The sequence below is a fragment of the Engystomops pustulosus genome, chromosome 8, assembly GCF_040894005.1.
Source record: "Engystomops pustulosus chromosome 8, aEngPut4.maternal, whole genome shotgun sequence".
Classification (NCBI taxonomy): Eukaryota; Metazoa; Chordata; class Amphibia; order Anura; family Leptodactylidae; genus Engystomops; species Engystomops pustulosus.
In genome coordinates, this window is record NC_092418.1 from 10,733,021 (window position 1) to 10,805,109 (window position 72,089).

The 72,089-nt window shown below is 46.6% G+C and overlaps 3 protein-coding genes across 5 annotated transcripts; 1 reads left to right on the forward strand and 2 right to left on the reverse strand.

Annotated features, from left to right (window-relative positions):
* Positions 1-3,867: 3,867 nt before the first annotated feature.
* Positions 3,868-49,742, forward strand: CCDC78 (coiled-coil domain containing 78). Of its 3 annotated transcripts, XR_011849224.1 has the most exons (16): positions 32,051-32,511; positions 34,034-34,165; positions 34,407-34,493; positions 34,598-34,777; positions 34,951-35,109; positions 35,213-35,263; positions 35,389-35,477; positions 35,550-35,628; positions 35,706-35,831; positions 37,296-37,498; positions 37,739-37,913; positions 37,999-38,033; positions 38,217-38,292; positions 38,419-38,519; positions 48,490-49,137; positions 49,301-49,740. XR_011849224.1 is itself a non-coding variant. In XM_072119691.1 (15 exons), exons 2-15 carry the CDS (start codon positions 34,094-34,096, stop codon positions 48,611-48,613), a joined length of 1,557 nt encoding a protein of 518 aa, XP_071975792.1. In that variant the 5' UTR covers positions 3,868-3,958; positions 34,034-34,093; the 3' UTR covers positions 48,614-49,742. The 3 variants fall into 3 exon arrangements, 2 of the variants coding, with proteins under 2 accessions (XP_071975792.1, XP_071975791.1); XM_072119691.1 differs by lacking the exon at positions 32,051-32,511 and adding an exon at positions 3,868-3,958 and having other exon boundaries at positions 48,490-49,742; XM_072119690.1 differs by having other exon boundaries at positions 48,490-49,741.
* On the reverse strand, positions 10,258-14,763 carry IGFALS (insulin like growth factor binding protein acid labile subunit). Its single transcript, XM_072119689.1, has 2 exons — positions 14,472-14,763; positions 10,258-13,202 (listed from the first exon to the last, which is right to left on the reverse strand). Exons 1-2 carry the CDS (start codon positions 14,488-14,490, stop codon positions 11,386-11,388), a joined length of 1,836 nt encoding a protein of 611 aa, XP_071975790.1. The 5' UTR covers positions 14,491-14,763; the 3' UTR covers positions 10,258-11,385.
* On the reverse strand, positions 49,702-52,663 carry ANTKMT (adenine nucleotide translocase lysine methyltransferase). The gene is made up of 6 exons (XM_072119692.1): positions 52,588-52,663; positions 51,064-51,227; positions 50,877-50,981; positions 50,656-50,796; positions 50,472-50,522; positions 49,702-50,398 (listed from the first exon to the last, which is right to left on the reverse strand). The coding sequence occupies exons 2-6, from the start codon at positions 51,223-51,225 to the stop codon at positions 50,210-50,212; spliced, it is 648 nt and encodes a 215-aa protein (XP_071975793.1). The 5' UTR covers positions 51,226-51,227; positions 52,588-52,663; the 3' UTR covers positions 49,702-50,209.
* Between the last annotated feature and the right edge of the window lie 19,426 nt (positions 52,664-72,089).

A 72,089-nucleotide genomic window follows, 5' to 3' on the forward strand; every position in this document is an offset into this window, starting at 1 on the left:
GCCGGGCCTCGCTGCTGTATGAGCACTGGCCGGGAGAACAGTGGGTACTCTAGGGAGGAGGAGAGCCGGCTGCAGGAACTCACGGGGACTTCCAGCGTACGGACCGCTGGACCTGTGCCAATGTATGTGGCCCGGCAGGGACCATCATCCACCTCTGCCTGAGGCTAGAGGTGGCACACTCCCTTCTCCTCTCTGTGGTGGATCCTGAAGTGAAGTTGCGGCACAGTCAGGCGCGGGCCCCTGCACCTCCCGGGCCCCGTAGCAACCGCTATGGCTGCTACTGCTGTAGTTACGCCACTGCTGTCATAGTTATTTCAAAAGATCTCAGATCTGCTTCTTATACTTCTACACCACAGAACAGACCCAATGGGCCCAAGAGGTTCAAATGTAATCAGGTGTTCAGCTCCTGCAGCTTCTCCTCTGGGAGACATTACTGGGAGGTGGATGTGAGTCAGGCGGAACAATGGATCATTGTAGTGCCCGGGGATGTAATAGACTTTCCTGCTCTGTTACCATAGTAATGATGTGTAACTGCCATCACCACAACACTGGCCATACTAGATGCAGCGCAACCAACCGACTACAGCCAAACATAGTGGTGATCACATGACCTGCCCAGGCATGTTCAGGACATGTGATGTGGACATGTGACCAGCGGCCATCTTCTGTCCTGTGTATGCTCTGCAACGGACCGCGCGGAGGAAATTAACGGACTGATTAAAGGGCCGGTAGCATTTTATTTCTTTATTCAGTCTATGTCATCAGCATTTTTCTGCTAACGGGAGCAAAATTTTAAATAACAACTGATTACATATTAGCTTATATTTTAAGGACCCATTTGTATATGAATTATGCTGATTCCTTGTCTTAGAGCCTTTCATTTTTGGACAAACATGATGTACTGATTTATTACTAAATATATTTTTATTACAGTTTGACTCTTCTCATGCTGTCTACTCAGGAAGCTTAAGGAATCACCATTGGGTTGTCTATAAAAAGCTTCAGATGATGAAACAATAGACAATTTTCCCCCCAAATCCAGAACATCCATAAAATTGTGGTGTACAAGAGGATTATTAAAACTAATGATGAAATGGCTCCTGTTGTAAAATTTGATGAGTTTTTCCCAATTTATTTGTGACCATAAATTTTTCATTAAAGGAAACCTACCACTTCAAAGTGGTAGGTTTATACACATATACATGGCACCAGCTCAGTGTGAGCTGGTGCCAGAGCATATTTTTGTTAAGGGAACAAAGCCCCTATCTTAGAATTATAAGTTATATTAACTTATAACTCAGCGCACCGCACTTGGGCTCGGCGCACCATGCGCGCGCCCGTGCGTGCGCCAGATTCTGAAGAGCAGGAGAGCCGGTGACGTCACCGAGCTCTCCAGCACACGCGCGCCTGCGCAACTTAGCACGGCCTGTTTCCCCGTGCGTGCGCATGGTGCGCCGAGTTATAAGTTAATATAACTTATAATTCTAAGATAGGGGCTTTGTTCCCTTAACAAAAATATGCTCTGGCACCAGCTCACACTGAGCTGGTGCCATGTATATGTGTATAAACCTACCACTTTTAAGTGGTAGGTTTCCTTTAATGGATATAAGATTCCAGATATTGCACTGGTGTAATAGTAGTGTTTGTCTGATTATCCTGATCAAATCTATTTTTGTAAAATGTAATTTCTTAATTCATCTTTAGTTCTAATAAAATATTCCTATGAAATCTGATCGTTAAATTCTTTTTTTGTCACTTTTCTATACTTAGTGACCGGATATAGGCAATCCATATCACAAACCACTTTGGTAGAAATCGTCATGATCATCCGGGGCCACGTTTTGAACAATGTGACTGGTTTGCTATTAGACGCTCCTGGGCATGTGACCTCAGATTAGACGTCTGACCGTATCAGTGGGCAGATCTATTCTCCATCGTGTAGTATTTCATGGCATCCGGGGATTGTGTCATATGTACCCAGTATAATGGCAGGGTGGACACATCATCTATAAGAGACATGAGGAATGTCTACTGATGTGAGAATCAGGGTGAACAATGAGTATAATCCATACAGGAGGAGGACCTCTCCAACCAGATATTACACATTCTTCCTCACTGACCTATTGTAGTAGAAGTGATGATGAATGTCCCTGTAGTCTGGGTCCTGCAGTACACGGTGCTTGTAGCAGATCTGTGTGGTCACTGCTGACAGACTCCTATTATATCATATAACCTGATTGTAATTATTGTGACATCCTGCACCCACTGATAACTGGAAAATATAAAAATTTGACACTCGTTGGTTAAGAAGATAATAAGTAGAATACAGGGGGACATTTCGCGTATTACAGTAAGCTATATGTTTGTATATATGAGGTCTGTATGCTCCTCTCATGCCATATCATATGTACCTCCCTGAACAGCGCTTCCTGTGGCAGAAGGGGGTTGGTGCAATGGCTCTCCACAAGCACAAAGTTTGGAGCCATTTTTGGCACAATCATTTGGAAGCTGGAATTGTGCATTTCCCATGTGCCAAATAAATAAATCAAATGCCCAATCAAAATATAATAAAGTTTTTTCACTGCATTTAATCCTGTAACGGAAAATTGCCCTTTTTTGAAATTTTGAAAAATATTTTAAAAATCTATACAAAGTGATCAAAAGTTTGCACAGTCCTAAAGATGATAGCAATGAAAACATAATCAAAAGCCGCAAAAATGACTCCACTAACAGCTCCGTACAACGAAGTATGAAAAAGTTATTAGTGCCAGAATATGGCAAAATAAAAAAAACTATTTTGTACAGGAGGTTTTAATTTTTGTAAATATATGAAAACATTATAAAACCTATACAAATTTGTTATCCCCATAATCGTATTGACCCAAAGAATAAAGTAGACCTATCATTTGGGGCGCATAGTGAAAGCCGTAAAATCCAAGTCCACAAGAAAACAGCGCAAATACGGTTTTTTTTCACCATTTTCACTGAATTTGGAATTTGTTCCCCCGCTTCCCAGTACATGGCATGGAATATTTAATATCATCACTATGAAGTGCAATTTGTTACGCAGAAAACAAGCCATCACACAGCTCTGTACGTATAGATTTTTGAAGGTGGGGAGTGAAAAATGGAAATGAAAAAACAGGACAAGGCCTGGTCATACCTGGTCTCCACATGAAGGGGACATACAAAGATGGCCGCCCCTGGGTCAGTATATATCACACTAAGGCCCCTGCACATGACTGTATATGGAGGGCGTATAAATATTTCTGTCCACAGTTATATACAGTTATAGATGAAGATGCGTCAGCCTTTTACCTCACACATATCTGTATCTCTGTATCTTTCCTCCTGTCAGCAGACTTTGGCTTTATATTTTTAGTGCAGGGAACTATCTTTATTATTTCTACAGAGATTTTTGTCACATATTTCTTTTCTCCTGATGAAACTTCTCTTCTCTTTCTTCTCTTGACCTTTTTCTTATTATCTTCTCCATCTTTTACCTCAGGATCCTATTATCTGCCTTCTCTCTCATCTCCCTCAGCTCATCTCTACCTCTCACTTCTCCTCTCATTGGCCAGTTATTCCAGAGGGGAGGAGCAATGAGCCTGACCTAACAAGATTGGCAGCTCTCCTAGTTAAGCTTGGTTGTTATGTGCTCCAATACAATCTATGACACATTATACCAAGGCCAACAAAATCCACAAGCAGGAGCCCAGAGGTGATGTACACATATGAGGGGACACTCCAGCCCCTCACACAGTAATGGTGGTTATCTGTCCTCCCTATCACACAGCTCCAGCACACCAGGGCTCATGAAGACGCTGCAGGACAGAGCAGTAATATGTCATATATCAGCCATGTCTGCAGTAAGTGATCACAGGGCGATGTATCTACAGCGAGGGAGGTAAATGGAGCAGATTCATGAGGAGACACAGTGACTACAGGAATTCATGAGGTAACACTCCTGCCATATCTACAGTATGTGAGGTAATAATACTCCAATATACATCAGTCATATCTACAGTGTGAGGTAATAGTACTCCAATATACATCAGTCATATCTACAGTGTGAGGTAATAATACTCCAATATACATCAGTCATATCTACAGTGTGTGAGGTAATAATACTCCTATATACAGTCATATCTACAGTGTGTAATGTAATAATACTCCAATATACATCAGTCATATCTACAGTGTGAGGTAATAATACTCCAATATACAGTCATATCTACAGTGTGTGAGGTAATAATACTCCTATATACATCAGTCATATCTACAGTGTGTAATGTAATAATACTCCAATATACATCAGTCATATCTACAGTGTGAGGTAATAATACTCCAATATACATCAGTTATATCTACAGTATGTGAAGTAATAATACTCCAATATACATCAGTCATATCTATAGCATGTAGGGTAATAATACTCCAATATACATCAGTCATATCTACAGTGTGTGAGGTAATAATACTCCTATATACATCAGTCATATCTACAGTGTGAGGTAATAATACTCCAATATACATCAGTTATATCTACAGTATGTGAAGTAATAATACTCCAATATACATCAGTCATATCTATAGCATGTAGGGTAATAATACTCCAATATACATCAGTCATATCTACAGTGTGAGGTAATAATACTCCAATATGCGTCAGTCATATCTACAGTATGTGAGATAATAATACTCCAATATACAGTCATATCTACAGTATGTGAGGTAATAATACTCCGATATACATCCGTCATATCTACAGTATGTGAGGTAATAATACTCCGACATACATCCGTCATATCTACAGTGTTTGAGGTAATAATACTCCAATATACTTTAGTCATATAAACAGTGTGTGAGGTAATAATACTCCAATATACATCAGTCATATCTACAGTGTGTGAGGTAATAATACTCCAATATACTTTAGTCATATCCACAGTGTGTAGATATGATTTTGTTTTTACAACTTTCCGTGTACTGACCAAGTAAGCTGTGCTCACCACCTAACAAGTCCCTGCAGGTCCCATCCATGGACTGAATACCAAACTAGCTTTACACATCAAAAATAGAAAAAGTTAACTCTTTAAGGACTTAGCCCTTTTTTGTTTTTTTCATTTTTAATTTTCACTCCCATCAAAAATCTATAACTTCTTTTTTTTTTTTTACATGTAAAGAGTTCTGTGACGGTTTGTTTTCTGCGTAACAAATTGCACTTCATAGTGATGGTATTTATTATTCTATGCTGTGTACTGGGAAGCAGGAAAAAAATTCAAAATGCTGTTAAATTGGTGAAAAAACGCATTTTCTCGTGGGCTTTGAATTTACCGCTTTCACTGTGCACCACAAATGACATGTCTACTTCATTCTTTGGGTCAGTACAATCACGGGGATATCAAATTTGTATAGGTTTTATAATGTTTTCATTATACATTTACAAAAATTAAAAACTTGTGTAGAATCTTTTTTTTTAGTTTGCCATCTTTTTTATACTTCGGTGTACGGAGCAGTGGGTGTTATCTTTTTTTGCGACTTTTGATGAAGTTTTCAATGCTACCATTTTTAGGACTGTGCGACCTTTTGATCACTTTTTATTTATTTTTTTATATTTTTCAAAATGGCAAAAAAGTGAAATTTTTTAATAACAATAATTCTTTATTTATATAGCGCCTACAGATTACGCAGCGCTGTACAAAGCATGCCAAATTTCACTCGAGGCGCTATTTTCCATTACGGGGTTAAACACAGTGAAAAACGTTTTTATATTTTGATAGATCGGGCATTTTCGGATGCGGCGATATCTAATGTGTTTGTGATTTTTAATGTATATTTATATCAGTTCTAGGGAAGGGGGGGATGATTTGAATTTTTTGTTTTTTTTATTATAATTTTTTTTATTTTTACTATTTTTCAGACTCCCTAGGGTACTTTAACTCTAGGTAGTCTGATTGATCCTATCATATACTGCCATACTACAGTATATCCTCATACATTACAATGTGCAAATAGCACATAGTAATGAATGGGTTAAATCCAGACAGCCTTAGGTCTTCAGAACACCCGAGGCTGTCATGGCAATCGGTCGCCGCTCCCCGATGATCTCCAACAAAATGGCGACACACGCTAGCACCGCTAGCGAGTGTTATCGGTAAGTCTTTGCTGCCATATGCAGCAAAGACTTACCGGCTATGGAGAGAGCTCAGCCCGTGAGCCCTCTCCCTGCACCCGCAGCCGACCCGTGATGTGCTATTACATCACAAGTTGTGAAAGGGTTAAAAGGAACAAAGACAAGAAGGAATGAAATGGCACTTATAGCATTAATAGACATCTAAATTCAGAGTGTAGAAGAACTGGGGGGATCAGGGCTATAACGGCTCTAATATAAATAATCTATAGGGAGGGGCCATATTATACTGCAGGGAAAATAATCCCGTTTTTAGATTTCTATAGCAGGACAGAGACCCATAACAACAACAAGGCTGAAACATTTTTTTTCTCAATTCTCCCACAGAAAGTGTTAATAAACATTATTCAATAAACCAAGATGAAACTGAGGCCTAGTTTCCATCCCAGCACATCCTGGAGAGGTGTGAGACCCCCGCCCTGACATGACCCTCACAATAGTAACGTCTCCAGTCATTCAGGTGCTGATGCTGCCCCCCCCCCCCCCCTTTCATTATGAATAGGTCTGACAGTCACACCCAGGACCGCAGGGGTTGGTGCTTCTGCAGGACTCTCCGCCCTCTTACTGTATATAAGATGATGTTTCAGTCCTGAATCCTTCAGATGAGACACAACTTCTGCTGCTCGTGTATTGTGAGTGCGCTGGATGTACAGGAGGCGGCTGGAGGATATTCCTGTCCTGACTGCAGAAAGAAGCATCCATGACGTCCGTAATCACCTAAAGAAAAGGAATCTTGGGAATATAATATATAATATAATATAATATCTACTCAGCCTAAGATGGAGGAGACCAGAGTCTGCTGCACCTACTGCGATTCTCCTGAACCGGCTGTAAGAACATGTCTGCAGTGCGAGGCTTCTTTCTGTGAGAAACACTTACAGAGACACAGTAAGTCCTCAGAACATATTTTAGTTGATCCTGATGTTAACCTGGAGGAAAGAAAATGCTCCACACACAATGAGGTACTGAAATACTATTGTCCTATGGATTCCACCTGTATCTGTGTGTCCTGCTGGGTGGCTGGAGACCACAAGGGACATGAGGTGGAGATATTGGATGTGGCCTCTGAGAAGAAGAAGGAGAAGCTGAGATCTGCTGTTGAGAAAATGAACTTGGATAAAATGGAAGCAGGAAAAAAAATCCAGAATCTCACAGATCATGGGGTAGAAGAAGAAAAGCAATTATCTGGACTCACTGAGAAAGTCACTAATCTGTTTACTGATCTGAGGAAGAAGCTGGATGATCTAGAAAGGAGAGTCCAGGCTGAGATCTCCAGACAGAAGGATCAGGTGTCACTCTCAGTCTCTAACATGATCCGACAGATGGAGCTACACAAGGATGAGCTGACCAAGAAAATTCATCAATTTGAGGAGTCATGTGATATCACAGATCCATTGGCCTTCTTACGAGAAGATTTATTCAAAGTTGATGTCAGTGATCGGAGCTGTGATGTTATTGGAGATGTAAGAGCCGGGGTTGTATCTCATATAACTGCCTCACAGTTATTACATTATAGACTATTAATATTCTAGGTGTAGCTTCTATAGAAAGATGTGCACAGGCCTCTGGATTTTCCACTACTACTGGGTTGCGTGTAGAATCACAGGTGAACCAGTGAAATGAGTTGCTGCACAACCATCTTTCAGGAGAAGGAAGTTTCCGGTCAGATGGCCATGACTGTTGGTGTTGGAGAGTGGATGGAAGTGTTGCACTGTGACGCCACTAGGTGTCACAGGAGTGGATGCCAAATCAGTGTGTAGTTGTCCTCCTCCTTTGACATGGTTCTCTTAAAGGGGTGAAGTCCTGAAGAAAGACTTTTGATGACAAACTCAAAATGCAAGTATGATTGCTTGAGAAGTTACATGCATAAAGCTGAGGTTCCTCTAGGTGTTTCCGGGAACGAAAATAGGTAATTGAAAAAGACATGGGCTAGTTGGCAGTGAGAATCTGTCATGGCAGTTAGTGATTGGTCGTTTGTGAATGAGTTGGTATGAAAAACCAGCTCTTTCATGTGAACGACGGGCATTGGCTCCCAGTAGTGCGCCAATGGCTCACTGAACCCCAGCCTCTAATTTGGGTTGCCCCCTTTAACTTGATAAAAATTGAGTTAAGTGGCCTGAGGCTCCCTAATTTACATTTAACCCCTTAACGCATTAGGACTTTCCTGTACGTTCTTATGCCATTAAGGATGTATGTATTCTAAAAAGAAGTAAAAAAAAAAAGTTAAAAATAACTAAACATTTAAAAAAAGAAATCTTTTAAAACCTGTATAAATTTGTTATCCTAGTGATTTTACCGGCCCAAGGAATAAAGTGGAGGTGTTATATGGAGCTTATTTGCTAAGGGTCCGTGACCGCACTTTAGTCGGATTTTCCAGCGTTTTTGGGGATTGCACAGCTGTGGCAGGTATTTAACAGGCGTGCCGGACGATCCGACTGATTCGGACTGAGCGTGGGATTTAGCATTCAATTTGTGTGGCAAGACAATCCACTTACGTGCACCGGGAAGAAGAAGGAGAACTCCGGGGACCTGAGCAGGGAAGCAAAACATGCAGGATATCGGGCGCAGGATCTTAGTGACTCCCCGCACAGCGCATTATACACGGACAATGCACTTACATGCACCAGGAAGAAGAAGGTGAACTCCGGGGACCTGAGCGGGGAGTGACACATGCAGGATATCGGACGCAGGATCTTAGTGACTCCCCGCACAGCGCAATATACACGGACAATGCACTCACATGCACCAGGAAGAAAAAGTGAACTTCAGGGACCTGAGCGGGGAAGCGACACATGCAGGATATCGGGGGCAGGATCTTAGTGACTCCCCGCACAGCGCATTATACACGGACAATGCACTTACATGCACCAGGAAGAAGAAGGTGAACTCCAGGGACCTGAGCGGGGAAGCGACACTTGCAGGATATCGGGCGCAGGATCTTAGTGACTCCCCGCACAGCCCATTATACATGGACAATGCACTCACATGCACCAGGAAGAAGAAGGTGAACTCCGGGGATCTGAGCGGGGAAGCGACAAATGCAGGATATCGGGACCAGGATCTTAGTGACTCCCTGCACAGCGCATTATACATGGACAATGCACTTACATGCACCAGGAAGAAGAAGGTGAACTCCGGGGACCTGTGCGGGGAAGCGACACATGCAGGATATCGGGACCAGGATCTTAGTGACTCCCTGCACAGCGCATTATACACGGACAATGCACTTTCTGTGAACTTCAAATCCGGATGGATAAGTAAATGTGCCCCACTGTGTCTACAATTTAATAGCATTTGGATTCTTTTTCCAGCTTCTCCGTGCACAGAATGGAATATTAAATGCGGTCACTATGAAGTAGAAGTTGCTACACCAAAAATAAGCCCTCCTTAGAGAAATAGAGAAATTCATGGCTTTTAAAGAACCACAAAATAGGAAAATAGTGTGCTCCTTAAGGGGTTAATAGGGAGCTACTGAGGCGCCAGAAGAGCCAGTTCACTAATAAGAGCCGGATTTCCCATCACTCGTGACAGTGCGACTAAATATTTAGAAGAGATATCACCTCCGCACAGCAGGTGGCAGCAGAGTCTCTCCTAGCGATCACCCAGATCCTACAGCTAGACGTGGAGGTGACGGAGGTTGTAGTGATGGGAAGATCGGCTCTTCTAGATCATTAGGCTTCACTCACTAAGAAGAGCCGGCTCTTCTGGCTCCTGAACGGCTCCCTATCAAATATATATATCACGGAGCCTCCGGCCAGTTAGTCTCTTACTCCACACCACTTTGAATCCGATTTTATCGAGTTAAAGTGGACGTGGTGAGCCAGGGAGCCGACTCCCATCGTTCAAGCTAAAGAGCTGCCTCTTCGTGCTGGTTTGTTGGTGAACGACCCATCACTGCCGGTTGGAAGGAGGTGAGAGGTGACAATCTCCCACGACACTGCAAACTTCTTAGACTTAGTTGTTGATGTATTTGGGGATGGCATGGTATATAATATGGATATTTGGGGGCCACTGACTGTAGGAAGATTGTCTTCTTAAGAATCCACCCCCCCCTTACATCTTCATAATAGGCACGCTCATTTACAACCCTACCCCCTAGGGCAGTGATGCCGAAACTTTTACAATGCTCAATCTACAACCAAAACCCACTTATTTATCCCAAAGTGCCTACATGGCTATTTAAGCGGTAACTTATTGCCCCCTGCTTTGGTGCAGCTTTCAATCGTATCAGCATCCTGAGGACAACAATACAGAAGACGGGAAGAGGAGAAATTTGGATGATCATTGCAGCTTCTATTCAGGGCCCCCTGAACAGGAAGAATCAGGGGACCCAGAGCAGAAGCTCCAATGATAATCCAGCTCCGTCCACACCTTGTCGCTCCTCCTGTAGACTCATAGCAGTGACCGCAGCATGTCCTGGGCTTCCTAGGAAAAGGCCTTGATTCCTGCCTAGCAAAATCTGTCCTGGGGTGACAGTTTGGGTGCCCAAAGAGAGGACTCATAGTGCCACCTGTGCCATAGGTTCACCACCACTGTCCAAAGGACATAAAACTCCGACCTTTTGGTCTAAGTATTACTCCCTCTACCACATGAAGATTGAAAACACCAGAAAACAAATAAACCATTATGTATTCTGCAGCAAATGCTCAAGATTTTTTGCAGTTTTTAGGGATACAGAATACTCTTTCAATTCATATTACGGTATATTATTCCTGATACAGAGCTATAAAAAGAATCCTGTGTAACCATACAGTTTTATGATCAAATTCAGGTCGTTCACTACAACCACTAGATGGAGCCTTGCATGAGATGAGCTCCCCCTTGTGGCGACTGTAGACAACCAAGATCTATAGCTTTCAGGAAGATTGAAACTGTGTCAGGATAATGGAATTCCAACTCAGAGCTCCTAAGATAAGCAAAAAAACAACGTCATATCTGGAAGACAATAATTTTTTTATGTTTTATGTGAATATAGTTCAGCAGAGGCCTGTCCACTATATAATGTGCATGCGTGGTATATCAGTCCACCAGCTACACGCCTACTGGTGTGTACAACATGTTGATGTGTATATGTGTGATAGTGATCCATATAAGATAACGGGATTGTCATATGGGTATCCTTAAAGGGGAACTCCAGCCAAAATGAGAGTAAAATATTTCAGGGTTTGTTGAAGTCTGTCCTACCAACTTTATCAAGGACACTGGAAAAAATGTTCATCGTTCAAATCCCGCAAGTCCTGTCCTGCAACCTGTGGAGGACTTGCACAGGTGATGTTGTTGTAGATGTAGGTTGGAGGACTGGTATCGTAACCCTCCGACATTGACTGTACCACTCTAGGGACAACAGTGGCATTTTGTAAGCAGAAGTCTCTTAAGTCTTTTAAGGTGCAGCCACAATCCCAGTGGTTCCCATGAAGCCAAAGCTGTTGAATCGGAGAGCTTATGAGCAAGGAACTGACTGTGATGGTTTTCAGAGGGTTCCTTTGAAGGCTGAGATACCGAAGACGAGAAAATGGCTGAAAGATGTCTGTAGCGACGGCAGTCAACTGATTGTCTGAAAGATCAAGCCATTGTAGCCTTTGAAATGGACTGAAGGTTTCTGAAGAAAGAGTCTTCAGCTGGTTGTTGGCCAGAATAAGGTAGGAAAGATCTCGAAGTCCCGTGAAGGATCTAGATGAAAGCTGAATCAACTTATTGTATCGGAGGTCCAGTTCCAGTAAATCCTGAAGGTCGGAGAAGCTGTTGTCATCAATGACCGATATGTCATTACGCTGGAGAAAAAGCCTCCTTAGATTTGAGAGGCCTGAGAACATGTGAGGTTTTATTCTAGTGATACAACTATTCTCCATATGGAAGCTATGAAGCTTTCCAAGTCCTCGGAATGAATGTTCGTAAAGTGTCCTGATGCAGTTCCCCGACAAATTCATCACCGCCACACTATGAAGTCCTGTAAACGCCCCTGGGCGGATCTCATGAATGTTGTTGTTATTCAAAGACAAAAACTCAAGTTGTCCAAGACCATCGAACACCTTCTCAACGAGAATCCTCAGCTTATTGTAACTGAGACTGAGCTCCTCTAAAAACTGTAGGTCCTTGAAGACCCTTGGCCGTAAGCTGGTCAGGGAATTGTTGGATAATCTAAGTACATGGAGACTTATTAAACCAGAAAAGGTGTCTTCAGAAATGGCAGGGAGGCGATTTTGTGACAGATCCAACCACCGAAGGGACTTCATGCCGAAGAAGGCTCGAGAAGCAATGGTGGAGATGATGTTTTGGTTCAGATACAACTTCTGCAACTTGTGTAATTTGATAAAAATGTGAGCCTTCAACCCCCGTAACATGTTCCCACTGAGGTCTAGCTCCTTCAGTTCCACCAGGCTGACAAACAATGGAGAATGAACATAATTCAGATGGTTTCCGGCCAAAATGAGCTCCCTTAGGTTAGGTAGATCATGAAACACAGTGTCTGGCAGAGCCACCAGGGAGTTCCAGCCCAAGTTCAGGTACCAAAGATTGGAAAGACCTGCAAATAAGCCATCTTCAATCTTTGTAAAGTAATTATTGTTGAGGCTCAAGGAGACCAAGTTCTGGGTGTGAAGGAAGGTGTTAGGGGCTAAGAACTTCAAAAAGTTTCTTTCTAAGTGCAAATGTGCTAAGGCCTTGAGGCCATGGAGAGCATGGGGCTCCAGACTGGTCAGGTGACTGCTCTGCAGGTTAAGAAAGTCAAGTTGGGACAAGTTTTTGAAAGCTTCAGTGGGTACCGTGGTGAGGTTGTTGCCATCCAGCCATAAGGCCCTGACGTTAGCAGGCAGCGAATCTGGAATTCGGGAGAGGTTCCGAGAGCTGCAGAAGATGCTGTAGTCTTCATTGTAGTCGTAACTGCAGACACAGGTCGTTGGACATTTTGGTTCCAGAGATGATGGTGTTGCCTCTGCCTCAGAAGGCCGCAACTCTGAGGCTACACCGTTCCTTGTTACAAAACCGAAGAGTAGGATCATGGCTACAACTTCTGTGGGAATAAGAAATGGAATGAGTCAAGGAGTCATCTCCTCCACCATGCTTTACACTGCATCTAGCTGCTGGGCTAGTGTATATGCTAAGAAGCATGTCCGTACATGAGCTGCGGGAGCATGAGTAGAGCTCGTATTAAATACAGAGAAGGAAGTGACTACAATCATCTAAAGATACAAAGTGATCGCTGCTGGTCAAGAAGGGGAGGAGCTTCAATAGGAGGAGGGGCCAAAAACTAAGAAATATTAGCCAATTAGTGTAGGATTGTGGAACTGACTACAATCATCTAAGATACCAAGTGATGGCTGCAAGGGGGAAGGGCTTAAATAAGGAGGTGGAGCCAAAAAACTGTAATCATGGGAAAGTGGGACTGATGCTGTTAACAAAACTGTTCAATATCCAAACTGGATGGAGTCCAAACCCATCCAATGACCGCCCCAACCCCAAACCCCCCTGTATAAATAGTCCATTCCTGATATATTGGAGCGAGGAGGAGGGATATGTACACACCAAGGGATCAAAATCCAATAGGGCTGCCCTATTGTGTAAAGTCGGCTAATATCTTATCCAGTCCTATCTGTTCCCAGAAACGTTGGGTGGCGAGCAACAAGGCTGCTTATACAAAGTCACCCAACTTTTCCAAACCCCTGAGTAGCAGTTATATTTAAGATACCCATCCCCCCAGCTTGGGACCGGGATGGATTTGGCGCCCGGTCTGTGGGGGCTTGTGATATATATATATATATACCTGCGGCCGGCGCTGGGAATGTTTCTATTACATTATAGCACAATATTCGCTATTCACTCCTGAATTTTGGGAAGGCTTCAGGGGTTGCTGGCACCTGGCCCCCCCTTGGTCCTGACTCAGCATGTCCTGTGGGCGGGGGAGGAATATTTGGGATTTTTATTAACCCTTTACTGTCACAAATAATCCTATGACCCTAAATGGGGTCACCTTTTATAACCTAACCTGTGGGATGGAGCCCGGATGGGGAGCGCTCAACCCCCAAAGGGTCCCAAAAAAGCAGCCGGGCCTGATCTACCAAAAATATAGGTGAGATGCAACAAGTATGCACCATATATCAGTGGGAGGCAATGGGTTAAGAGGGGGCGCAGTGGGCACCTGGATGGGGCCACACCCTGGATGGGAGACTGTCAGCAAGTAGTCAGAGGGGAGAGACGCTGACTCCTAGTTTTACATCCCCCCCTCCCCCTGGACATAGGTGACAGGGCGTATCCCCCCCCCCAGGATATAAGGGTCACCTACCTGCACCTGTGGGTCCCATGCTGACTGTCACATAGCAGAGTGGACACTGCGAGGGCTGATAACAGCGAGCGCTCCTGGCCGGCTTCAGGTAGGCTGGGTCCTGGAAAGCCTCATTAACCCTCTCACTGCCCGGTTAACACATTGGTTACTAGGTGGCGGCACTATTCATAGCTCATGATATCATAGACTGGGGAATTAAAGGGATGCGTCCTGGAAAGACGCTGCGTCATTAACCTCTTCACTGCCGGGATAATAATAACAGGAATTGTAACTTATCCGTAGCTCGGGCGCACTGGAAACTGTCAGCAAGTTGTTGCTCCCAATCAGCTTTATAGTGATTTCCCACGCTGCAAATAAGCTTTATTAACCCCTTCATAGCCCCTGCAGATGTCCTACATACTGACTGTTTCCATGTAGTTATATACAACACGTGCAGAGACTGGTATATAAATGCCCCCAGGGGCACATGCGGTGTACAGAGGGGGGGGGGGGGGGTAATAATGACATCAGAGACCGGAGACCCGGAGACACAGCGCGTAATTACCTCCATCACCACATCACACCGAGGTATCATCAGCCTGCAGCTACCAGGGTCCACCACCGGGGGCGCTGCATCCTGCCTCATCCCCACACAGCCATACAGCATGAGCAAGTATAGTGCACCCAACAGGTGGCTGTATCACACAGGAGGGGATTAGATACACAGCTCAGCAGACAGTATCACACAGGATAGGATTAGATACACAGCTCAGCAGACAGTATCACACAGGATAGGATTAGATACACAGCTCAGCAGGCAGTATCACACAGGAGGGGATTAGATACACAGCTCAGCAGGCAGTATCACACAGGAGAGGATTAGATACACAGCTCAGCAGGGAGTATCACACAGGATAGGATTAGATACACAGCTCAGCAGACAGTATCACACAGGATAGGATTAGATACACAGCTCAGCAGACAGTATCACACAGGAGAGGATTAGATACACAGCTCAGCAGACAGTATCACACAGGATAGGATTAGATACACAGCTCAGCAGACAGTATCTCACAGGATAGGATTAGATACACAGCTCAGCAGACAGTATCACACAGGATAGGATTAGATACACAGCTCAGCAGACTGTATCACACGGGATAGGATTAGATACACAGCTCAGCAGACAGTATCACACAGGAGAGGATTAGATACACAGCTCAGCAGGCAGTATCACACAGGAGAGGATTAGATACACAGCTCAGCAGACAGTATCACACAGGAGAGGATTAGATACACAGCTCAGCAGGCAGTATCTCACAGGATAGGATTAGATACACAGCTCAGCAGACAGTATCACACAGGATAGGATTAGATACACAGCTCAGCAGACTGTATCACACGGGATAGGATTAGATACACAGCTCAACAGACAGTATCACACAGGATAGGATTAGATACACGGCTCAGCAGACAGTATCACACAGGATAGGATTAGATACACAGCTCAGCAGACAGTATCACACAGGATGGGATTAGATACACAGCTCAGCAGACAGTATCACACATGCTAGGATTAGATACACAGCTCAGCAGACAGTATCACACAGGATAGGATTAGATACACAGCTCAGCAGACAGTATCACACAGGATGGGATTAGATACACAGCTCAGCAGCCAGTATCACACAGGATAGGATTAGATACACAGCTCAGCAGACAGTATCACACAGGATAGGATTAGATACACAGCTCAGCAGACAATATCACACAGGATAGGATTAGATACACAGCTCAGCAGACAGTATCACACAGGATAGGATTAGATACACAGCTCAGCAGACAGTATCACACAGGATAGGATTAGATACACAGCTCAGCAGACAGTATCACACAGGATAGGATTAGATACACAGCTCAGCAGACTGTATCACACAGGAGAGGATTAGATACACAGCTCAGCAGGCAGTATCACACAGGAGAGGATTAGATACACAGCTCAGCAGACAGTATCACACAGGAGAGGATTAGATACACAGCTCAGCAGGCAGTATCTCACAGGATAGGATTAGATACACAGCTCAGCAGACAGTATCACACAGGATAGGATTAGATACACAGCTCAGCAGACTGTATCACACGGGATAGGATTAGATACACAGCTCAACAGACAGTATCACACAGGATAGGATTAGATACACGGCTCAGCAGACAGTATCACACAGGATAGGATTAGATACACAGCTCAGCAGACAGTATCACACAGGATGGGATTAGATACACAGCTCAGCAGACAGTATCACACATGCTAGGATTAGATACACAGCTCAGCAGACAGTATCACACAGGATAGGATTAGATACACAGCTCAGCAGACAGTATCACACAGGATGGGATTAGATACACAGCTCAGCAGCCAGTATCACACAGGATAGGATTAGATACACAGCTCAGCAGACAGTATCACACAGGATAGGATTAGATACACAGCTCAGCAGACAATATCACACAGGATAGGATTAGATACACAGCTCAGCAGACAGTATCACACAGGATAGGATTAGATACACAGCTCAGCAGACAGTATCACACAGGATAGGATTAGATACACAGCTCAGCAGACAGTATCACACAGGATAGGATTAGATACACAGCTCAGCAGACTGTATCACACAGGATAGGATTAGATACACAGCTCAGCAGACAGTATCACACAGGATAGGATTAGATACACAGCTCAGCAGACTGTATCACACAGGAGAGGATTAGATACACAGCTCAGCAGGCAGTATCACACAGGAGAGGATTAGATACACAGCTCAGCAGACAGTATCACACAGGAGAGGATTAGATACACAGCTCAGCAGGCAGTATCTCACAGGATAGGATTAGATACACAGCTCAGCAGACAGTATCACACAGGATAGGATTAGATACACAGCTCAGCAGACTGTATCACACGGGATAGGATTAGATACACAGCTCAACAGACAGTATCACACAGGATAGGATTAGATACACGGCTCAGCAGACAGTATCACACAGGATAGGATTAGATACACAGCTCAGCAGACAGTATCACACAGGATGGGATTAGATACACAGCTCAGCAGACAGTATCACACATGCTAGGATTAGATACACAGCTCAGCAGACAGTATCACACAGGATAGGATTAGATACACAGCTCAGCAGACAGTATCACACAGGATAGGATTAGATACACAGCTCAGCAGACAGTATCACACAGGATAGGATTAGATACACAGCTCAGCAGACAGTATCACACAGGATAGGATTAGATACACAGCTCAGCAGACAGTATCACACAGGATAGGATTAGATACACAGCTCAGCAGACAGTATCACACAGGATAGGATTAGATACACAGCTCAGCAGACAGTATCACACAGGATAGGATTAGATACACAGCTCAGCAGACTGTATCACACAGGAGAGGATTAGATACACAGCTCAGCAGGCAGTATCACACAGGAGAGGATTAGATACACAGCTCAGCAGACAGTATCACACAGGAGAGGATTAGATACACAGCTCAGCAGGCAGTATCTCACAGGATAGGATTAGATACACAGCTCAGCAGACAGTATCACACAGGATAGGATTACATACACAGCTCAGCAGACTGTATCACACGGGATAGGATTAGATACACAGCTCAACAGACAGTATCACACAGGATAGGATTAGATACACGGCTCAGCAGACAGTATCACACAGGATAGGATTAGATACACAGCTCAGCAGACAGTATCACACAGGATGGGATTAGATACACAGCTCAGCAGACAGTATCACACATGCTAGGATTAGATACACAGCTCAGCAGACAGTATCACACAGGATAGGATTAGATACACAGCTCAGCAGACAGTATCACACAGGATGGGATTAGATACACAGCTCAGCAGCCAGTATCACACAGGATAGGATTAGATACACAGCTCAGCAGACAGTATCACACAGGATAGGATTAGATACACAGCTCAGCAGACAATATCACACAGGATAGGATTAGATACACAGCTCAGCAGACAGTATCACACAGGATAGGATTAGATACACAGCTCAGCAGACAGTATCACACAGGATAGGATTAGATACACAGCTCAGCAGACAGTATCACACAGGATAGGATTAGATACACAGCTCAGCAGACTGTATCACACAGGATAGGATTAGATACACAGCTCAGCAGACAGTATCACACAGGATGGGATTAGATACACAGCTCAGCAGACAGTATCACACAGGAGAGGATTAGATACACAGTTCAGCGGACAGTATCACAGGATAGGATTAGATACACAGCTCAGCAGACAGTATCACACAGGATAGGATTAGATACACAGCTCAGCAGACAGTATCACATAGGGTAAGATTAGATACACAGCTCAGCAGACAGTATCACAACACACAGGATAGGATTAGATACACAGCTCAGCAGGCAGTATCACACAGGATAGGATTAGATACACAGCTCAGCAGGCAGTATCACACAGGATGGGATTAGATACACCGCTCAGCAGACAGTATCACACAGGATGGGATTAGATACACAGCACAGGAGACAGTATCACACAGGATAGGATTAGATACACAGCTCAGCAGACAGTATCACACAGGATAGGATTAGATACACAGCTCAGCAGACAGTATCACACAGGATAGGATTAGATACACAGCTCAGTAGACAGTATCACACAGGATAGGATTAGATACACAGCTCAGCAGCCAGTATCACAGGATAGGATTAGATACACAGCTCAGCAGACAGTATCACATAGGATAGGATTAGATACACAGCTCAGCAGGCAGTATCACACAGGATGGGATTAGATACACAGCTCAGCAGACAGTATCACACAGAATGGGATTAGATACACAGCACAGGAGACAGTATCACACAGGATAGGATTAGATACACAGCTCAGCAGACAGTATCACACAGGATAGGATTAGATACACAGCTCAGCAGACAGTATCACAACACACAGGATAGGATTAGATACACAGCTCAGCAGGCAGTATCACACAGGATAGGATTAGATACACAGCTCAGCAGGCAGTATCACACAGGATGGGATTAGATACACAGCTCAGGAGACAGTATCACACAGGATAGGATTAGATACACAGATCAGCAGACAGTATCACACAGGATACGATTAGATACACAGCTCAGCAGACAGTATCACACAGGATAGGATTAGATACACAGCTCAGCAGGCAGTATCACACAGGATGGGATTAGATACACAGCTCAGGAGACAGTATCACACAGGATAGGATTAGATACACAGCTCAGCAGACAGTATCACACAGGATAGGATTAGATACACAGCTCAGCAGACAGTATCACACAGGATAGGATTTGATACACAGCTCAGCAGACAGTATCACACAGGATAGGATTAGATACACAGCTCAGCAGACAGTATCACACAGGATAGGATTAGATACACAGCTCAGCAGCCAGTATCACACAGGATAGGATTAGATACACAGCTCAGCAGGCAGTATCACACAGGATAGGATTAGATACACAGCTCAGCAGGCAGTATCACACAGGATGGGATTAGATACACAGCTCAGCAGACAGTATCACACAGGATGGGATTAGATACACAGCACAGGAGACAGTATCACACAGGATAGGATTAGATACACAGCTCAGCAGACAGTATCACACAGGATAGGATTAGATACACAGCTCAGCAGACAGTATCACAACACACAGGATAGGATTAGATACACAGCTCAGCAGGCAGTATCACACAGGATAGGATTAGATAAACAGCTCAGCAGGCAGTATCACACAGGATGGGATTAGATACACAGCTCAGGAGACAGTATCACACAGGATAGGATTAGATACACAGCTCAGCAGGCTGTATCACACAGGATAGGATTAGATACACAGCCCAGCAGACAGTATCACACAGGAGGGGATTAGATACACAGCTCAGCAGTCAGTATCACACAGGATAGGATTAGATACACAGCTCAGCAGGCAGTATCACACAGGATAGGATTAGATACATAGCTCAGCAGACAGTATCACACAGGATAGGATTAGATACACAGCTCAGCAGACTATATCACACAGGATAGGATTAGATACACAGCTCAGCAGACAGTATCACATAGGGTAAGATTAGATACACCGCTCAGCAGGCAGTATCACACAGGATAGGATTAGATACACAGCTCAGCAGACAGTATCACACAGGAGAGGGTTAGATACACAGCTCAGCAGGCAGTATCACACAGGATAGGATTAGATACACAGCTCAGCAGGCAGTATCACACAGGATGGGATTAGATACACAGCTCAGCAGACAGTATCACACAGGATGGGATTAGATACACAGCTCAGCAGACAGTATCACACAGGATGGGATTAGATACACAGCTCAGCAGGCAGTATCACACAGGATAGGATTAGATACACAGCTCAGCAGGCAGTATCACACAGGATAGGATTAGATACACAGCTCAGCAGACAGTATCACATAGGGTAAGATTAGATACACCGCTCAGCAGGCAGTATCACACAGGATGGGATTAGATACACAGCTCAGCAGACAGTATCACATAGGGTAAGATTAGATACACCGCTCAGCAGGCAGTATCACACAGGATAGGATTAGATACACAGCTCAGCAGACAGTATCACACAGGAGAGGGTTAGATACACAGCTCAGCAGGCTGTATCAAACAGGATAGGATTAGATACACAGCCCAGCAGACAGTATCACACAGGAGGGGATTAGATACACAGCTCAGCAGACAGTATCACACAGGATAGAATTAGATACACAGCTCAGCAGACAGTATCACACAGGATAGGATTAGATACACAGCTCAGCAGGCAGTATCACACAGGAGGGGATTAGATACACAGCTCAGCAGACAGTATCACACAGGATAGGATTAGATACACAGCTCAGCAGGCAGTATCACACAGGATAGGATTAGATACACAGCTCAGCAGACAGTATCACACAGGATAGGATTAGATACACAGCTCAGCAGACTATATCACACAGGATAGGATTAGATACAGCTCAGCAGACAGTATCACACAGGATGGGATTAGATACACAGCTCAGCAGACAGTATCACACAGGATGGGATTAGATACACAGCTCAGCAGGCAGTATCACACAGGATAGGATTAGATACACAGCTCAGAAGACAGTATCACACAGGATATGATTAGATACACAGCTCAGCAGACAGTATCACACAGGATAGGATTAGATACACAGCTCAGCAGACAGTATCACACAGGATGGGATTAGATACACAGCTCAGAAGACAGTATCACACAGGATAGGATTAGATACACAGCTCAGAAGACAGTATCACACAGGATAGGATTAGATACACAGCTCAGCAGACAGTATCACACAGGATAGGATTAGATACACAGCTCAGCAGACAGTATCACACAGGATAGGATTAGATACACAGCTCAGCAGACAGTATCACACAGGATAGGATTAGATACACAGCTCAGCAGACAGTATCACACAGGATAGAATTAGATACACAGCTCAGCAGGCAGTATCACACAGGATAGGATTAGATACACAGCTCAGCAGGCAGTATCACACAGGATAGGATTAGATACACAGCTCAGCAGACAGTATCACACAGGAGAGGATTAGATACACAGCTCAGCAGACAGTATCACACAGGATAGGATTAGATACACAGCTCAGCAGACAGTATCACACAGGATAGGATTAGATACACAGCTCAGCAGACAGTATCACACAGGAGGGGATTAGATACACAGCTCAGCAGACAGTATCACACAGGAGGGGATTAGATACACAGCTCAGCAGACAGTATCACACAGGATAGGATTAGATACACAGCTCAGCAGACAGTATCACACAGGAGGGGATTAGATACACAGCTCAGCAGACAGTATCACACAGGATAGGATTAGATACACAGCTCAGCAGAGAGTATCACACAGGATATGATTAGATACACAGCTCAGCAGACAGTATCACACAGGATAGGATTAGATACACAGCTCAGCAGACAGTATCACACAGGATAGGATTAGATACACAGCTCAGCAGACAGTATCACACAGGATGGGATTAGATATACAGCTCAGCAGTCAGTATCACACAGGAGAGGATTAGATACACAGCTCAGCAGACAGTATCACACAGGATAGGATTAGATACACAGCTCAGCAGACACTATCACACAGGATAGGATTAGATACACAGCTCAGCAGACAGTATCACACAGGAGGGGATTAGATACACAGCTCAGCAGACAGTATCACACAGGATAGGATTAGATACATAGCTCAGCAGACACTATCACACAGGAGAGGATTAGATACACTGCTCAGCAGTCAGTATCACACAGGATAGGATTAGATACACACTGGGCTCAGCAGACAGTATCACACAGGATAGGATTAGATACATAGCTCAGCAGACACTATCACACAGGAGAGGATTAGATACACTGCTCAGCAGTCAGTATCACACAGGATAGGATTAGATACACACTGGGCTCAGCGGACAGTATCACACAGGAGGGGATTAGATACACACTGGGCTCAGCAGTCAGTATCACACAGGAGAGGATTAGATACACAGCTCAGCAGACAGTATCACACAGGATGGGATTAGATACACAGCTCAGCAGACAGTATCACACAGGAGCGGATGAGATACACAGCTCAACAGACAGTATCACACAGGAGGGGATTAGATACACAGCTCAGCAGACAGTATCACACAGGATAGGATTAGATACACAGCTCAACAGACAGTATCACACGGGGAGGATTAGATACACAGCTCAGCAGACAGTATCACACATGATAGGATTAGATACACAGCTCAGCAGGCAGTATCACACAGGATAGGATTAGATACACAGCTCAGCAGGCAGTATCACACAGGATAGGATTAGATACACAGCTCAGCAGACACTATCACACAGGATAGGATTAGATACACAGCTCAGCAGACAGTATCACACAGGAGGGGATTAGATACACAGCTCAGCAGACAGTATCACACAGGATAGGATTAGATACATAGCTCAGCAGACACTATCACACAGGAGAGGATTAGATACACTGCTCAGCAGTCAGTATCACACAGGATAGGATTAGATACACACTGGGCTCAGCAGACAGTATCACACAGGATAGGATTAGATACATAGCTCAGCAGACACTATCACACAGGAGAGGATTAGATACACTGCTCAGCAGTCAGTATCACACAGGATAGGATTAGATACACACTGGGCTCAGCAGACAGTATCACACAGGAGGGGATTAGATACACACTGGGCTCAGCAGTCAGTATCACACAGGAGAGGATTAGATACACAGCTCAGCAGACAGTATCACACAGGATGGGATTAGATACACAGCTCAGCAGACAGTATCACACAGGAGCGGATGAGATACACAGCTCAGCAGACAGTATCACACAGGAGGGGATTAGATACACAGCTCAGCAGACAGTATCACACAGGATAGGATTAGATACACAGCTCAACAGACAGTATCACACAGGATAGGATTAGATACACAGCTCAGCAGGCAGTATCACACAGGATAGGATTAGATACACAGCTCAGCAGACAGTATCACACAGGATGGGATTAGATACACGGCTCAGCAGACAGTATCACACAGGAGGGGATTAGATACACAGCTCAGCAGACAGTATCACACAGGATAGGATTAGATACACAGCTCAGCAGACAGTATCACACAGGAGGGGATTAGATACACAGCTCAGCAGACAGTATCACACAGGATAGGATTAGATACACAGCTCAGCAGACAGTATCACACAGGAGGGGATTAGATACACACTGGGCTCAGCAGACAGTATCACACAGGAGGGGATTAGATACACACTGGGCTCAGCAGACAGTATCACACAGGAGGGGATTAGATACAGACTGGGCTCAGCAGACAATATCACACAGGAGGGGATTAGATACACACTGGGCTCAGCAGACACTATCACACAGGAGAGGATTAGATACACTGCTCAGCAGTCAGTATCACACAGGATAGGATTAGATACACACTGGGCTCAGCAGACAGTATCACACAGGATAGGATTAGATACACAGCTCAGCAGACAGTATCACACAGGATAGGATTAGATACATAGCTCAGCAGACACTATCACACAGGAGAGGATTAGATACACTGCTCAGCAGTCAGTATCACACAGGATAGGATTAGATACACACTGGGCTCAGCAGACAGTATCACACAGGAGGGGATTAGATACACACTGGGCTCAGCAGTCAGTATCACACAGGAGAGGATTAGATACACAGCTCAGCAGACAGTATCACACAGGATGGGATTAGATACACAGCTCAGCAGACAGTATCACACAGGAGCGGATGAGATACACAGCTCAGCAGACAGTATCACACAGGAGGGGATTAGATACACAGCTCAGCAGACAGTATCACACAGGATAGGATTAGATACACAGCTCAACAGACAGTATCACACGGGGAGGATTAGATACACAGCTCAGCAGACAGTATCACACATGATAGGATTAGATACACAGCTCAGCAGGCAGTATCACACAGGATAGGATTAGATACACAGCTCAGCAGGCAGTATCACACAGGATAGGATTAGATACACAGCTCAGCAGACAGTATCACACAGGATGGGATTAGATACACGGCTCAGCAGACACTATCACACAGGAGAGGATTAGATACACAGCTCAGCAGACACTATCACACAGGAGAGGATTAGATACACAGCTCAGCAGACTGTATCACACAGGATGGGATTAGATACACACTGGGCTCAGCAGACAGTATCACACAGGAGGGGATTAGATACAGACTGGGCTCAGCAGACAATATCACACAGGAGGGGATTAGATACACACTGGGCTCAGCAGACAGTATCACACAGGAGGGGATTAGATACACACTGGGCTCAGCAGACAGTATCACACAGGATGGGATTAGATACACACTGGGCTCAGCAGACAGTATCACACAGGAGGGGATTAGATACACACTGGGCTCAGCAGACAGTATCACACAGGATGGGATTAGATACACACTGGGCTCAGCAGACAGTATCACACAGGAGGGGATTAGATACACACTGGGCTCAGCAGACAGTATCACACAGGAGGGGATTAGATACACACTGGGCTCAGCAGACAGTATCACACAGGATGGGATTAGATACACACTGGGCTCAGCAGACAGTATCACACAGGAGGGGATTAGATACACACTGGGCTCAGCAGACAGTATCACACAGGAGGGGATTAGATACACACTGGGCTCAGCAGACAGTATCACACAGGAGGGGATTAGATACACACTGGGCTCAGCAGACAGTATCACACAGGAGGGGATTAGATACACACTGGGCTCAGCAGACAGTATCACACAGGAGGGGATTAGATACACACTGGGCTCAGCAGACAGTATCACACAGGAGGGGATTAGATACACAGCTCAGCAGACAGTATCACACAGGATGGGATTAGATACACAGCTCAGCAGACAGTATCACACAGGAGCGGATGAGATACACAGCTCAGCAGACAGTATCACACAGGAGGGGATTAGATACACAGCTCAGCAGACAGTATCACACAGGATAGGATTAGATACACAGCTCAACAGACAGTATCACACGGGGAGGATTAGATACACAGCTCAGCAGACAGTATCACACATGATAGGATTAGATACACAGCTCAGCAGGCAGTATCACACAGGATAGGATTAGATACACAGCTCAGCAGGCAGTATCACACAGGATAGGATTAGATACACAGCTCAGCAGACAGTATCACACAGGATGGGATTAGATACACGGCTCAGCAGACACTATCACACAGGAGAGGATTAGATACACAGCTCAGCAGACACTATCACACAGGAGAGGATTAGATACACAGCTCAGCAGACTGTATCACACAGGATGGGATTAGATACACACTGGGCTCAGCAGACAGTATCACACAGGAGGGGATTAGATACAGACTGGGCTCAGCAGACAATATCACACAGGAGGGGATTAGATACACACTGGGCTCAGCAGACAGTATCACACAGGAGGGGATTAGATACACACTGGGCTCAGCAGACAGTATCACACAGGATGGGATTAGATACACACTGGGCTCAGCAGACAGTATCACACAGGAGGGGATTAGATACACACTGGGCTCAGCAGACAGTATCACACAGGATGGGATTAGATACACACTGGGCTCAGCAGACAGTATCACACAGGAGGGGATTAGATACACACTGGGCTCAGCAGACAGTATCACACAGGAGGGGATTAGATACACACTGGGCTCAGCAGACAGTATCACACAGGATGGGATTAGATACACACTGGGCTCAGCAGACAGTATCACACAGGAGGGGATTAGATACACACTGGGCTCAGCAGACAGTATCACACAGGAGGGGATTAGATACACACTGGGCTCAGCAGACAGTATCACACAGGAGGGGATTAGATACACACTGGGCTCAGCAGACAGTATCACACAGGAGGGGATTAGATACACACTGGGCTCAGCAGACAGTATCACACAGGAGGGGATTAGATACACACTGGGCTCAGCAGACAGTATCACACAGGAGGGGATTAGATACACACTGGGCTCAGCAGACAGTATCACACAGGATGGGATTAGATACACACTGGGCTCTGGCCGTCAGGTCATGTTCCTGATTCTTTCAATTGATCAAAGTCTGGAGGATTTCTGTGATTTGGGTTGTGTCGCGGTCGGTCCGGTGTCTCTGCGGTTATTGCTCCGGGTCATTTGGCGGCCGGACACAACAGACACAAGTTATCGCACAATCTGGAAGGTTGTATTTATGATGCAGACACCTACAGGCGCAGCTCTGTGTACACACAACAGAAGACAAGGGGTTAATGTGACCTGCACAGAATGGGGGGAGCGTGGCAGGACCCCTACTAATACTATAGTCACTTCTAAGGCTGCATACATCTCAGACGTGTCACCTTAGCTCTTTGATTGCAGCTTTGGGTGTGATTGGAGTATGGAGTACTGTGGGGCATTCAGGAGATCAGACAAGGGGGAGTGTGTATGAGATTGGCAGCGGGTGGGTCTTGGAGTGCCCCGTGTTTACAGATCAGGGTTAGGTCAGGGCTGACAAGGCAGCGACACTTCCAGGATTTTCGATGGAACAAAATGTTCCAGGGAGTGCGACCTATCGACCTACAGTATGTGTACAAGCGAGGGCATGCGGCCACCATACCAAGGAGTATAGATTTCGAGGAATGTGGCTGATGACATGGAGCAATAGATTGCATTCCCCATCATATATTCACTTATCCCCATTATGTAATGGCTGATAACAGAGAGTAATAGATTGTATCCCCCCCTGTACAGTCTCCTCTCCCCGGGATGTAATGGCTGATAACAGAGAGTAATAGATTGTATCCCCCCCCTGTACAGTCTCCTCTCCCCGGGGTGTAATGGCTGATAACAGAGAGTAATAGATTGTATCCCCCCTCTGTACAGTCTCCTCTCCCCGGGGTGTAATGGCTGATAACAGAGAGTAATAGATTGTATCCCCCCTCTGTACAGTCTCCTCTCCCCGGGGTGTAATGGCTGATAACAGAGAGTAATAGATTGTATCCCCCCCTGTACAGTCTCCTCTCCCTGGGATGTAATGGCTGATAACAGAGAGTAATAGATTGTATCCCCCCCTGTACAGTCTCCTCTCCCCGGGATGTAATGGCTGATAACAGAGAGTAATAGATTGTATCCCCCCCTGTACAGTCTCCTCTCCCCGGGATGTAATGGCTGATAACAGAGAGTAATAGATTGTATCCCCCCTGTACAGTCTCCTCTCCCCGGGGTGTAATGGCTGATAACAGAGAGTAATAGATTGTATCCCCCTGTACAGTCTCCTCTCCCCGGGATGTAATGGCTGATAACAGAGAGTAATAGATTGTATCCCCCCCTGTACAGTCTCCTCTCCCCGGGGTGTAATGGCTGATAACAGAGAGTAATAGATTGTATCCCCCCCTGTACAGTCTCCTCTCCCCGGGGTGCAATGGCTGATAACAGAGAGTAATAGATTGTATCCCCCCCTGTACAGTCTCCTCTCCCCGGGATGTAATGGCTGATAACAGAGAGTAATAGATTGTATCCCCCCCTGTACAGTCTCCTCTCCCCGGGATGTAATGGCTGATAACAGAGAGTAATAGATTGTATCCCCCCCTGTACAGTCTCCTCTCCCCCGGGATGTAATGGCTGATAACAGAGAGTAATAGATTGTATCCCCCTGTACAGTCTCCTCTCCCTGGGGTGTAATGGCTGATAACAGAGAGTAATAGATTGTATCCCCCCCTGTACAGTCTCCTCTCCCCCGGGATGTAATGGCTGATAACAGAGAGTAATAGATTGTATCCCCCCCTGTACAGTCTCCTCTCCCCCGGGATGTAATGGCTGATAACAGAGAGTAATAGATTGTATCCCCCCTGTACAGTCTCCTCTCCCCGGGATGTAATGGCTGATAACAGAGAGTAATAGATTGTATCCCCCCTGTACAGTCTCCTCTCCCCGGGGTGTAATGGCTGATAACAGAGAGTAATAGATTGTATCCCCCCCTGTACAGTCTCCTCTCCCCGGGATGTAATGGCTGATAACAGAGAGTAATAGATTGTATCCCCCCTGTACAGTCTCCTCTCCCCGGGGTGTAATGGCTGATAACAGAGAGTAATAGATTGTATCCCCCCCTGTACAGTCTCCTCTCCCCGGGGTGTAATGGCTGATAACAGAGAGTAATAGATTGTATCCCCCCTGTACAGTCTCCTCTCCCCGGGGTGTAATGGCTGATAACAGAGAGTAATAGATTGTATCCCCCCCCTGTACAGTCTCCTCTCCCCGGGATGTAATGGCTGATAACAGAGAGTAATAGATTGTATCCCCCCTGTACAGTCTCCTCTCCCCGGGATGTAATGGCTGATAACAGAGAGTAATAGATTGTATCCCCCCTGTACAGTCTCCTCTCCCCGGGGTGTAATGGCTGATAACAGAGAGTAATAGATTGTATCCCCCCTGTACAGTCTCCTCTCCCTGGGGTGTAATGGCTGATAACAGAGAGTAATAGATTGTACCCCCCTGTACAGTCTCCTCTCCCCGGGATGTAATGGCTGATAACAGAGAGTAATAGATTGTATCCCCCCCTGTACAGTCTCCTCTCCCCGGGATGTAATGGCTGATAACAGAGAGTAATAGATTGTATCCCCCCTGTACAGTCTCCTCTCCCCGGGATGTAATGGCTGATAACAGAGAGTAATAGATTGTATCCCCCCTGTACAGTCTCCTCTCCCCGGGATGTAATGGCTGATAACAGAGAGTAATAGATTGTATCCCCCCCCTGTACAGTCTCCTCTCCCCGGGATGTAATGGCTGATAACAGAGAGTAATAGATTGTATCCCCCCCCTGTACAGTCTCCTCTCCCCGGGGTGTAATGGCTGATAACAGAGAGTAATAGATTGTATCCCCCCTGTACAGTCTCCTCTCCCCGGGGTGTAATGGCTGATAACAGAGAGTAATAGATTGTATCCCCCTGTACAGTCTCCTCTCCCCGGGGTGTAATGGCTGATAACAGAGAGTAATAGATTGTATCCCCCCCTGTACAGTCTCCTCTCCCCGGGGTGTAATGGCTGATAACAGAGAGTAATAGATTGTATCCCCCCCTGTACAGTCTCCTCTCCCCGGGATGTAATGGCTGATAACAGAGAGTAATAGATTGTATCCCCCCTGTACAGTCTCCTCTCCCCGGGGTGTAATGGCTGATAACAGAGAGTAATAGATTGTATCCCCCCTGTACAGTCTCCTCTCCCCGGGGTGTAATGGCTGATAACAGAGAGTAATAGATTGTATCCCGCCTGTACAGTCTCCTCTCCCCGGGGTGTAATGGCTGATAACAGAGAGTAATAGATTGTATCCCCCCCTGTACAGTCTCCTCTCCCCGGGATGTAATGGCTGATAACAGAGAGTAATAGATTGTATCCCCCCCTGTACAGTCTCCTCTCCCCGGGGTGTAATGGCTGATAACAGAGAGTAATAGATTGTATCCCCCCCTGTACAGTCTCCTCTCCCCGGGATGTAATGGCTGATAACAGAGAGTAATAGATTGTATCTCCCCTGTACAGTCTCCTCTCCCCGGGGTGTAATGGCTGATAACAGAGAGTAATAGATTGTATCCCCCCCCTGTACAGTCTCCTCTCCCCGGGGTGTAATGGCTGATAACAGAGAGTAATAGATTGTATCCCCCCCTGTACAGTCTCCTCTCCCCGGGATGTAATGGCTGATAACAGAGAGTAATAGATTGTATCCCCCTGTACAGTCTCCTCTCCCCGGGGTGTAATGGCTGATAACAGAGAGTAATAGATTGTATCCCCCCTGTACAGTCTCCTCTCCCCGGGGTGTAATGGCTGATAACAGAGAGTAATAGATTGTATCCCCCCCTGTACAGTCTCCTCTCCCCGGGATGTAATGGCTGATAACAGAGAGTAATAGATTGTATCCCCCCCTGTACAGTCTCCTCTCCCCGGGATGTAATGGCTGATAACAGAGAGTAATAGATTGTATCCCCCCCCTGTACAGTCTCCTCTCCCCGGGATGTAGTGGCTGATAACAGAGAGTAATAGATTGTATCCCCCTGTACAGTCTCCTCTCCCCGGGGTGTAATGGCTGATAACAGGGAGTAATAGATTGTATCCCCCCTGTACAGTCTCCTCTCCCCGGGGTGTAATGGCTGATAACAGAGAGTAATAGATTGTATCCCCCTGTACAGTCTCCTCTCCCCGGGTTGTAATGGCTGATAACAGAGAGTAATAGATTGTATCCCCCCCTGTACAGTCTCCTCTCCCCGGGGTGTAATGGCTGATAACAGAGAGTAATAGATTTTACTCTCATTAGTATATGGGTTGTCGCTGTGTGGAACTACTTTTCACGTAACTGCGTTGCCTCGGTGTGTGGCTACTTCCTGTTTTCGGTAATAACAGGAAGTGATCGTTGCTTAGTTACCATAAACTAACATGGCCAATCCTGTGTTCTGCTCTACACATATTGGGGCAGATTTACTTACCCGGTCCAGTCGCGATCCAGCGGCGCGTTCTCCGACGAGGATTCGGGTCTGCCGGGATTCACTAAGGTCGTGCGCCCGATGTCCACCAGGTGTCACTGCTGCGCTGAGGTCCGCCGGAGTTCATCTTCTTCTTCCTGGTGTATGTGAGTTCTGATCTTGCGATACATTTCGTTTCTTAAATTCCGCGTTTTTTTCCGAATCCGTCGGGTTGTTCGACGGCCACGCCCCCCGATTTCTGTCGCATGCAAGCCGGCACCACATGCACCACTATCCGATCGCGTGCGCCAAAAACCCGGGGCAATTCGGCGCAAAATATTCGGGAAACCCAGACGGAATCGCGGACACTTGGTCTATGTTCACACCAATCCTGCAGTTTCTGCTCCGCGTCCTGTCACATTCGCCAAACTCCCTGGAACATCGGGAAGTCTCACGAAATAAGGGAGAACCTGAAGTCCAGAGAGCAGAGAGAGGACCACCCTCCGGAGGAGGTCACAGGGGGCGCGGGGTCTAACCCGGACAAGGTCACATCAAAAATATGAAGCAAATGTTCATTACGTCTACACAATGGACATGCGTTACATTCTGTAGGGACTACTGTATACAACGTAACTGATGTCCACTGACACCCCCGCCCCTGGGTATCTATAGCTGTCTATGTGATGATGTCAGTGTGTTGTTGGCCCCGCCCCCATTGTTTCCTCCCGGGGAGTCAGCGGCTGTAGCCGGCCAGGTCTCCATAGTGACGCTGTAAACACTTCCAGCCCCGGGTGCATTGTTCTGTCTCTCCGCACTCGGTGACAGCCATGGACGCCTCTGTAGGCAGTGACACGTCTCTGAAGGAGCAGCTCCGGCAGCTGAGCAACGAAAACGTGAGTAGGTCCCCAATAATGAGCCCCTAAACATGGCCGCCCATAGGAGACATACAGAAGGGGGTCACATGTGCAGGGATCCATTAGTCATGTCTGTATTGTTTGGGGTATAGCTACAGAGAGTGCGGTGACGCCCCTCAGCCACATGAGAAGATGCTTATATGAGAGTATGATGGTGGCTGTATCCAGGGGCCCTTCAGGTTAAGCCTCAGGGGCTCCATCAAACCCCGGAAACATGTCTGTGGTGGATGGGATACATCGGCCTCTACATATCCACCCGGTAATGGACCCACTGGGGCTCATTTACTAAGGGTCCACCGGACGCATTTTCGACGGGTTTCCCGACGATTTCCGTTTTGCGCCGGCTTGCACGCGACAGAAGTCGGGGGCGTGCTGTCGGACAACCCGACGGATTCGCACAACGCGCGGGATTTAACATTTCGAATAGTGTGGCAAGACACGCACTTACAAGCACTGGGAAGAAGAAGGTGAACTCAGGCGCTGGTCACAGCAGGGACAGCAGAGAGCTTTAAGAAGGGTCTAGATGCCTTTTTACACCTAAATAACATTAATGGTTATGTTATATAGAATTGTTCCCCTAAATCCCTTCCTCATCCAATCCCTTCCCTTCCTTGGTTGAACTTGATGGACAAGTGTCTTTTTTCAACCGTATAAACTATGGAAACTATGAAAACTCCAGCGGACCTCAGTGGGGAAGCGACGGATGCAGGAACTCGGGCGCACGAGCTTCGTGAATCACGGCAGACCCGAATCCACGTCAGACAACGCCCCGCGGGATCGCGACAGGACCGGGTAAGTAAATCTGCCCCATTGTGTCCCATACCTGGTTAGGCATAATCCTGAGAGCATTGACCAGCACCCCCCTGGTTCTCACTCTATACAGGAATCTGCAGGTCCTAAGTTGCCTATTTTAGGTGGTTGTCAACATTGAGTTAACCAACACAAAGTGTAGTGAGGCCATAAGGGTCAGGCCATACGTCACGGTAGGCGCCACAAATTTGTGGTCAGAGGCAATCCTGGATCAACATGGAAGATCAGCAGCTCTGGAACAATGAAGAAACAAGTCAAGGTCAGGAACATGAGAAGACTTTGCAGGGACTAGCTAGCTAGGAATCTTTATGCTCTGGCAAGGAGTCTCCTTGGCCCTCACCAAGCATAGGACTGGCCCGGTGAGGACCAAGGAGGCCAAGGAGAATGTTGGAAGCACTGAAGGATTGTGTGGAAGGTAGAAAGGTCAATTGTTGATGTCCGCCAATTGGTGTCCATATGTTATACCTTGACTTGTGGAACCATTTTCAGGTTATTGATGGAGGTAATGTCTTTCATCCTTCTTCTTCATGGACCACCAGAGGACCTCCATAGCTGGACACAAACAAAATTATCACATACACAACAAGGAGATCCCAAGGGCACAATGTTTTGAAAGCTGCTTTACTTAGCTGGGACACTCTTCTCCATTCTGTGCTGTTGACCAAGGTCTGATGTTTTGTGCTCCTCTCAGGTTCAGCTGCAAGATAGAAATGAAAGGCTGTACTCCAAGCTGACCGAACTCCAGGACAAGATGGGAAAACTTGCTGGGTCTAAAACGGATCTGTCATCAAGACTGGTGCTTAGTGAGGAGGAAAAGCTGAAGGTACCAGACAGCCATAGATTCTATGGACTCTACAAATAGGTGGCTGATGTTCTAGAATCTTTGTAGAGCCTTTTTTCGAAAAAAAAATGTAGACATTCCCAAAGGAGGCAATGAAACTGAGACATGAGGAGCTGTTGTGATCGGATCTCCTGACATTGAGGAAAAAATGTGGTCACCATGATATATACTCCGCCCTCAAGTCTCTGTGGAGCGACCCCTATAACGTAGTCCTTCTTTGTAGATTTCTAAGGAGTTGATTGAACTTCAGATCGAAACCAACAAGATCCGAGAGCACTATGAGGCCGAGACATTTGAACTCAAAAACACGGTAAGTTGTACTGGCTTCCTGCTTGGCCAATCTGCACAACTAGAGCTGAAGTGTAAAAGATAGGCGGTGGACATTCTAAGAACTACAATCTGCTTCTCTCGTAGATCTTGAGTCTCGAGAACCGACTAATGACTGTGGAACTTCACAAGGAGAAGTTAACAGGAGAGCATGAAGCCTTGAAGGAACGTCTCAGATCCGTGGAGATCAACCGCAAGGAACTGGCTGACGAGTATATTGTCCTGAAGAGTAACTACCTGGCACTGAGCAAAGAGCATGAGCGTGAGGTGAAGGAGATGTCTACAATTTGTCGATTAGTTGTATAACCGCTCTCGTTATAGGAGCCTCATGAGAGAACTATACAACAACTTGTTGTAGCATCTCATAATTCGAGATCTTCATAGACTCTTGGTTATTTTTTGGTAACCTTAACCCCTCTTCTTCCTCTCATGACTGACAGGTTGCTAAGAACGATGAGTTGAGCATGGAGCTCCTCAATCTGGTCAACCGAGAGCAAAACGACACATACACGCAGTCTCGAGCTCTGGTCAACGAGGCTTCGGCAGAACTGGACAGGGTGCGAGCTATGGTCAATGGCATGTCAGCACGTAAGATCAAGGTAAGTGTAGATGATATTCACGTCATAGTCACAGTGGCCATGGGCCTATCTTAATTTGACTTTACAGTGTGCATGTGATTTTGACAATTGTTGGGTCTTTTAGCCTGAAGAGCTGGTCGCCTCGGAGCACGAGAGGAAAAAACTGGAGAGAAGCGTAAGTTGTGGTCTTACATGTCATCATAACTTATGGCAGTCTTCGGGTGGAAGAAGGTGGAATACTCCAGTTGCTCCAGTCTTCCAGTCTCTTCATTTCTTTACTGGTCCCTGGTGTCTTTATAGCTTCTCGGAAACCAGAATGAAATCAAAGGTGAGATCGAGAGCATGAAGAAGATCCATGAAACCCAGCAACAGAAGTTAGAGGAGCGGGTGTAAGTTGGACTTGCATAAATCCATAAAACACAGAAGAATACATGTATCTCATAGCCAATGTCTCACCACAGGATCGCCATGGGTAAGGAGCTCCAAGAGGCAAAGAGAGCCATCCGCAATACTCAGCACAAGATGGCTGAACAGTCTGCGGTAAGGGGTTTCTGAGGAACCAATATTACAGACTGTCTTTGGGTCTAGTAGAATAGTGAGATATTTCTCTTCCTCAGGTTCTCTTGACGTCTCAGAGTCAGATGAAGGAAATTGAGGCTGAAAACTCCCGTCTCCAGTTGCAGCTGAAGGAACTCAATGAGGAATATCGCTCAAGACTCAACCGATACATCCAGGATCTAGCTGTAAGGGACTTCATGAAGTATGGGTAGTCAGGGTTGGAAGCAAAGGATGATGGCGGGATTTGGGATGAGTTTAGGATGTAGGACAATGGTTGGATCTATGGTGATGATAGAATGAACAATGATGGTGGGATGTGGAATTATGGTCAGGAATAAGATGCTAGTGGGATGTAAAGTGATAGTAGGATGTAGGATTTATGGGGTATGTACGATGTGATGTAGGATCTGATGTAGGGTGAAAGTGAAATGTTGGATGAGGATGGAATGTAGGATGGTGGCGAGAAGTAAAGTAAAGGTTGTATAGTGGTTTCTGATGGGATGTAAGAGAATGGGTGAGGTATATATCATGCTGGTAAAATGTACAATAATAGTAAAATGTACAACTATTGTGGCATGTAGGGTGATTATAGGGTGTATAATAATAGTGAGATGTAGGGTGATGGTGGGTTATACAGTGAGGTGAGATGTAAGGTGATGGTGAGACGTAGGGTGATGGTGGGTTATACAGTGATTGTGAAGTGTAGGGTGATGGCGAGATGTAGGATGATGGCGAGATGTAGGATGATGGCGAGATGTAGGGTGATGGTGGGTATTACGTTGATGGTGAGATGTAGGGTGATTGTGAGATGTAGTGTGATAATGGGTTGTACGTTGATGATGAGATGTAGGGTGATGGTGGGGTTGTACGTTGATGATGAGATGTAGGGTGATGGTGGGGTTGTACGTTGATGATGAGATGTACGTTGATGATGAGATGTACGTTGATGATGAGATGTAGGGTGATGGTGGGGTTGTACGTTGATGATGAGATGTAGGGTGATGGCGAGATGTAGGGTGTAACAATCTGAGTCTAAGTGTTGTAACTTACTTGAGTTATTGCAGGCAGGAATCGTAGTCAGTAAGGCCATAGGTCAGAACACAGGAGAGGCTTAGTAGTACACAGGGGCGGGCACGGATGAAGCCGGTGGTCATTGCACCGAAGATCAGCGTCAGTATTGAGGGAGCAGGCAGGTATCGTAGTCAGCAGGAAGCCGGTGGTCGTTGCACAATAGAGGAGTCAATCGCAGGAGAGAAGGAGACAAGCTAGACTACAGGCTGGAAGCACAATAATCTTGCAAGGATGTATAGGCAAGGCTGGGTTTAAATAGGAAGTCCAATCTAGGAAGGGGTGGAGCAAGGCCAGGGAAACAGGAACTAGGAACTGGAAAGTCAAAAACTAGGCCAAGGATCAGCACTGGAGCTGTCCAGAGAGCTGCATAGCTCAGTTGGTAGAGCTGCAGCCTGGGACAGTGGAGTCTGCCTGTTCAAGTCCTGACATAGGGTGACGGTGAGATGTAGGGTGATGGTGAGATGCAGGGTGATGATGAGAAGTAGGGTGATGGTGAGTTGTGTATTGAAGTTGAGATATGGGATGGCAGTGGGATTCAGGATGAGATGTAAGATGATTTACCCTATGTTTCCTTATAGGATTATGTGGATGGGAATTTGAGGAGTGGATCGGGGGGTAAGATGGATCCGTCACGCATGAAGCAGTACGTGGACAGCATGATGAGCGACATTAAAGCTTCTCATAGGTCTCGGGAGGAGCAGCTGGCGACAGCTACACGACAATACAAGAAGAGGATGCAGAACCTCATCAAGAAGCATGAGAACCTGCTGATAGCCTACCGGTATTACCAGACCTGGAGGAGACCCAAGAGCGGCCCCGGGAAGAAATCCTAGGGGGGGTTCCAAGCATCATCACTGATTCTGACACCAGTGGTTCCTCCTGAGGCCCTCACAGGAATTTCTCCTCATTCCCTACCTATGGGGACATGCATGGCATACTGGGAGCTGTAGTCCCACCCCCGGGCCCCTGGCTGCCCCCTGCTGGTCACACCTTGTAATGGCCTCTTTTTGTCCATTTCCAGCATGCAGAGGGAGCAGATCTTGGCTCTTGGTAACAATGATGTGGACCCCGGTCCTCCCGAGCATCACTTCTCCATTATAGACCCTGATCTACAATCCCAGTCTGCCCTGGAGTTAAACCGACTGAGAGAAGACAAGGCCCGGCTAGAGTCACAGATCCAGGATCTGAAGGAGAAGGTTGGTGCGATAAGTAATGTCTGACCTGGGGGCGGAGCTTCCCTTTTATTCTCCTGATTATTAACTGTTCTTTATTACATTGCAGAGAAGAATAAATGACAACACAATATCCAATCACCAGTAAGTACTGGGACATTGTGAGAGTCTGAACAGGGCTGAAGAAGGCTTTAACAAAGGGCTTAGAGGGGCTGTCCACTACTTTCACCTCCACAAAGAAAAGTGAACAATCCCTTTAGTAGACAGGAACCATCAGTGTGGCTCATGTGCTCCTGACCTTCAGCTTCTTCCCCCTTTAATCTACAGACAGCGCAGCCAACTGAGCGAGGAGAACTGGGCCGAGATCAGGAAACAGCTCCGAGAGTTCACCCACAACACACAGGTAGGTACCGCTGCTCCCGCCATACTGGATGCAAAGCTACAAGGGCATAATACAGCAAGGTGCCACCTGGTGGTAGGAGGGAAATTGCCTTAGAATGTGGTTGATACAATTCATTTTCATCACTAGGAGGATTTGGAGAAGGAAAGGAGCCAACTGCTGGCGAGGGCAATGGTGGCGGAGGAGCAGGTGGCAGAGCTACAGGAGTATGTGGATAAGCACCTAGGACGGTGAGGAGACAACTCTGCATCCAATACAGCCACATGTGACTATAATCACCTCAGGGTATACCCCAGAGCTGCACTCACTATTCTGCCGCTGGTGCAGTCACTGTGTACATACATGACATTACTCCTCCTGTACTGATCCTGAGTTACATCCTGTATTATACCCCAGAGCTGCACTCACTATTCTGCTGCTGGTGCAGTCACTGTGCACATACATGACATTACTTATCCTGTACTGATCCTGAGTTACATGCTGTATTATACCCCAGAGCTGCACTCACTATTCTGCTGCTGGTGCAGTCACTGTGTACATACATGACATTACTTATCCTGTACTGATCCTGAGTTACATCCTGCATTATACCCCAGAGCTGCCCTCACTATTCTGCTGCTGGTGCAGTCACTGTGTACATACATGACATTACTTATCCTGTACTGATCCTGAGTTACATTCTGTATTATACTCCCGAGCTGCACTCACTATTCTGCTGCTGGTGCAGTCACTGTGTACATACATGACATTACTTATCCTGTACTGATCCTGAGTTACATCCTGTATTATACCGCAGAGCTGCACTCACTATTCTGCTGCTGGTGCAGTCACTGTGTACATACATGACATTACTTATCCTGTACTGATCCTGAGTTACATCCTGTTTTATACCCCAGAGCTGCACTCACTATTCTGCTGCTGGTGCAGTCACTGTGTACATACATGACATTACTTATCCTGTACTGATCCTGAGTTACATCCTGTATTATACTACAGAGCTGCACAAACTATTCTGCCGCTGGTGGAGTCACTGTGTACATACATGACATTACTTATCCTGTACTGATCCTGAGTTACATCCTGTATTATACCCCAGAGCTGCACTCACTATTCTGCTGCTGGTACAGTCACTGTGTACATACATGACGTTACTTATCCTGTACTGATCCTGAGTTACATCCTGTATTATACCCCAGCGCTGCACTCACTATTCTGCTGCTGGTGCAGTCACTGTGTACATACATGACATTACTTATCCTGTACTGATCCTGAGTTACATCCTGTATTATACTCCAGAGTTGCACAAACTATTCTGCCGCTGGTGGAGTCACTGTGTACATACATGACATTACTTATCCTGTACTGATCCTGAGTTACATCCTGTTTTATACCCCAGAGCTGCACTCACTATTCTGCTGCTGGTGCAGTCACTGTGTACATACATGACATTACTTATCCTGTACTGATCCTGAGTTACATCCTGTATTATACTACAGAGCTGCACAAACTATTCTGCCGCTGGTGGAGTCACTGTGTACATACATGACATTACTTATCCTGTACTGATCCTGAGTTACATCCTGTATTATACTCCAGAGCTGCACTCACTATTCTGCCGCTGGGGCAGTCACTGTGTACATACATGACATTACTTATCCTGTACTGATCCTGAGTTACATCCTGTATTATACTCCAGAGCTGCACTCACTATTCTGCTGCTGGTGCAGTCACTGTGTACATACATGACATTACTTATCCTGTACTGATCCTGAGTTACATCCTGTATTATACTCCAGAGCTGCACTCACTATTCTGCTGCTGGTGGAGTCACTGTGTACATACATGACATTATTTATCCTGTACTGATCCTGAGTTACATCCTGTATTATACACCAGAGCTGCACTCACTATTCTGCTGCTGGTGCAGTCACTGTGTACATACATGACATTACTTATCCTGTTCTGATCCTGAGTTACATCCTGTAAATCTTTTATTTTATATATAAAAATGAAAAACATTACAACAATAAACATAAATCAAGCCATAACTTCTGGCAAAACAAAACAATAATAATAACAAAACAATAATACAAACTAAAAGAGTCTTACGAAAATCTCCTGGCCCAGCCACACACACACCACACAATCAGCATTATAAAACAAAACCTTCACCCAATCCCACCACCTAATATTTTTTTTTTTTTTTTTTTTTATATAAATTTTTATAATTTTTTTTTTTTTTCCATAAATAACTAAAGAATGCACAGCAAAAAAAAAAAGACAAACAGGAAATAAAAACATTAAATATTAAATATAACTAACTAAATCCCACGCCCATCACCCTCCCACCCAGACACTGGTCTAACGTCCAAAGTTCGCGCTGTATAGTCCAGACCAGTGCCCAGGATCATAAAGTCCAAGTCCCGTCCACCCCCCTCCCAAACTAACACCCTAACACCAACACCCCAAAACCAACCACCTATATACACATTAACTATAACTACATAAATACACACTGTACACAAAATACAAACACATTAAACATATCAACATATAACAAACCAACCACATAAAGCCCAGGTTCGGTGCCTGCAAGCCCCTACATCTCTATAACCTCAGATACAAAACAAAAATCTACAGTGTCAGCTTCAGCCCAACACCAGGAGAGGAGATGACAGACTAAGGGACACTAAAGGAGAACCCCCTCCAAAGGAGATAGGCCCTCCCCGTGCCCCGCCTCTCATACTCCAGAGAGCGCACCTTCACCAGGTCACCCAGAATGTTCCTAACCACCTCATCCACCGGGAGGATTTTACGCTGCGTCGATACTAAACACCGTGCGTTCCACGTGTGGTACCTGACCACTAGACTGACTAGGAATAACGTGCAGCGGTCCCGGCCACCCAGGCCTCTGAATGCTCCATAGGCCCACTCCGCATAGGAGAGACCGGCCAACCCGGGCCAATGGATGGAAGCGCCCACCCGGTTGTACACCTCTGTGTTAAAGGGGCACTGAAGCAGGAAGTGGTCCATGCTCTCCAGCAGACCACCGCACTCCTCCCGGGGACAACCCCTTTCCTCAGAGCTCCTACACTTCAGATTGTCCCTCACACACAGCTTTCCATGGAAGCAGCGCCAAGTCAAGTCCCAAAACTTCAAGGGGATCCTGATGGAATTCAAAAGACCTAAACCCACCCCCAGATCCCGACTTGGGCAATCCCTGAGGGCCAGAGGCTTCTGGAAATGGGTCAACAGAACCCTTTTGTCAAGGAGTTTCCTCGACATGGTCCTGATCTCCCACATTCCCAGACCCCACCGGCGAATCACCTTCAGAACCGGGGTAGCGTAAGCCGGAAGATGCCCATGCGGTGTACGGAGATCCTTCACTTGTCCTCCTGTCTCCCATTCCTGGAAGAAAGGCCGAAACCATCCCCTGCAGGAGTATACCCACGGAGGAGCCCTCTCTTTCCAGAGGTTTGCTACATTGATCTTAAGAAAGGTATTCACTAGGAACACCACAGGGTTGACCATACACAACCCTCCTTGTCTCCTCGTGCGGTAAGTAACCTCCCTCTTGATTAGGTTCAGCCTATTCCCCCATAACAGCTGGAAGAACAGACTGTACACCCGAGTCCAGAGGGGTTCTGGCAACATGCACACACTGCCCAGATATATCAGCAATGGGAGCAGGTAAGTTTTAATCAAGTTCACCCTTTCCCTGAGGGTCAAAGACTGGTCCACCCTCTGAGCGGCAATCTTAAGCCTGCCATCCCAGTTTTGCATGGGGTAATCCCCCTGGCCAAATTCGATGCCGAGAACTTTGGCAGAGTCTTGGGGCCCTGGAAGAGTGTCCGGGAGATCAAAGCCTGGATCCCCCTCTCCCAGCCAGAGACTCTCACACTTATCCCGGTTGATCTTGGACCCAGAAGCCTCTGAGTAGCGGTCAACCTCTGACATCACCCATTGCGCCTCCCCTCTCGAGGACACAAAAACGGTGACATCATCGGCATAAGCTACCACCCTTAGAGTGGCTTCCGGTGCCGCCTGGTCCATCCCGACTCCCACCAACAGCCCACGATCAACCCTCCTAAGGAATGGGTCAATCGCGAACACGTATAAAAGTGGGCTCAGAGGACAACCCTGGCGAACACCAGACCCGACCTCAAAAGAGCGGCCAATCCAACCATTCACAAGCGGGAAACTCTCTGCCCCTGCATACAAAACCTTTAGCCAATTGACAAACTCCCCCGGCAGGCCATACCTCAGAAGGACAGACCAGAGGTACTCGTGGTCAACCCGATCAAACGCTTTTGCCTGATCCAAGGACAGCAAGTACCCCTTCCAGTTACCAGCCCTGCCCTGCTCCACTGCCTCCCGAACACAAAGCACAGCACTAAATGTACTGCGGCCTGGAACAGAGCAGTGCTGGGTCCCCGAAAGGAGCCGGGGCGCAAACTGCACCAGCCGATTAAACAGCACCTTTGCCAAAACCTTTCTGTCCGTATTGAGAAGCGCTATGGGACGCCAGTTCTCAATACGAGATCGGTCCTTACCCTTTGACAGAATGATCAGGGCAGACCTCCTCATTGACTTCGGCAGAGCGCCCGAGGAAAGACACTCATTGAATACCTCAGTCAAGAGGGGAACCAAGGCGTCCTTAAAGGTCTTATAGAACTCAGATGTTAAGCCATCTGGACCTGGCGATTTCTTGAGGGCGAGCCCTTCAATCGCCCGGCTGACTTCCTCTTCACTGATCATCTCTGTCAAAACATCAAGAGAGGGGTCTACTCCTGGCTCAGGGACAGTTTCAGCCAGGAAAGCCGACATCACATCCCGATCTAGATCCTTCCTGCCCAAGAGGTGTGAGTAGAAGGATCTGACGACCTCCAGAATCCCTGATCTGGACCTTTTCAGGGATCCCGTACTGTCAACCAGTCCTGTGACAACTTTACTACTCACTGACATCTTGCAGTTCCTGTAAGGGTCGGGCGAGCGGTACTTCCCGTAATCCCTCTCAAAAACCAAAGATGCGTGTCTATCGTACTGACACCTCTTCAGCAAGGATTTCACTCTGGAGATGTCCTCACGACTACCTCCAGTCGAGACGAGATGCTCGAGTTTCCTCCTCAGGCCCTGATACAGGCGGTACCTGTCCAGGCTCCTGAGGCTCGAGAGCTGGCGGAAGAATCTCGCCACCCTTTTCTTGAGCATCTCCCACCACTCTGACTTACTGCTACAAAGGCCCAGCAATGGTACCTGGCTCTGAAGAAAGTCCTCAAAGGATTGTCTTATCTCTGCTTCTTCCAGGAGAGACGAATTGAGCTTCCAATAGCCTCTTCCCATCCGGGGGGTCTCTGTAACATTCAGAGAAAACAAAATTAGACAGTGGTCGGAGAACTCCACCTCAACAACGGACACTGCTGAAGAAATGGCTTCCTCCTTTAAATAAAACCTGTCTATTCTAGACCTGCAGCTACCCCTATAATAGGTGAACCCCGCGTGGCCTGGGGTGTGCCGGATGTGGACATCCACCAGGCGAGCCTCACTAGCTATTCTATTAAGAGCGACGCTATCATAAGTCAGCTTGTCTCTGGAACCTCCCCTATCCTGGGACCTCGTGACAGCATTGAAGTCCCCTCCAAAGACCACCTGCCGACTTGTAAAAAGGTAGGGCTTGATCCTCATAAAGAGACACTTCCTGTCCCACTTGGACTGGGGACCATAGATGTTAATTAGGCGCAGTTCTTGTCCCTTCATGAGGACATCCAGGATCAGGCACCTCCCCATTTCTAACTCAATAACTCGTCGGCATTCTACCGGTGCGGTAAAAAGGACCGCCACCCCGCTATACGGCTCGGCCGCAAGAGACCAATAGGAAGGCCCGTGTCTCCATTCCCTCTTAGCTTTAAACACGGCCGCCAAATCTGGCAGCCTGGTCTCCTGCAAAAATAAAATGTCGGCTTCAACACGGCCGAGAAAATCAAAGGCCGCAAATCTAGCCGCATCAGATTTAATGCTGGCGACATTAATGGACGCCAGCGTCAACGGAGTGGATGCCGCCATCATGAGTGATTGAGTTAGACGGCTTTTTTCTTACTATTTCCCTTCCCCCTACTGTCCTCTGAAGATGATGCCTTTTCCCTTTTCCCTTCAGAATTGGGGCAACTTCTCTTTAATGAAATCGAGGTGTCCATGTTATTACTGGCCCCCACGGACCACCCTCTCCTTCGTCCTTGTCTCCTGACTCTGAGTCAGTCTCCCACTCTGAGGACCCGGCTTCCCCAGAGGATAGAGACTCGGCGCCCCCTGCAGGCTGCTCCGCCGCCACCTCCAGAACCCCACCCTCAGCCCCTCCTTCCGAGGAGGCGATTTTATCGAGGGTGAGGAACCGGTTGGAAAGCTCAACCAGAGGGGAGGAAGTTTTCCCTTCCTTAGGTACCTTAGATCGGCCGCGTTTTTTCTTTTTCTGCTTGCGCTTATTTTCTAGCCAAATCCTGTTATCCTCATCCATACTCTCATAATGGGAGGACGTGGAGGACATGGCACCTTTCTCGCGCTCCATCCTCCTGACCTCCTCATCCAACTCATCATCCCTCAGGGCCTCAGTAGCAAGACCAGCCTCTGAGGAAGGACCAAGGGTCACCCCAGCAACCTGAGGCTTCCCCAGTTCTCTCCCTTTTTGTCTGGCTTCAAGCCGCCTTAACTGAGAAGGTGACTTATTCTTACTTTTCTTCACAGGCCCCTCAGCTCCTCCACCTCTGCTGGTACCTTCCCCAGCAGAAGCAACCACATGGCTCTCCTCCACTGGGGTCACAACCGCATTGGCAAAGGAGCGAGGACAACGGCTGAAAGGGTGACCGAGCTCACCACACAGGTTACACCTAATGTCCTTACAGGATGCAGCGAGATGACCTAGCCCACCACACAAAGCGCACTTCTGCACTTGGCAGCTGGCGCTAAAGTGTGTGGGGTCACCGCACCTGTGACAGACCTTCGGCTGCCCCTGGTAGAAAATCAGGATTCTGTCCCGCCCAAGAAAGGCTGAAGAAGGAATGTGGGCGACTGTGCCGCCTGAACACTTCAACTTCATCATGAAGGTCCAGGCCCCAGACCAAATGCCAAATTCATCGCGGTTTTTCTGAGGTACCTGTACAACCTCACCATAACGACTTAGCCAAGTCATGATATCCATGCAAGAAAGTCACTCGTTACGGGTCAAAACGGTCACCTTCTTGACTGTGTTTTGGCGAGACACTGCTTGCACAGCAAAGTCTCGCCAGCCAGGCTCTTTCTTTGGCAGCTCATAATTCGACCAGAAGAGCTCTAAGCCCTCCGGCCGAACAAAGCTGACATCGAACTCCAGAGTACCATAAGGATGTATCAGGGCAAAGATGTCACTAGCCCTAAAGTTCATCTTCAGGAGGAGCTCCACCACCCTTGACCTGGGTGGGCATGCGTCACTGCCCCTCCAGCGAAGACGAACCACATTCCTACGGGCAGCTCCGGGCCCGGTTGTGGGTAAAGACCATTCAGTCTCTCCCCCCCTTTTCTCTTGGAAGGCTGCCAGGCCATGCCTGTCTGTCCAGAAGGACAGATCAACATCTCTCCCCTCTACATTGATTGACTTTTCCCCTCTCCTGAGAGCCTCCAGAAGACGCCTTTGCAAAACGCTATTCCCAGAGTCAGGAGACAAGGAGTTAACCCCACTTGCCCCAGCGGTGACATTCGCATAGCTCCTTATGGGAGCGGCCACCACTGGGGGTGCAGATGGACCAGCACTCACACCAGGATCCCCCTCAGCACCATTCACCACCCCCACATTCACCACACTATGTGCATTACTGCCTCGCTTCCCTGCATCACTCACACCAGCTGGGCCAGGAGGACCTGGGGTTGCCTCGGCGTCACTGGACACTGGGGGTAGAGCCACCTCCATAGCTGATACAGCCTGAGAAGAGGCAGCTCCAACCCCGATCTTACTTGTGCCCTCTGCCTCATTGGCATTAACCCCTTGTTGACCAGCTATTTTAATGTTTGTGCACCGCTGCTCACTAGATGCATGAGGTCTCTTATCTTTATGAAGTCCGGAAAGTCTCTTGTTACCATCTCCTGGGTCTGATGACCCAATGCAAAATAATATTTTTCCTGCGCCCTTTCCTGCAGGCTGCACAGGACGCTTGGGAGGCGCTGCACCACAAGCCCCAGCAGCCCCATCACACTGCCGCTGCTTACCGGAGCAAGCAACAGCCACAGCGCTAGGGGCCACAGGAGCCACCGCCACTGCCCCTGGCACAGGGCCACCCCCCCTCCCACTGGGGGGCAGCGCACAGTACCAGGACCTGCTGGATCGCCCTCACTGTCCGGCCTTTCGGCCGATGCCTTCCCTGCACCATCCTTGCTACTACAAACAAGGCTGGTGCTCTGCGCCATGATGGAACGTGGCTTTGCAATCTCCCCGCACCCTGGCACCGAGTCCACTGCAGGATTCGTGCTGGGCTGGGTAACGGGGCCTACACGACAGGCTGGCACTGCTGCCCGCCCGGAGGGAACAGGGAGGGGACGAAACACCAGATTCACCTCCTGAGACGCCTTGATCTTCCTGGCTCTCTTCTTTCTCTTTAGGTCGTCATCTGGCAAATCATCGCCGAAGGAGAAGTTCTGGAGGTGAACTGGGGACTCGAGCTGTCGGATCTGAGCCATTAGCGCCCCCCCCGACCGCTGTCATCACTTTCCTCCTCCAGGTTGGCAGAGCCGCAGCCTGATGGTAATGGCGCTTGCTCTGCAGGCAGCCTGTCGTGCGAGGCCTGCTGGTGTTGGTGCAGGCCACCAGACGGACACGGCAGGTCTTCCTCATCCTCCTCATCATCGCCATCGCCTTCATCCGCCTGGATCTCAAGCCCCTTCAGCTTTCTCAGCTTCTCCTGGCGCATCTCCTCAAATCTGGCGTCGTTCTCCAACTTTTCCCTGAACGGACCGCTGTGCTCCCGGATCAACCGTCGTTTTTCCTGCAGAGCGGTGACCTCGGCTTTAAGTCTGTCAATGGTGTTAAGAAGATCAGACTTTTTCTTCTGTGTAGCCACCCCCGCTAGGGCCAAGGTCTCACGTATCTCCTCCTGGAGCCTATTCAGCGCCTTGCCAGCTTCCTCGTACTCACGGAGGTGCTCAGCAATCCGGGAGCCATAGATGGTAGCAGACTCCCGGGCCTTTAGATGTCCCCATGCTTTTTGCACACCTCCGTGAGCACCCAGCTTTCCAGCTGAACCACCCAACTTTCCCGCACAGTCACTCAGCTTTCCAGGAGGAGCACTCAGGCTGATGTTACTTGCCTTGATCTTTTGTGTTCCGGAGACCTTGCGGCTTCCCTGGGTCTTGGGGGTGGCAGCCGAGGTCACATCGCTGCGTCCTTGGGTCCGGGCAGATCTTCTCACCCCCTCCATGTTGGCCGGTATCTGGCTTTTCCTGCCCCCCGCCGGCCTGGTCCGAGAGGCAGAAGCCTGGGATTTGCCTGGTTCACTCATCCCAGAAAACCCACTCCCTCCCTGGGGAGGAGAGAGCAGGCCTGGGTGGATTGGTCTTCCACCAGGTGGTGCAGGAGCTCAGCCACAGACAACCACACCCGTCAGCAGTTCACAGGGGAATGAGCCAGCACGAACTATTCTGCTGCTGGTGCAGTCACTGTGTACATACATGACATTACTTATCCTGTACTGATCCTGAGTTACATCCTGTATTATACACCAGAGCTGCACTCACTATTCTGCTGCTGGTGCAGTCACTGTGTACATACATGACATTACTTATCCTGTACTGATCCTGAGTTACATCCTGTATTATACCCCAGAGCTGCACTCACTATTCTGCTGCTGGTGCAGTCACTGTGTACATACATGACATTACTTATCCTGTACTGATCCTGAGTTACATCATGTATTATACCCCAGAGCTGCACTCACTATTCTGCTGCTGGTGCAGTCACTGTGTACATACATGACATTACTTATCCTGTACTGATCCTGAGTTACATCCTGTATTATACCCCAGAGCTGCACTCACTATTCTGCTGCTGGTGCAGTCACTGTGTACATACATGACATTACTTATCCTGTACTGATCCTGAGTTACATCATGTATTATACCCCAGAGCTGCACTCACTATTCTGCAGCCTCTTGTGTATTATGACCTGGTGCTTCTCTCTTTAGGTACAAGCAGGAGATAATGCGGCTGCGGAAGCTTATGGGCAGTGACGGTCAGAGAGCCGTTAGTGCAGACGCTCCACACTCCCTGCTGATCAGAGGTGGAAGGAGAAGCAGCCATGAGATGTGACCCCCTCTGCTGGCAGCCAGTGGTACCTCACCCGGACTCCATATAATACACTGGACTCAGAATTTATTGTAACCATCAGTACCTGACGTCGGACCTCTATGTAACTATTCTAAAACGACAGAACTATATAATAGCCATAAATATTTATTTTTACACAAATCTTGGGATTCTGTGCCTTAAAAATCGATTTTTTTACCTTCAGTGTCAGAATTTTTTATGTGTAGTCCTTTACGATGCAGCTACGAATTGTGACTCCGCCTCCTGGCACAGACTGCTCCGCCCTCCCCCATGCTTTACACTGCAGCTGCCTTGCATAATTACTGAAACTACAAGCAACAAAAACATAGAAAGGAAAGATAATAATCTGGAAACTGATTAACAGAGACTAAAGTGAGGAGTCTGAATAAAAGGGGTGGGGCCTCCAAAAAGAGGAGGAGCCTTACTAAAGAGGATTTGTCTGAAATAAGGGGCGGGATCTAATCAAGGCCAGGATCAAACCTGGAGTACAACTATCAGTGTAACAGGTAGGACAACTTTGAAGAACTGAGTAACCACTGTTTACCCCGTCACCTCTGTCCATCAGGGGTAGTAATATTAACCCCTCATTGCCGTAGACCACCAAAGATGTCGAGAATTCCTTCCCTGTGCTTGACCATCCTAATAATAATAATTCCTTTATTTATCTAGCGCACACAGATTACGCAGCGCAGCACAGAGCTTGCCAAATCTAAACAACCTACCAGTATGTTTTGGAGTGTGGGAGGAAACCCGAGGACCTGGAGGAAACACACGCAAACACGGAGAGAGCATACAAACTCTTTGCAGATGTTAACCCTGGGACTTAAACCCAGGTCCCCAGCGCTGCAAGGCTGTAGTGCTAACCACTGATACACCGTGCTGCAAGGCTGTAGTGCTAACCACTGATCCACCGTGCTGTAAGGCTGTAGTGCTAACCACTGATCCACTGTGCTGCAAGGCTGTAGTGCTAACCACTGATCCACCGTGCTGCAAGGCTGTAGTACTAACCACTAAGCTCTTTGTGAAAGAAAACGCACTCCATAAAATGCGGAAAAAAACTCGCCAAAATGTACCCCTTACTTATAATTTATTGATGACATAAAATATTAGTATCATTTTTTTAGTTACTATAATGTAAAATTTACATAAACTGTTATAAATAGAATTTATAGAATTAAATATATATATAAAACCAATAAAATGTTTCCAAATAAAATACATGAAAGCCTGTATCATACACCAGAGCTGCATTCACCAGTCACAGGCTTCAGAGCTGAACTCTCCCAGCATGCCCTGCTTGTTCAGGATCTGCACTTCCTATAGTGATTGTAGGTATATAGCAGGCAATGCACTGCAGTACAGGTGCTCAGGTGTGATAGGCCTGCTGACAGGCTTACTGACAGGCCTGCTGACAGACTTACAGGCAGTCTTACTGAAAGGTCTGCTGACAGACTTACTGACAGGCCTGCTGATAGGCCTACTGACAGGCTTATTGACAGGCCTGCTGACAGGCTTACTGACAGGTCTGCTGACAGGCTTACTGACGGTTTCCAGTGACAGCAGTCAGTAGTCCGGTGGTCACACCTCGGTGCCCATCTCTTTGGTCTTGGCGGCTTGCCGTACAGTCCTGATATCATAGGCCCAGGCCCTGTCTACGCCCTCTCCGATGATGTCATCAGGCACCCATGTGGGTAGTGGGAATCGTCCGGTCACCACCCGGGCATGGCTTGGCAGCTCCGCCAGCATCTTCTTCTCCAGCAACGTGAGCTATGAGCGATAATAACGTTATAATCTCCGTCACATGACCGGCAGCGGGGGTCCGTCACCAGCGGCCACTTACCACACTGGGCGCTAGGAAGATGGAGACGTTGTCACAGTCCTGCAGCTTCACCTGCAGAGTACACTGTGTTAGTACGTGTCGTGTCACAGCTGAGGGTTTGCTACAACTCCTCTTTATATGCTGATGGTCCGTTACAATGTGTCAGAGCAGGTAACCTATATCCATGTTTGGGGTGTGCACTTACCTTCCACAGGTCCTCACGTAAGTACGTGACCCTCCGGTGGTACCCCGACCTCCAGGCATAGAAGTTTGACAGTCGGACCAGCCATGGGTTTAGCTCGTACCCCACAGCGGGACAGAACCCCCTCCTGGCGGCCTCCAGAACCTGCAGGGTTAATGAATACTGGTTAATTTGGCGCCAACGTCAGCAAAACGATGTACAAAATGATTATGAAGATTTCTCACGATTCTGCCGTCCCCGGAGCCCAGGTCCGCCATCTTCCCCGTCCGCCCTCTCAGCAGCGTCATTACGTTCTCCACTTGTTTGGCGCTGGCGGGCATGTAGGGCACCTGGGCACAGGACGCACCAAAGAGATCATAGGGGGCTGATGACATCACTGATGGAGGGAGGTGCAACTATACAAGGTTTTACCTGTAGTTTTAGTGGCACCCTCCGAAATCCGGGCATCAGAACCAGGGCCCAGACAGAGTACGCTGCCAGTCCTGTGCACCCCGCTATCTGCAGAAGCCCCCAACCTCCCAGACCCCGGCCCTCCAGCTCCGACACCACATCCTGGGGGCCATCATCATCCATCCCTGCAAAGGACAACAGCGAGTTACATAGGACTGCAGGACACATCTACTACATGATCTGTACTCAGAGATATCACTGTGTTATCTGTGGTGTTACATAGGACTGCAGGACACATCTACTACATGATCTGTACTCAGAGATATCACTGTGTTATCTGTGGTGTTACATAGGACTGCAGGACACGTCTACTACATGATCTGTACTCAGATATCACTGTGTTATCTGTGGTGTTACATAGGACTGCAGGACACATCTACTACATGATCTGTACTCAGAGATATCACTGTGTTATCTGTGGTGTTACATAGGACTGCAGGACACATCTACTACATGATCTGTACTCAGAGATATCACTGTGTTATCTGTGGTGTTACATAGGACTGCAGGTCACATCTACTATATGATCTGTACTCAGAGATATCGCTGTGTTATCTGTGGTGTTACATAGGACTGCAGGACACATCTACTACATGATCTGTACTCAGAGATATCACTGTGTTATCTGTGGTGTTACATAGGACTGCAGGTCACATCTACTACATGGTCTGTACTCAGATATTATACTGCGTTATCTGTGGTGTTACATAGGACTGCAGGTCACATCTACTACATGATCTGTACTCAGAGATTACACTGTGTTATCTGTGGTGTTACATAGGACTGCAGGACACATCTACTACATGATCTGTACTCAGAGATATCACTGTGTTATCTGTGGTGTTACATAGGACTGCAGGTCACATCTACTACATGGTCTGAACTCAGAGATATCACTGTGTTATCTGTGGTGTTACATAGGACTGCAGGACACATCTACTACATGATCTGTACTCAGAGATATCACTGTGTTATCTGTGGTGTTACATAGGACTGCAGGACACATCTACTACATGATCTGTACTCAGAGATATCACTGTGTTATCTGTGCTGTTACATAGGACTGCAGGACACATCTACTACATGATCTGTACTCAGAGATATCACTGTGTTATCTGTGGTGTTACATAGGACTGCAGGACACATCTACTACATGATCTGTACTCAGAGATATCACTGTGTTATGTGAGGTGTTACATAGGACTGCAGTGAGTACTTTAGATTTTATTACATTGCATTTCCCCCATATTTTCACTGTACACTTGATAATGTATGACAAGGTTACAGCAATGGTTGTGTCTGTCATTGCCTTCACCCTTCATAGCCATAGAGGTCATGTGACCGCTCTATATCACTGGCAGTCCGTTTCCCGCCTAAACTTTCCCACAATCCTCCGCGGCGCCTGACAGCTGTCTATCCCGATGCCCCTTGTCTATTGACTATTGTCATCACCATAGTAACTAGAGAGCGTCTCACCCCTCTTACCTGAGTCGCCTGAACCGGAAGTGTGCGCTCTGAATCACAGACCGGCCGGAAACTTGTCAGACGACTTCCGTTCCAGGTACGTCATATTGTCATTTTAGTGATATCCAGTTTTGTGTAAATCATGATAATTATCGATAATTTTGTTTAATTTGTATGAGAATAAGATGAAATCCTGCAGGCAGCCTGGGTAGGGGCTTTTGAAAACATCCCCAAATTATTTATCATTTCTATAATCTATTAAACTGTTCACATAAATAATCAAAAAGGTTAAAAGAAAATTGTGTTCCTGTTCTGTGTCCTATCATGTTGTTCATAATATCACACTATCATTGCTAAACTTGTGGAATATTCAACATACATGGGTTACACAGCAGGACTTTGCTGACATTTCCGGAAAATACTCCCAACAATAATGTAAATGGCGTCCGTGTATTAAGTCGCATAGTCTGAATTAGATGTGAGGACTGCTACCATGTAGTGTGCATCATCGATGCTTCAGGTTCGGGTTTTGACCGAATCTTGAACAGATGTACGGTTCGGGTACCAGCCGCTCCTGGTGCCATATAAAGAGTTAACGCCTGTTATCCGTGTCACCACCGATCGCGGGTGTTGTAGTTTCGGGTTGAGCCTGAACGCCAAACCCCAACTTCTGGGTTTGGGTCTCCAGACCTGCAATGTTTGGCGTGGACGCTGATTAGGTCCACTCAACACTACTCGTTACTGACTGAGCTGAATATTTCTTATTAATTAACTCTGGTTGTTTTTTTCCACAAAAAACTTGTAGTTTCTCAAAGTAAAGTCACCCACATCAATCATCCCTCAAAGTTTGGTAGTTGTCACCGTCTTCACTCATCTTCCGGGCTGCATCTACATACATAAAAAATGCAAAACACATTGTCCACGCCCTAAATCGCAAGAGTTTTGTAGAGAGGAGATTTGCCTGATTACATTACTGTTTACAAAACGCAAACATCAACATGACGTTAACATTATGTTAACACATGCATCTTGTAAACGGATCAGACATGGATCAGACAGACCGTGGCATGGGACATCACGAGCGACGTTTATTTTTTTATAAAGCCTACACTTTTTTGAAACTCTTGGACAACCCCTTTAATGTAAAGAAATATTTGACCCAACAGACTCCATATAGTAGATCTACATGTGAGAAGATAGCAGCGTGCATAGTGCAATTGTTTCCCACTATTAGTCAGGCAGAGGAACGTGCGCCGATCCAGTGTCACTAGTGGTGGCTCCCACACCCTACCTCCGAAAATTGGCGTCTCAGAAGTGGAAAAACGGTATAACTAGACACAGCTGAGTCGCATGCGAACCGCCATGCGGGACATTTCTCACCGCAGCCGGCGCACGTTACCAGGACCGGCATAGTCATCTATTTATTGTGTGGAGCTGCCCCCCTGCCAAAATCAAAGCGTTACGAGAAGACAGCCCAGCGTTGTGAGGGGTCTTCCTTACTGCAAGTTAATCAGTCCCAGCTGCCCTGTCAGTCATATTCTGGGGGTTTGGGAAGAAAAGCTAATACTTCCCTAAATGAGGACCAGACCTGAGCTCTACCAGGAAGCTTTTATTGATGGAAACTCCTTCATTTCTGCTTCAAATTATGGTTTGGGCATCGTTTTTATGCGGTACCAGACACTGACACTAGGTGGCGCTCTGTACCACGCTGTGCGCGTCCAATACAAACACGGGAGATTTTCCAAAAAACACAAAAATAATTCCTCCTATCCTACATATTATACATCATCCTACTGGAGGCAAAATGGACGGCAGCATAGCAGACACGAGTATATCTTATCCTCCGCTCACATCCAGAGCTGCATTTACATCTTGTTATTTGCTTTTGGTCACATTGTGATTTACCAGTATTTAAAGGGAAGAGTTGGCATTACATTTTAAAATGGGTTTTCTGAGGGGGGTTAAAACATGGCTGCTTTCTTTCAACAACAGTGCCACAGCTGACCATGGTAGGGGCTGGTATTGCACGCACCACTGAGGTTGATGCCACACGTTTTGAACCCGTTTTGAACCCGTTTTTGGTCCGTTTTTAAGCAGTCCGTCCAAACACGCTTGCGTTTCTTGAAAATGCATCCGTTTTTGACGAGTTTTAATTAAGATAATTGGTAAAACCTGTCAAAAACGGCTGCGTTTTCCAAAAACGGGTTCAAAACGCCGTGTGTGGCATCACCCTGAGGGTGATGTCACACGTGGCCTTTTGACCACCTTTTTAGCCCGTTTTTAAGGGTGATGTCACACATGGCGTTTTTGGGCCGTTTTTAGATTTGCAAACGCAGACAAAGCGGTGCGTGTGGCACCAGCCTTAGGCTATGTTCACATGTGGCATTTGCGTTACATTTTGAAAATTGATGACTGAACAGCAACCGTGACCAGGACTCCCCACAGTGTACTGTTCACTTTTAGGCCGCATTCACACTACGCGTTTTGAGACACAATTCAGTCTTTCCCCGTGAGCACATGTTGAGGTTAAATTGGGTTTCCATCACATTTAGCAAACGCAGTGGTAGCACAATGTTACGGTTGGAGCCTTTAGATTGCATCTGAAAATAATTCGGCCTGAATAAAAGGCTTGCAGCTTCGGCTGTGACTGGAGTATAAGACATAGACGATCCAGCGACGTGTTGCTATTAGCGCTCTTGCCTCTTCCATCGCTCCTTCACCTGAAAAATCTTGAATTATCAAAATACTTGTTCAATTAGCAATTCTTTACCTTAATCCCCTCCTGGAGGAGAAGGAAGGAGGGACAATGGGGGGATTTAGTGACAATAGCAGAAGCTGTGTAACCTGAGGGATGAGCGGAGGATGCGTTGGGGCTTGTCACCTGCCTCCATCGTGAGGGCCACCTTCACCCTCTGGGGTCAGCGCGAGTGGAAGAACTTTACTATAAGTGACACTTCAAAGGAAACCGGATCCATGAAGCAATGTATGGCTGAGGGGACAGGACGGGAAGGATTTATGTGATACACAGGGCCCATTAGAGTGCAGCTTCTTGTGGACCAATCTCCAATTATGGTGATCCAACACCAAACCCAACTTCCTTGCTGAGAGAAGATCTCATTCACAAGAAGGGAATGTGGTCACCTTCAAGGACATCTTGTCAGCACCTCTCCAGACCCGAGTGTCTCCATGGTTACAGACTACAGACAACGACAACAATTCAGTCTATAGGCTTGACATTGGGTTTCTGGGTGTATTGGGGGTTCAGAGAATCCTTATCTTTCCTGTTTACCAAAACCCCACTATTGATCATGGGTGATTGTTCTGTTAATGAAGACGAGATGATTAACCCTGAGATCAAAGAATCCACCACATCCCGACATTAACATCTTAATGACTCCATGTGATTGACCATCTGTCCTGCAGGACAAGTGAGGACACGTCTGACCATCACCTGATCCAGCTCTCCGCTGCCATGATGACCTCTACCTCAGGCCCAAAAGCGGGCCAGTAATGGAGGGGGCCACAGGTACCCCATAATGCAGGGGGCCACAGGTACCATGTAACGGAGGGGGCCTCAAGTTCCCCATAAGGGTGATGCCACACATGGCGTTTTGAACCCGTTTTGAATCCATTTTTGGCTGTTTTAAGCTTTTTGCTTAAAAAATGGGCCAAAAACGGATTCAAAACGCCATGTGTGGCATCACCCTAACATAGCAGGCCTCAGGTACCCCAGGAGTGAATCACTGGTACCCTGTAATGTATGTGTAGTATACGTGTAGTACATATGACCGGTATATGTGTAGTATATATGACCCAGTATAAGTGTAGTATATATGACCCGGTATACGTGTATGATCAGTGTTGGGTCGACGCCCCCAGCTGGTCTTCCTTTCGGCCCGGATTCCTGCAGTAATGAAAGCCATCCTCTCTCTCCCTGAGGCCCGGGGGCTGTGGGAAAGTTATGAGCTGAGACAAAGGTGGTCCTGCGAGAAGAGGAGGGGGGCAGCGAGGGGTGAGGGGCACAGTGCACCTCCCCGGCCCCTCTCCTCTTATCCTCATGCCAGGATCTCAGCTCTGGCTCTTTCTCACACATCTGGATGGAGACAGGTGCTGGAGCAGAGGCCCTCAGCCAACAGGTGCGGGGGTCCTAAGACCTCGAGATTACCATTGTGCCATAAAAACCTGGGCATGAAGGGGTTACTATAGTTTTATATTCCCGGGCACAGCACATCTGTCTGTCTGCAGGGGAGCTGTGTACTGTCTGCAGCCGTGGGCATGGGGTGTAATGTCAGACCCCGGCAGCTGTGTGGATGTTATGGGTCTGACACCCTCCATAGTTCAGCCGGCGTCTGATGGCGGCGACAGGCAAGAATGTTAACCTCTAGCACGCTGGCAGCATGGAAGATGGCCCCTCACACCCAGATAGATCCTCTGCATAGAGATGTCTCTATGGAAGATCTCACCTCTTGGGGCACTGAAAGGTCAGGAATCAGCCCCGAACTACACGGGAGGACCTGGCAGTGACCTGAGAAGAGCTCGGACCACAGTCACTCAGATTCCCACTAGTAACGCACTACAACATGATAGATTACACTCACCAACCACTTTATTAGGTACAAGATGGTAGTAACGGGTTGGATCCCCTTTTGCCTTCAGAACTGCCTCAATTATTCGTGGCATAGATACAACAAGCTGCTGGAAGCTCCTCAGAGATTTTGGTCCATATTGACATGATGGCATCACACAGTTGCCGCAGATTTGTCGGCTGCACATCCATGATGTGAATCTCCCGTTCCACCACATCCCAAAGATGCTCTATTGGATTGAGATCTGGTGACTGTGGAGGCCATTTGTGTCCAGTGACCTCATTGTCATGTTCAAGAAACCAGTCTGAGAGGATTCCAGCTTTATGACATGGCGCATTATCCTGCTGAAAGTAGCCATCAGATGTTACAGGGTACATTGTGCTCATAAAGGGATGGACATGGTCAGCAACAATACTCAGGTAGGCTGTGGCGTTGTACCAAGGGGCCCAAAGAGTGCCAAGAAAATATTCCCCACACCATGACACCACCACCACCAGCCTGAACCGCTGATACAAGGCAGGATGGATCCATGCTTTCATGTTGACGCCAAATTCTGACCCTACAATCCGAATGTCGCAGCAGAAATCGAGACTCATCAGACCAGGCAACGTTTTTCCAATCTTCTACTGTCCAATTTCGATGAGCTTGTGCAAATTGTAGCCTCAGTTTCCTGTTCTTAGCTGAAAGGAGTGGCACCCGGTGTGGTCTTCTGCTGCTGTAGCCCATCTGCCTCAAAGTTCGACGTACTGTGCGTTCAGAGATGCTCTTCTGCCTACCTTGGTTGTAACGGGGGGCGATTTGAGTCACTGTTGCCTTTCTATCAGCTCAAACCAGTCTGCCCATTCTCCTCTGACCTCTGGCATCAACAAGGCATTTCCGCCCACAGAACTGCCGCTCACTGGATGTTTTTTCTTTTTCGGACCATTCTCTGTAAACCCTAGAGATGGTTGTGCGTGAAAATCCCAGTAGATCAGCAGTTTCTGAAATACTCAGACCAGCCCTTCTGGCACCAACAACCATGCCACGTTCAAAGGCCACAAATCACCTTTCTTCCCCATACTGATGCTCGGTTTGAACTGCAAGAGATTGTCTTGACCATGTCTACATGCCTAAATGCACTGAGCTACCGCCATGTGATTGACTGATTAGAAATTAAGTGTTAACGAGCAGTTGGACAGGTGTACCTAATAAAGTGGCCGGTGAGTGTATAATCTCAAGGTGGTCCTGCTCACAACACAACAGGTCTAGGCCCAATGACCATCTGGATAATCCAGAGGAGGCCGTGGAGAAGGTCATGCGGTCAGATGAGACCAAGATAGAACTTTTTGTTATATACTCCACGTATTTGAAGGAAGCAGAAGAATGAGGACAACCAAAAGATCACCATCCTAACCATGAAGCTTGGGGGTGGAAACATCAGACTTCGGGGCTTATCTGCAATGGGGACAGGACAACGGCACCATATAGATTGGAGTAAGGATGGGACCATGTATCGTGAGACAACCTCCTCCTCTCAATAAGAGCATTGAAGATGGGTCATGGCTGGGTCTTCAACCTGGACAATGACCAAAAAGACACAACCAGGACAACTAAGAAGCTACGATGGTCTCCTGACCTCAACCCAATCCAAAGCTCTGGAGCGGCCTCAATGGTCTCCTGACCTCAACCCAATCCAAAGCTCTGGAGCGGCCTCGATGGTCTCCTGACCTCAACCCAATCCAAAGCTCTGGAGCGGCCTCGATAGTCTCCTGACCTCAACCCAATCCAAAATCTTTAGAGAAGCCGAAACTCAATGTTACCCAGTGACAGCCACCGAAACATGAAAAATCTGGTCCTAAATGCAATCCGGGTGAAGTCCTGTGTGTTTCTATGTCTTGGTGTATATCCATGTATATGCGCCTGTACCCCCCTCCCCCATACAAGATGGCGGCTCCCTGCACCTCTGGCTCGCTGCCAGCTCTTTCCCTGTTTCCTATAAGAAGCGATTAGAAGAGCCGTCAGCAGGTGGAGGCCGATCCTTTGAGAGATGTAATATGTCTTAATGAATTCTCCATGTTCGGGGCTTCGGGATAATGGGCTCCGGGCCCTCAGAGGTTGTTAAGTAGAAGTGAATGCAAGGAATTTGTCACTATGTGTTGGGAACGATGGTCTTCATCCAGCTGTCGGCAGCCACTGCTTCCCTGAGGAGGAGGGATGAGGGGGCTGCCAAGACCCCCATAACAGGAGCAAATGAGTGATCAGGTCCAGAAGATAGCGAGGCAGTGACTACCCCACTGGTGCTCCCTGTTATCAGCCATCACAGGCCCCCAGTATTTGTGCCCCTCCCCCATTTATATCATAAATCTGACTGATATTCCTGAGGCTGTTTCATGTTCACACTAAGAACAAGGGTTTAGTATATTCATCACGTGCGCTCTCTAAACCTCATTTTATATCTACAGAATTAAATAAAACCATATCTAGTCCTATAAAATCCACGCGCAGCACAATGAGAGTGGAAATGTGATGGTCACACATCGGCCTCTGTTCACACACTGACACATCCCACTACACATAAACACAAACATCCAGATCATCCGACAGATCCTTGCTGTATATTCCCAGGATATCAGCTCCACATCCAGCACGTCCCTCCCTGACCCCAACATATCACCCCAATGCTGCGCTTGATCACTATAATACTACCCCCTGTGTACAAAAATATAACTACTATAATACCGCCCTCTATGTACAAGAATATAACTGCTATAATACTGCCCCCTATGTACAGGAATATAACTACTATAATACTGCCCCCTATGTACAGGAATATAACTACTATAATACTGCCCCCTATGTACAAGGATATAACTACTATGATACTGCCCCCTATGTACAAGAATATAACTACTATAATACTGCCCCCTATGTACAAGAATATAACTACTATAATACTGCCCCCTATGTACAGGAATATAACTACTATAATACTGCCCCCTATATACAAGAATATAACTACTATAATACTGCCCCCTATGTACAGGAATATAACTACTATAATACTGCCCCCTATGTACAGGAATATAACTACTATAATACTGCCCCCTATGTACAAGAATATAACTATTATAATACTGCCCCCTATGTACAGGAATATAACTACTATAATACTGCCCCCTATGTACAAGAATATAACTACTATAATACTGTCCCCTATGTACAAGAATATAACTACTATAATACTGTCCCCTATGTACAAGAATATAACTACTATAATACTGCCCCCTATGTACAAGGTTATAACTACTATAATACTGCCCCTATGTACAGGACTATAACTACCATAATACTGCCCCCTATGTACAAGAATATAACTGCTATAAGACTTCCCCCTATGTACAAACATATAACTACTATAATACTGCCCCCTATGTACAAGAATATAACTACTATAATACTGCCCCCTATGTACAGGAATATAACTACTATAATACTGCCCCCTATGTACAAGAATATAACTGCTATAATACTGCCCCCTATGTACAAGAATATAACTGCTATAATACTGCCCCCTATGTACAAGAATATAACTGCTATACTGCCCCCTATGTACAAGAATATAACTGCTATAATACTGCCCCCTATGTACAAGAATATAACTACTATAATACTGCCCCCTCTGTACAAGACTATGACTACTATAATACTGCCCCCTATATACAGGAATATAACTACTATAATACTGCCCCCTATGTACAAGAATATAACTACTATAATACTGCCCCCTATGTACAAGAATATAACTACTATAATACTGCCCCTTTTGTACAGGAATATAACTACTATAATACTGCCCCCTATGTACAGGAATATAACTACTATAATACTGCCCCTTTTGTACAGGAATATAACTACTATAATACTGCCCCCTATGTACAGGAATATAACTACTATAATACTGCCCCCTATGTACAGGAATATAACTACTATAATACTGCCCCCTATGTACAAGAATATGACTACTATAATACTGCCCCCTATGTACAGGAATATAACTACTATAATACTGCCCCCTATGTACAAGAATATAACTACTATAATACTGCCCCCTATGTACAAGAATATAACTACTATAATATTGCCCCCTATGTACAAGAATATAACTACTATAATACTGCCTCCTATGTACAGGAATATAACTACTATAATACTGCCCCCTATGTACAGGAATATAACTACTATAATACTGCCCCCTATGTACAAGAATATAACTACTATAATGCTGCCCCTTTTGTACAGGAATATAACTACTATAATACAGCCCCCTATGTACAAGAATATAACTACTATAATACTGCCCCCTATGTACAGGAATATAACTACTATAAAACTGCCTCTTTTGTACAGGAATATAACTACTATAATACTGCCCCCTATGTACAGGAATATAACTACTATAATACTGCCCCCTATGTACAGGAATATAACTACTATAATACTGCCCCCTATGTACAGGAATATAACTACTATAATACTGCCCCCTATGTACAGGAATATAACTACTATAATACTGCCCCCTATGTACAGGAATATAACTACTATAATACTGCCCCTTTTGTACAAGAATATAACTACTATAATACTGCCCCTATGTACAGGAATATAACTACTATAATACTACCCCCTATGTACAGGAATATAACTACTATAATACTGCCGCCTATGTACAAGAATATGACTACTATAATACTGCCCCCTATGTACAAGAATATAACTACTATAATACTGCCCCCTATGTACAGGAATATAACTACTATAATACTGCCCCCTGTGTACAAGAATATAACTACTATAATACTGCCCCCTATGTACAGGAATATAACTACTATACTACTGCCCCCTGTGTACAAGAATATAACTACTATAATACTGCTCCCTATGTGCAGGAATATAACTACTATAATACTGCCCCCTATGTAGAAGAATATAACTACTATAATACTGCCCCCTATGTACAGGAATATAACTACTATACTACTGCCCCCTATGTGCAGGAATATAACTACTATAATACTGCCCCCTATGTAGAAGAATATAACTACTATAATACTGCCCCCTATGTAGAAGAATATAACTACTATAATACTGCCCCCTATGTATAAGAATATAACTACTATAATACTGCCCCCTATGTACAGGAATATCACTACTATAATACTGCCCCCTATGTACAGGAATATAACTACTATAATACTGCCCCCTATGTACAGGAATATAACTACTATAATACTGCCCCCCTATGTACAGGAATATAACTACTATAATACTGCCCCCTATGTACAAGAATATAACTACTATAATACTGCCCCCTATGTACAGGACTATAACTACTATAATACTGCCCCCTATGTACAAAAATATAACTACTATAATACTGCCCCCTATGTACAGGACTATAACTACTATAATACTGCCCCCTATGTACAAAAATATAACTACTATAATACTGCCCCCTATGTACAGGACTATAACTACTATAATACTGCCCCCTATGTACAGGACTATAACTACTATAATACTGCCCCCTATGTACAGGAATATAACTACTATAATACTGCCCCCTATGTACAAGAATATAGCTACTATAATACTGCCCCCTATGTACAGGAATATAACTACTATAATACTGCCCCCTATATACAGGAATATAACTACTATAATACTGCCCCTTTTGTACAAGAATATAACTACTATAATACTGCCCCTATGTACAGGAATATAACTACTATAATACTACCCCCTATGTACAGGAATATAACTACTATAATACTGCCCCCTATGTACAAGAATATAAATACTATAATACTGCCCCCTATGTACAAGAATATAACTACTATAATACTGCCCCCTATGTACAGGAATATAACTACTATAATACTGCCCCCTGTGTACAAGAATATAACTACTATAATACTGCCCCCTATGTACAGGAATATAACTACTATACTACTGCCCCCTGTGTACAAGAATATAACTACTATAATACTGCTCCCTATGTGCAGGAATATAACTACTATAATACTGCCCCCTATGTAGAAGAATATAACTACTATAATACTGCCCCCTATGTACAGGAATATAACTACTATACTACTGCCCCCTATGTGCAGGAATATAACTACTATAATACTGCCCCCTATGTAGAAGAATATAACTACTATAATACTGCCCCCTATGTAGAAGAATATAACTACTATAATACTGCCCCCTATGTATAAGAATATAACTACTATAATACTGCCCCCTATGTACAGGAATATCACTACTATAATACTGCCCCCTATGTACAGGAATATAACTACTATAATACTGCCCCCCTATGTACAGGAATATAACTACTATAATACTGCCCCCTATGTACAAGAATATAACTACTATAATACTGCCCCCTATGTACAGGACTATAACTACTATAATACTGCCCCCTATGTACAAAAATATAACTACTATAATACTGCCCCTATGTACAGGACTATAACTACTATAATACTGCCCCCTATGTACAAAAATATAACTACTATAATACTGCCCCCTATGTACAGGACTATAACTACTATAATACTGCCCCCTATGTACAGGACTATAACTACTATAATACTGCCCCCTATGTACAGGAATATAACTACTATAATACTGCCCCCTATGTACAAGAATATAGCTACTATAATACTGCCCCCTATGTACAGGAATATAACTACTATAATACTGCCCCCTATATACAGGAATATAACTACTATAATACTGCCCCTTTTGTACAAGAATATAACTACTATAATACTGCCCCTATGTACAGGAATATAACTACTATAATACTACCCCCTATGTACAGGAATATAACTACTATAATACTGCCCCCTATGTACAAGAATATAACTACTATAATACTGCCCCCTATGTACAAGAATATAACTACTATAATACTGCCCCCTATGTACAGGAATATAACTACTATAATACTGGCCCCTGTGTACAAGAATATAACTACTATAATACTGCCCCCTATGTACAGGAATATAACTACTATACTACTGCCCCCTGTGTACAAGAATATAACTACTATAATACTGCTCCCTATGTGCAGGAATATAACTACTATAATACTGCCCCCTATGTAGAAGAATATAACTACTATAATACTGCCCCCTATGTACAGGAATATAACTACTATACTACTGCCCCCTATGTGCAGGAATATAACTACTATAATACTGCCCCCTATGTAGAAGAATATAACTACTATAATACTGCCCCCTATGTAGAAGAATATAACTACTATAATACTGCCCCCTATGTATAAGAATATAACTACTATAATACTGCCCCCTATGTACAGGAATATCACTACTATAATACTGCCCCCTATGTACAGGAATATAACTACTATAATACTGCCCCCCTATGTACAGGAATATAACTACTATAATACTGCCCCCTATGTACAAGAATATAACTACTATAATACTGCCCCCTATGTACAAGAATATAACTACTATAATACTGCCCCCTATGTACAGGAATATTACTACTATAATACTGCCCCCTATGTACAAGGATATAACTACTATAATACTGCCCCTGTAGATAGTATAATCTCAGTACATGAGGTCACATTGGGTAGCAGTACTGTGTGGTAGTATATGTTCGGTCTCTCGGGGCCCTGAGTGTGTCTGTAATTCCTGGCATCTGTCTCTCTCACTTCATCAGTTTTATCTGTAGTTGCCAAGTATGAGTTCAGCGTGACCTGTGTGAGAATTTTGGCCGTCTCTCTCTCTCTCTCTCTCTCTCTCTCTCTCCCTCTCTGTAACCTTCACCGAATTTTATCTGGATATCGAGTTCCCAAAACTGTCTATGAAATATGAACTACAGTGAAATCTGTGTGAAGAGTCTGCCCTGCGCCTTGTACACATGGCAGCGCCCCCCTCCGCCTGTGTTATGTGGCAGTATTATATAATATCAGAAGACTGGACTCCAGACCTCTTACCGGTGGCAAGATGGCCGCTGGGGGAAGGGTACATCTGTATGTTGTGAGGGGCAGCATGGGGGGTGGGGTGCTGACTAATATTCTTGTCCAACATACATTAAATTCTGTTTTAATTCAACCTAATATTAAAGGGGCTGTACCACTAATGACATAGCCCACACTTACTGTACCGGCCCCTCCTTCTCTGTTCCAGCACTCACACTAACTGTACTGGCCCCTCCCTCTCTGATCCAGCACCTACACTAACTGTACCGGCCCCTCCCTCTCTGATCCAGCACTCACACTAACTGTACTGGCCCCTCCCTCTCTGATCCAGCACCTACGCTAACTGTACCGCCCCCCCCCCTCTCTGTTCCAGCACATACACTACCTGTACCGGCCCCTCCTTCTCTGTTCCAGCACCTACGCTAACTGTACCGGCCCCTCCCTCTCTGTTCCAGCACCTACGCTAACTGTACCGGCCCCTCCCTCTCTGTTCCAGCACCTACGCTAACTGTACCGGTCCCTCCTTCTCTGTTCCAGCACCTATGCTAACTGTACTGGCCCCTCTCTCTCTGATCCAGCACCTACGCTAATTGTACCGCCCCCCCCTCTCTGTTCCAGCACATACACTAACTGTACCGGCCCCTCCTTCTCTGTTCCAGCACCTACGCTAACTGTACCGGCCCCTCCCTCTCTGTTCCAGCACCTACGCTAACTGTACCGGCCCCTCCCTCTCTGTTCCAGCACCTACGCTAACTGTACCGGTCCCTCCTTCTCTGTTCCAGCACCTACGCTAACTGTACCGGCCCCTCCCTCTCTGTTCCAGCACCTACGCTAACTGTATCGGCCCCTCCTTCTCTGTTCCAGCACCTACGCTAACTGTACCGGCCCCTCCCTCTCTGTTCCAGCACCTACGCTAACTGTACCGGCCCCTCCTCTGTTCCAGCACCTACGCTAACTGTACTGGCCCCTCCCTCTCTGTTCCAGCACCTACACTAACTCTACTGGTCCCTCCCTCTCTGTTCCAGCATCCACGCCAACTGTACTGGCCCCTCCCTCTCTGTTTCAGCATCCACGCCAACTGTACTGGCCCCTCCCTCTCCGTTCCAGCACCTACGCCAACTGTACTGGCCCCTCCCTCTCTGTTCCAGCACCTATGCTAACTGTACTGGTCCCTCCCTCTCTGTTCCAGCATCCACGCCAATTGTACTGGCCCCTCCCTCTATGTTCCAGCACCTACGCCAACTGTACTGGCCCCTCCCTCTCTGTTCCAGCACCCACACTAACTGTACCGGCCCCTCCTTCTCTGTTCCAGCACCTACGCTAACTGTACCGGCTCCTCCCTCGATGATCCAGCACTCACACTAACTGTACCGGCTCCTCTCTCGATGATCCAGCACCTACGCCAACTGTACCAGCCCCTCCCTCTCTGATCCAGCATTCACTCTAACTGTACTGGTCCCTCCCTCTCTGTTCCAGCACCTACGCCAACTGTACCGGCCCCTCCCTCTCTGTTCCAGCACCTACGCTAACTGTACCGGCCCCTCCCTCTCTGTTCTAGTACCTACACTAACTGTACCGGCCCCTCCCTCTCTGTTCCAGCACCTACGCTAACTGTACCGGCCCCTCCCTCTCTGTTCCAGCACCTACGCTAACTGTACCGGCCCCTCCTCTGTTCCAGCACGTACGCTAACTGTACTGACCCCTCCCTCTCTGTTCCAGCACCTACGCTAACTGTACCGGCCCCTCCCTCTCTGTTCCAGCACCTACGCTAACTGTACTGGTCCCTCCCTCTCTGTTCCAGCATCCACGCCAACTGTACTGGCCCCTCCCTCTCTGTTCCAGCACCTACGCCAACTGTACTGGCCCCTCCCTCTCTGTTCCAGCACCTACGCTAACTGTACTGGCCCCTCCCTCTCTGTTCCAGCACCTACGCCAACTGTACTGGTCCCTCCCTCTCTGTTCCAGCATCCACGCCAACTGTACTGGCCCCTCCCTCTCCGTTCCAGCACCTACGCTAACTGTACTGGCCCCTCCCTCTCTGTTCCAGCACCTATGCTAACTGTACTGGTCCCTCCCTCTCTGTTCCAGCATCCACGCCAACTGTACTGGCCCCTCCCTCTCTGTTCCAGCACCTACGCCAACTGTACTGGCCGCTCCTTCTCTGTTCCAGCATCCACGCCAACTGTACTGGCCCCTTTTTCTCTGTTCCAGCACCTACGCCAACTGTACTGGCCCCTCCCTCTCTGTTCCAGCACCTACGCTAACTGTACTGGCCCCTCTTTCTCTGTTCCAGCACCTACGCCAACTGTACTGGCCCCTCTTTCTCTGTTCCAGCACCTACGCCAACTGTACTGGCCCCTCTCTCTCTGTTCCAGCATCCACACTAACTGTATCGGCCCCTCCCTCTCTGTTCCAGCACCTACGCCAACTGTACTGGCCCCTCTTTCTGTGTTCCAGCACCTACGCCAACTGTACTGGCCCCTCCCTCTCCGTTCCAGCACCTACGCCAACTGTACTGGCCCCTCCCTCTCCGTTCCAGCACCTACGCTAACTGTACTGGCCCCTCCCTCTCTTTTCCAGCACCAATGCTAACAGTACTGGTCCCTCCTTCTCTGTTCCAGCATCCTCGCCAACTGTACTGGCCCCTCCCTCTCTGTTCCAGCACCTACGCCAACTGTACTGGCCCCTCCTTCTCTGTTCCAGCATCCACGCCAATTGTACTGGCCCCTCTTTCTCTGTTCCAGCACCTACGCCAACTGTACTGGCCCCTCCCTCTCTGTTCCAGCACCTACGCTAACTGTACTGGCCCCTCTTTCTCTGTTCCAGCACCTACGCCAACTGTACTGGCCCCTCCCTCTCTGTTCCAGCATCCACACTAACTGTATCGGCCCCTCCCTCTCTGATCCAGCACTCACACTAACTGTACTGGTCCCTCCCTCTCTGATCCAGCACCTACGCTAACTGTACCGCCCCCCTCCCTCTCTGTTCCAGCACCTACGCTAACTGTACTGGCCCCTCTTTCTCTGTTCCAGCACCTACGCCAACTGTACTGGTCCCTCTCTCTCTGTTCCAGCATCCACGCCAACTGTACTGGCCCCTCCCTCTCCGTTCCAGCACCTACGCTAACTGTACTGGCCCCTCCCTCTCTGTTCCAGCACCTACGCTAACTGTACTGGCCCCTCCCTCTCTGTTCCAGCACCTATGCTAACTGTACTGGTCCCTCCCTCTCTGTTCCAGCATCCACGCCAACTGTACTGGCCCCTCCCTCTCTGTTCCAGCACCTACGCCAACTGTACTGGCCCCTCCTTCTCTGTTCCAGCATCCACGCCAACTGTACTGGCCCCTCTTTCTCTGTTCCAGCACCTACGCCAACTGTACTGGCCCCTCCCTCTCTGTTCCAGCACCTACGCTAACTGTACTGGCCCCTCTTTCTCTGTTCCAGCACCTACGCCAACTGTACTGGCCCCTCCCTCTCTGTTCCAGCATCCACACTAACTGTATCGGCCCCTCCCTCTCTGTTCCAGCATCCACACTAACTGTATCGGCCCCTCCCTCTCTGATCCAGCTCTCACACTAACTGTACTGGTCCCTCCCTCTCTGTTCCAGCATCCACGCCAACTGTACTGGCCCCTCCCTCTCCGTTCCAGCACCTACGCCAACTGTACTGGCCCCTCCCTCTCTGTTCCAGCACCTACGCTAACTGTACTGGCCCCTCTCTCTCTGTTCCAGCACCTATGCTAACTGTACTGGTCCCTCCCTCTCTGTTCCAGCATCCACGCCAACTGTACTGGCCCCTCCCTCTCTGTTCCAGCACCTACGCCAACTGTACTGGCCCCTCCCTCTCTGTTCCAGCACCTACGCCAACTGTACTGGCCCCTCCTTCTCTGTTCCAGCATCTACGCCAACTGTACTGGCCCCTCTTTCTGTGTTCCAGCACCTACGCCAACTGTACTGGCCCCTCCCTCTCTGTTCCAGCACCTACGCTAACTGTACTGGTCCCTCCCTCTCTGTTCCAGCACTCACACTAACTGTACTGGTCCCTCCCTCTCTGTTCCAGCATCCACGCCAACTGTACTGGCCCCTCTTTCTCTGTTCCAGCACCTACGCCAACTGTACTGGCCCCTCCCTCTCTGTTCCAGCACCTACGCTAACTGTACTGGTCCCTCCCTCTCTGTTCCAGCACTCACACTAACTGTACTGGTCCCTCCCTCTCTGTTCCAGCATCCACGCCAACTGTACTGGCCCCTCTTTCTCTGTTCCAGCACCTACACCAACTGTACTGGCCCCTCCCTCTCTGTTCCAGCACCTACGCTAACTGTACCGGCCCCTCCCTCTCTGTTCCAGCACCCTCGCCAACTGTACTGGCCCCTCCCTCTCTGTTCCAGCACCTACGCTAACTGTACTGGCCCCTCCCTCTTTGTTCCAGCACCTACGCCAACTGTACCGGCCCCTCCCTCTCCGTTCTAGCACCTATGCCAACTGTACTGGCCCCTCCCTCTCTGTTCCAGCACCTACGCTAACTGTACTGGCCCGTCCCTCTCTGTTCCAGCACCTACGCTAACTGTACTAGCCCCTCCCTCTGTTCCAACACCCGCCCTCTCTACACGAGCAGCACCCTCTCTGTTCCATCAGCCCCTCTCCCTGTTCGTCCTGCTATGTTTATGCCCCTTCTTTTCTTACACTTGCTACTTCTATAACAGCACCGCCTTCTCTTTTAGAGCCACACCCTCTCCATTCCAGCACTGCGCTCTCTGTCCTCTTCTCTGGGTTGTAGCAGGTATAACCACTGATGGCCCCAGTATTAAATCCCTGCAGTATGAAGGAGGGAGTCCCATAGACGATCTATACGTGAGGCAGAGCCTGGGAGCAAGTCTTCTGATTCCCTGCGCTGCCCCCACAGGCGGACTCCGGTATTTCACATTTCATTTTTAAGATCATGTTCTTGTCTGTGCTTGCACCTCGTCACTCCCTTTGTGAAGATTAAAAATGTATTTAACCCCTTAACGCTGAAGCCACTTTTCACCTTCCTGACACGGCCCATTTTTTAAAATCTGACATGTGTCTATTTAAGTGGTTATAACTTTGGAACGCTTAAACATATCCAGTTGATTTTGAGATTGTTTTTTCGTGACACATTGTACTTCATGCTGGTTGAGAAATTTAATCAATATATTTAGTATTTATTTATGAAATAAATGGAAATTTGGCAAAAATTTTGAAAAAAACAATGTTTTCCAAATTCAAAATTTTCTACTTTTTGGAAAGTTGGTCATATCACTAAAATAACTTGATAACTAACATTTTCCATATGTCTGCTTTAACTTGGCATAATTTTTCAAACATCTTTTCCTTTTTTTAGGATGCTAGGAGGCTTATAACTTTAGGTGCAATTTTTCAGATTTTCACGAAAATCATCAAAACCTACTTTTGGAGGGTCAATTTAGGTAGAAGTGACTTTATAAGGCCTACATGACAGAAAACCCCCACAAATTACACCATTTTAGAAACTACACCCCTCAAAATATTCAAAACAACCTTTGGGAATTTTGTTAACCCTTTGAGCGTTTCATGAGCGTGAAAGATAAATGAAAGTGAAATTACAGAAATGTAATTTTATCTTACTATAGATTCATTGAACACTAAAATTTGCACCTTCACAATGGGTTAAAAAGGAAAATGCATTTTACAATGTTGAGGGCAATTCCTCTTGAGTATGCCAATACCCATTTTGTCACTGTATCCTGCTGTACGGACACAGGGGGGCACTTGGTATGGAAAGAGCGTTGTTTCGTTTTTGCAGGGCAAAAAGGCTGAAAAAGTTTTCATGTGTCAGGATGCATTTGGAGAGCCATAATGGTACCAAAACAGAGAAAAGCCCAAACATGAGACACCATTTTGGAAAGTACACCCCTTGGAGAGTTTAGCAACGTGTAATTTGTGTATTTTCCCCAACAGGTGTTTGATTCAATTAGGCCCCAAAAGGGAAAAAAGGTGAAAATTTTCTCAAAAAAGTCACTTTTACCCCAAATTTTTGTAAGCCACCAGGGATAAAAGATGAAACAACCCCATAAATGTGTAAAACTATTTCTCCTAAGCACAGAACTGCACCACTTTTGCATATAAAGTGTTGTATGGGTACACAGTAGGGCTCAGAAGGGAAAGAGGGGCTTTGGCCTTTTAGAAGCCAGATTTGACAATAATCCTTTACATGTGTCAGGATGCATTTGGAAAGCCCTAGTGGTACCAAAACAGAGGGGAACCCCAACAAGTGTCACCATTTTGGAAAGTGCACCCTTTGGAGAATTCAGCAAGGTGTAATATGTGTATTTTCCCCTACAGGTGTTTGCTTCAATTAGGTCCCTAAAAGGAAAAAGGTGAACATTTTCCCAAAAAAGTCACTTTTACGGCTAATTTTTGTATCCCATAAGGCATTAAAGATGAAACAACCCCAAAAAATGTGTACTAGCATTTCTCCCGAGTATAAAATTGCCCCACACATGCAAATAAAATGTTGTATGGGTACGCAGTGAAGCTCAGAAGGGAAAGAGGGGCGTTGGCCTTTTAGAAGCCAAATTTGACAGACATCCTTTACATGTGTCAGGATGCATTTAGAGAGCCGTAGTGGTACCAAAACAGAGCGGAACCCCAACAAGTATCACCATTTTGGAAAGCACACCCCTTAGAGAATTTAGCAAGGTGTAATATGTGTATTTGTCCATAAAGGTGTTTGATTTAATTAGGACTTAAATAGATAAAAGGTGAACATTTTCCTATAAAGGTCATTTTACTCCTAATTTTATATAGCCACAAGGGATAAAAATATGTAATAACCCCCCAAAATGTGTAAACCTATTTCTCTCAAGTGTAGAAGTACCCCACATGTGTATATAAAATGTTGTATGGGCGCACAGTAAAAGGAAAGGGAAATGTTT

Bases quoted from the DNA above. Each gene is read 5' to 3' on its own strand.
- CCDC78 (XM_072119690.1), top strand. From the start codon at position 32,446: ATGGACGCCTCTGTAGGCAGTGACACGTCTCTGAAGGAGCAGCTCCGG. The intron at 32,512-34,033 runs GTGAGTAGGTCC...TGCTCCTCTCAG, and splicing joins GGCAGCTGAGCAACGAAAAC to GTTCAGCTGCAAGATAGAAA. The intron at 35,264-35,388 runs GTAAGTTGTGGT...GTGTCTTTATAG, and splicing joins GGAAAAAACTGGAGAGAAGC to CTTCTCGGAAACCAGAATGA.
- ANTKMT (XM_072119692.1), bottom strand. From the start codon at position 51,225: ATGGATGATGATGGCCCCCAGGATGTGGTGTCGGAGCTGGAGGGCCGG. The intron at 50,982-51,063 runs GTAAAACCTTGT...TCCTGTGCCCAG, and splicing joins GGGTGCCACTAAAACTACAG to GTGCCCTACATGCCCGCCAG. The intron at 50,399-50,471 runs GTAAGTGGCCGC...TATCGCTCATAG, and splicing joins TCTTCCTAGCGCCCAGTGTG to CTCACGTTGCTGGAGAAGAA.